General features: G+C 39.1%; 1 non-coding gene and 2 pseudogenes across 1 annotated transcript; 2 read left to right on the forward strand and 1 right to left on the reverse strand.

Moving 5' to 3' along the window:
• The window catches only part of LOC120581947 (small ubiquitin-related modifier 1-like), a 4,007-nt pseudogene extending 915 nt beyond the window's left edge, over window positions 1–3,092 (forward strand).
• A 30,860-nt stretch (window positions 3,093–33,952) lies between these two features.
• On the reverse strand, window positions 33,953–34,071 carry LOC120582559 (5S ribosomal RNA). The gene has a single exon (XR_005647591.1). It is a non-coding gene; the product is annotated as a 5S ribosomal RNA (ribosomal RNA).
• Window positions 34,072–71,917: 37,846 nt separating this feature from the next.
• Window positions 71,918–72,036, forward strand: LOC120582531 (uncharacterized; annotated as a pseudogene).
• The last annotated feature ends 53 nt before the right edge of the window (window positions 72,037–72,089 follow it).

Below are 72,089 nucleotides of genomic sequence, written 5' to 3' on the forward strand. Positions count from 1 at the left end.
AGCTTCCTGCTTAGCCAAAAGAGTAGTACCATTTGCTGATAGAGTCCACATTGACGTCCAGTGTCCCTGGGATAGTAGGGACAGTAGTTACACTGGGTCTTGGATGAATAAAACCAGATTGGATAAATGCAGATCACAGGAATCATCATGGAATTGTGACGGCTGATGGTCATTTGCCCTATTATTTTTAAGTGTCCCCTATTTGGACATTTTCCCTTTTACCATAGGTTACCAACCTGATGAAGGGGAAGGGATCCGGATTAAGAATCAGGAGACTTGGGTTCTTGTCCAAGGTCTGCCACCCAGAGGCTGTATGGCCCTGAGGAAATCCCTTTCAGTCTCTGGGTTTCATTGTCTGCAGAATAACAAGATTAAAATGATCCTCAAGTCCATTTCAGTCCATAACATTCTATTGTCATGGTTCCAGTTGGTTCATTCAAATTTACTCTTCAAAAATAAACCGTTAGTAAGACACTGAACAAAAAAAAATGTCATAGACAGCAAAACTCCCCTTTTTTGATATCAGAAATACTTTTTAAAATCTTTTTGATAGTAAAAAGGTATCCTGATTTAATACTGATCTCTTGGTTTGGTTATTCTGGCAATATCTGACGCTTTGTCATTTAGCTTTTCCTGCTGTCTCACACAGGTACCCATAACACAGTACCTGCATAACACAGTACCAGAAATTTAAACCCCTAAATTTTTAATAAACAAGAAAATATCAATAAACACTTAACTTTGAAAATTATCTTCCCATCTATTTTCTAGTATTATTTTGAGTTACAATAAAAGAACAAAGAAAAAGAAAAGCAGTTTCCAACTTGTTTCATTCCTTCTGGAAGACTATATTCCAGGTCTCATTTCTTGATAGTAATTTCCTTTGCTATTGTGAGTCCCTTGCAGAAAATATATCTGAAATAGCTATGGAGACTGCTTCCTTCCATGGTTACATGGTCAGTAGTAGCAACCCAATTCGACAGGAAATAAAATCAAAGCAAATTTGCTCTCGCATCTAAACTCCATGACCTGTAGAATATTTCCATTGCCTTGTCTCATGCCACCTCAACACAGTGGCACAATGCCTGGCACATGATAACAAGAGCTGTCATCATTGAGTCTTTTGTAATGCCAAGCACCGTACTATGAGCTTACCATACATATCTCAGTTTTCACATCTATCCTCTGAGGCAAGTTTTATTATTATCCACATTGTACAGATGAGGAAATTAAGGCTCAGAGAGTTAACTTTCCCAAAGTCCCTTCACAAGTAAAAAGTGATAGAGCCTAGGGCTCAAACTCAAGCCATCCGATGTCAGAGTTTGAGCCCTGACAACTAGTCTCTATGGCTTCCGTGTAAGCAGTCAATGAGTATTAGAGTTAAAAGGATGGGTAGATGCATGGATGCTGTCATCATTTCCTCCCAGGACAGCGTGTCCCCACTTCCCTGTTTCTGTTGGTCCACACTGTAGTCCTGACAACCTATAGCTTAAGAGTGCTTCCTACCCTATATCCTTTGACACAGTCCACACATCAGATCATATTCTAGAAGCAATAAGGTCTTTGCTCTCCAGAGCTTACATTCTAGAGGAGGAGGCAGACAATAAATGAGCAAACGAAGGACTTGCAGGTTGTAGAAAGTGTTTGGAAGGCAATAAAATATGACAAGAGGATAGTGAAAGTGATTGGAAAAAGAGCTATTTTCATTTGTCTTATTAATGTTCTTTCCTCTAGCTATTCCCACTGCCAGATCTCAAAAAGAAGTCCAGATCTTGGAATCTTTATTCTCACAATAGTCTCATAACTGGTCTCTCTGCTTTCAGGTTCTTTTTCCTTTGTTTTATCGTGACAACCTCTTTAGAGTAATATTCCTAAAATGTTACTTTGTCATCGTGCTTTTTGCTGTACAATAGGTTTAAACATCTGGTCTTACAGCCAAGTCCCTCCAGCATTTGGTCTCATTTTACACACCCCAAAACATCTTTCTTCAACAAATGTATTTGAATCATCTATCACGTGTTAGCCATGATACATACCTCAACACAAGCCACCTGGTTATTTTGGCCAAGCTTCTTGAGTCCCCTACATATTCTATGCTCATTCCCACATGCCTGACACCGGAATAGTCTTTTCCGCTATCTACCTATCAAACTTTCTTTGTCATTTCGAGGCCAGCTCAAGTTCCAGTTTTGCAACTAAGTTTTCTCCATTTATGCTATTCTGCACTAATATCTTTTTTTAAATCACATTGGTTTCCATAGCTTTCTATTGCTATGCAATACTCCCCTATCATCACATGAATGTGTCTGTTTATACAACTGGGTTGACTGAAGGCTGTATATTTGGTCAGGACAAATTCCCTAGTGTCAATAGTCACAACAGCAGCAAAAATGTGTTTGAAACTTACCATGTGCAAAGCACTGTGCTAAGTGTTTTATACATTTTATTACTCCTCCCACAGCTTTACGAAGAGATCACCCTTACTGCCAGATAAGGAAACTAAGGCTTGGAGACATGAAATGACTTGCGTAAAGAGACACCATTAGCAAATAGCAGAACTTGAATTTAAGCCTAGAGTGTGTAGTTTTAAAGTCTGCAACCTAACCTCTAAGCCATGCTGCCTGAACACAACCCTCCATGTTGTTTTATAATTCCTATTTGTAGCTGCTTCCTACAAAGACTCAAGACTCTTACAGGAAAAGACACGGTGCCAGGAGTGGTGTAATGGGGAAGAGGGACCATGTGTAACTCCTGTGCAGGGGTCCTTACTGTGAGGACTCAGTGAGGAGAAGCTGCAGCCACATCAGACCAGGAAGCAAACCTTCAACTGAGGAATGGGTAGATAAAAAGGAAAATACCTTGAACTCAAAGTCAATGCACAGGACAGCTGTGAGAGTCACTTCCAGGTGAAGATGACAAACACGTCAAGAAACTCAAAAGAATCATACTAGTAACATCAGGGGGGATTCCAATGAACTTCCTCAGGTTTCTTCTTGAAGGTCAGTGGATTTGCTCCAAAAGAACTGGGAATGGAGGAAGGAGAGATGATGGACATTTATCAAGAACAAACAGCAAGCCATCCAACGGTTTAGACATTCTTTTAATTTTTTTCTTTTCCTTCATCCTTTTCTATTTTTAAAAATAGTTCTTTTATAATGTGATATTCAATGCTGAATTGAAGCAGATCTCCATTCTCTCAGAGTTTCCCTTTAAAACATCTGGTGTTTTGAATCTCAATGCATATTATTCATTTTCATTGGATTTCCCCTTGCTAGATTCTTGGGATCCAACTCCAGCCTCCTTCACATTGCCCTCACCTTTTCTAGAACTGGGAGTTTTCATGCTTTTCTGGGATGGGACCAATGGGAATGCACCCAGTGATTTCCCCATGGGCCTAAAGTTCTGACCAGTTTCACCACTGGACCTTCTGTGGATGTCTCAGTTCGTTCAGGATGCCATAACAAAATACCACAGACTGGGTTGTTTATAAACAAATGTCTATTTTTTCATAGTTCGGGAGGCTGGAAGTCCAAGATCAGGGTGCCAGCACAGTTGGATGTGGGCCCTCTTCCTGGTTAGACTTCTTGTGTCCTTGCATGGACACAAGATGGAAAAGGAGAGGGATCTTTCTGGAGCCTCTTTTATAAGTGCACTAATCCATTCCTGAGGGCTCCATCCTCATGACCTAATCACTTCCCAGAGGCCTACCTCCAAATACTATCACCTTGAAGGTTAGGATTTCAACATACGAATTTGAGAGAGACAGATCCCAACCATTGCAGTGGGAGATGAAATTTTTAAGAGGACTGCAAGGGGAAAAGAAAAGGTGTTTCCATAACTTGAACATACCTTTAAAATCTGATGGTCTGGACTAGAAGAAGAAAAATCAGGTTGGAAGTGAGGAAGATAGTTCAGGGGTAATAATAATAATCAGATCCAAAGGTGTCTTTTCTGAAGAGACAACACATTTTAGAAGTTTTAAAAATCTTGTCAGAGGATCCCAGATAATAAAGGAAGTGATACAGAAGCATCTTCAAAAGAACACTGCCATCCTTGCATTTTTGGCCTGGGGATGAATTTTAAATGGTAATTGTCTATACTAGCTACTTAAAATAAGCAAAATATTTGTACAGTCTGTTAAATTTTTTAAAGCACCATGTAATAGGAGTATGAAATATAAATAAAAAACTAAAAATCATATAGAGGAAAGATGGCAATCAACATACCAAAAATTGAAATGAATATCAGGTTTAGTGTAAATCTCCCAGCAGCTAAAGCAAAAAGAAAATGTCGATCAGTTTTAAAGGTCTGAATTTCATGGCATCACCTGCCATAGGGAGAAAATTATTTCTGCTTTTATTTTCACACACACACACAAAAATGTCTTCATTGCCCTGTGTTCCCCAAGCATACATACAGTACAAATACTTTTGGAGACTTTAGGGGGTTTCCCCCTTATTTCTAAATATACAAACTCAAATATCATCCCAGGCATATAGCCCAATATCCAGTAGTCTATCAAGTTCAACATGTTAAGACTTTCTGATTTTGATTAAAACTTATACCTGAGAAATTCATGAATATACTATGTTTTCTTCAAGTCATTCCTAAATGCCTCACACAGCCATAACCAACATGTGCTAAGTTATTTAATTATATCCTAAGGAGATGAGGCTGGCAGAGTGTAAGGTGATAGCCTTGAAGAATGGGGTTCAAAGACAAATCACGCCTGCCCAGGAGCCAAGTCCTCACACAGACCCTGAATCCTAAACTAAACCCATTTAGCAATCTGAGAAGCAGCCTCTTCGAGTATGTGCCCTGCAATGGCATGCATGCCCTGAGAGGAGACAAAACCACTGCTTTGTCTCTTTCATGCACTATCAAGCTTCAATGAATGACATCCTTTTGGTCTTTCCTAGGCTGTTTTTAATAGGTTTAAAACCCTGAGGCTGCTGATATGTGATTATATAAACATATATTTTTTTCAAGATACACATTTTCTCAAGTCTAAATAAATAGCATATATTCTCTTTGTAACTGGCTTTTATCAGGAGTCAATCCTCCTCTTGCTTAAAAATAGTCTGGCTTTGTTGTTCTCATTCAAAGTCCTTTTTAAAGAAGAAAAAAATGTATGTATTAAAGGTACAGTAAGCTTCAGTGTTTTACGTCAATTGTTCTCTGCCAAGAAACACATTTTAAATGTTTTATTTTGTCCCCAAAATTTTGTAGAGGAACAAAGTGGATATTAGTCTTGAAATCTAAGTTTAAACAGCATAATGAGTGGAGCCAATTGAAGTAAATCATAATTGCTAAACAGGATTAAGTTTACAACGGCCTTGTGAAAGTCTGCAGAAAAGCACAACACAAAAATTGACCCAGACAACGAAATGAATTTGTACGGGGCTGCTGTCCAAAGACTCCTTTCTCTAAAATGTCAGTATTATGAATCAGTGTGTGTAAAACAGTAATCTTCGTGGTACCGCGTTCTCACTTGATCTATAGTATTTATGTTCCACGGCTTATTATGTAACTGGCAAACATTTTCAAGTAGTTAAGACTCACATGCCACCAGTGGTGATGTACAATCAGGCTGAATTACTTTCTCCTGCATTAGGAAATTAGGGCACACCCACCTAGTCATACTCACTTATACACCCTTTGTACTACACAATTTATCTTTAGACTAATGAATTTTATGCAGGTGATCAAAAGTTGCGAGCTTACATTTTGATTCAATTAGCTAAATTATTTCTTACCATTTCAAGTCATAGCCTAAGGCTCCAAGGCAGCAATTTTTTAAAAAAAATTAAAAGTGAGACCATTCAAGCTCAGCCATCAGACCTATAGTAAGAAAAGACCAAGCCCTGATAAGATCAAAAGGACAGGAAGTAGGTGAGCTGGAACTGCTGCCAGCCCACCTGTACAATTTTGTAAGCCCTCCAACCCTAACTATTGACTTGCACTTTCTCTTGGGTCTTCAATAAAGCCCTGAGTTAGAGCAAACACTTTGGGGCAATATTTCTCAACAAACCTTCATCAGAAAACCATTCCTACCAGATGCTCAGGAAAAGTGGGTTCTGTGATTTAATAAGTTTGAGAAATGTGAATTTCACAAAGATCGCTCGCATACTTAAAGCTCCCAGAAGTCCTACATAAACTTTGAATTTAACTGAGTTAACTTAGCCGAGTCCCGTGTTTCCCAAAATTAAGAAACCAGAGAATCTCATTTTCAACATAACATTCCACAGAACCAGTATTCTGCCAGGATTTACTTTGAGAAATCCAATGTCAGTGTGCCAATTTTGGCTTTCTGCTTACATTGTCTTTACTAATTCAATCTGGACAATACGTTGCAAATAATCTGCTATGGCTTTGTGAAGAACACCATCATCTCGAGTTTTGTGGATGTTGTGAATTTTTACATAAACTGGAATTTCTTTTGATGTCTAAGCAACTTGCTAATTTTTTGTTTAAGGCATTCATTCTCTGTTACAGTCCACCTTGGTGCACAGAGTAAAGGTTTTCAGAGTGTGTCCTGTGATCTGTAACTTTTATAGATGCTTCATTTTCACCCAACACTAAGCCTCACTTTATAGTCTTTACAGTATTAAGGCAGCCGAAATGAACTAATACTCACTCTCACTCTATCGAACCCAGTTCCAGGCTCTCCACAGCTATGACTCACTCTTGATTGATTACGCCAAGCCTCGTAAATCTGATTTCCTACTCTATAGTCAAGTAACATCCTTGGAACACAACATTCTGTGTGATCAAGCTGTGCTGATGCCATAGACCCTCAACTCCTCAAATTCAGAAAGCCGCAAACAGCGTCTCCATCATCAATGTGATTCAGTGAGGATCTAGCATAATAAAGTCTTAGCTCCAAAATGCTAAGTTTTGCCAGAGCATATGGGATTATAAAAGCAAATGTGTATTCTGCATACTATTATGTCACATTATCGGGCACATTTTTTAAAAAGGCAACACCCACAGGTCTGAACAACTTCAGTTTTATGCAAATTCTGCAAGCACTAAGACGTGCTTACTTGTCACTTTTTCGTTGTGTCAGCACAGCGCCCCTGGGAGGTATCATCTCTCACTTTGCCATTATTAGTTGGTACCTTTGCAAACACGGAACTTTCCCCACTTGCTATAGGACTTCTGGCTCCGCACAAGAGTTCTCAATTCACATCCTTCTTTTGTGACTGGCAGAGAGGAGCTTCTGTGAGTACAATGATGCAACTCAATCCTCCTTGGGAATTCAATATGCTATACCAATGATGCCCAACCCCGCACGCTTTTTATAATCATAGCCATCATCTTTTTATTATGTCTTGGACTTGAGGAGGCCTGAAAGCAGATGTAACTCATGATGACCTGACTTCAATGGGAAAATGAACCAGGTGGCTAATTGTCTCTAAAACAAATACACTGATAATTAGCAGGAGAGCACAATGCAACAGAAGCCTAACCACCAACCTTTATTTAAGTTAAGCAAATGGGTGAGCAAATGATGCAGCTGCACCACACTTTGACAAGTTAATAAGGGAGCCATACTTCATCTCCTCAGCCACACTAGCCAAAGCATGCCCTCAGGACTTGGTATCAGTGATGCTAAAACTGTGAACTTAGGAAACTGTCAATGCTCACAGTGGAAACCCCTTGTCTGAGTATTTTGTGGAGCCAGGGTTTAAGGTGCTAGATTTTCTCACCTATGGAATGTTGGGGTCAAAGCTGAGACAATAGAAAGATGGTGAGATCTCACTCAGACACATCGGAAGTGCGAATAATTGTAGCACTCTAAGAATGCTAATTTAGTGACAACGTCATTGCAAATTTCATTTTTCTAGAGTTCAAATTACTCAGCTTAGAGTGGCCAACGTCTAGACGAAGATTCAGTAAACTTTTTCTGTAAAAGGCCAAATTGTAAATATAATGGGCCTTGTGGGCCTTAAGATCTCCGTCGAAATTACTTAGCTGTCATTCTAGCACTAAAGCAGCCATAGATAGGATGTAAATAAATGAGTCTAATTCTATTCTAATTGAACTTTATTTATGGACACAGAAATTAAATTTCATATGATTCAAGAAATACTATTTTTCTTTTGATGTTTTTCAAGTATTGACAAACATAGGAACAATTCTTAGCTTATGGGCCATCATAAATATAGGCTGGATTGGACCCATGGACAATAGTGAAGGTTAGACTGGAGTTAAGGTTTTAGTGATAAGGCAAAGTTATATTCTCTCTCTGGTTTTCTGCTCATCTGTTTCTTAGCTGTACAAGGGAAATCATTGCACGAGGTAGCTAGAATTGAGGCCATGGGAAAGAAATATTTAAATCACTTGATTCAATAACTATATATTGATATTCTGCTATACAAGTCATCGGTCCCGAAGGACACAGACTATGAAGGAGGTTACGATTCAGAGTGCCAGTCGGAGGCAGATCACCCTTGGAACTTGGGCAAGGAGATGCTTCCCTGGATGACTTGTCAATAGGTATTAAGATACACAGATTCTTTAACCCGAATACTTCATTTCTGGGAATTTATCCTAAAGAAACCATTAAAATTGCATTCAAAAATTGAAGAATAACATAAAGGATGTTTAATACAGTATTATTTACAAAAGCAAAAAAATTAGGAACCTAAATGTCAAACAATAGGAACCTAAAAAATTCATAGCAATATTCTATAAAATGGATTATTATGTAACCATTAAAAGTATGATGGGAGGATGGTTATTAATTTTCCCTCCTACGTGTTATATTTTCTAATAATTTTTAATCCTTCATTTATTCAATGTATGTTTGTTAAGCACTTACTATATTCTAGGCCCTGGTTTACACAGGGGAGATGTTATATCTTCTAATTCTTAAAAATCCAAAAATTTAAAAGAAGAAGCTATCCTCCTAAGTTAGTGTAAGAATGCTTACAAGCAGCTGGGGAGAGCCACATGGGAGCCCACATCAAAGAAGAGACACTGGGGAGGATGAGGACCAGAGAGAATGAGGCAGAAGCAGCTGGGAACTGGGCATTGGAGATATCTAAAGCTACATGGGTAGCCATTTTAGCAATACTGCATATAATTTTGTCACTCTTTCTACTATTTTTCAAAAGCAGCCATTAAAACCATCTCCCAATCTTATTAAAGGGCCAATAGACGAGATACTAAGACACAGCAAAGATCTAGCCTAATGATACAGGCCTTTAAATGCCTCTTTCTTCTGAAAAAGAAGAAACAAATGAGAGATTTGGGGAGTCAACTTATTCAATTTGGGTATCTTCCCGAGGGGAAAAAAAAATAGAATATTCTCATCATAGTGAGTCTAGACTGCACTGCATTATTTGGGCTGATTTTGACATCTTTTGTCAATCATAGTGTATTTTAAAGCACATACAGCAAAGTACCAGAATGGTGTTGACGGAGGAGTAGAAAAGCAAACATTTCCATGTTTTCCCACAGAATTCTTTGATTTGTTGGTCTTACTGAGGTATGTAATCTTTTCAGGTGCTGAGCCTAAATATTTGTACATTCAAGTACGTCAGTCATTTTTTACTGCATTTTGAGGTTATACCTGCTATGTGGTTCAAAAACCACTGATATAAGAAGTATTTACAAGGTTATTTGAAGATATGAACTACGACCCTCAAGCCACTGTACAACATAGATATATTTCAGTGGTAAGATTTTTATTATGAAAACTCAGGTACAATAACAATTGAACTTGAATACCAGAATGCATTGCTTTCAGTGAGTTCTCATGTGAATTCAGACAGTTGGCTGAAGCTTCAACGACACTGATGCGTTATCGAAAGCATTTCTACAAAAGATATATGATAGGCTTCCTATGGAAAGGAACAAGAGGTCCAAGGAAACTGGGGAACTTCTTAAGTAGAACTGATAGTGCACCTCACTCTTTGTTTCCATGCCCTCCCCAACACACACATACAGAGTGTCTGTTTCATTCCCTGCATCTCTCCCTTCCCGTTGATGTTGTATAATTCGTTTCCAGCCTCCTGAAATGATAGTTCTGATGTGTGGCTGGCTGACAATCCAACATACAATCAAAACCATGCTGGCCAGATATGTGTAACTGCTTCTCAGCCATTGCTGATCCATCTGTCACTTTCCGTACATTGAGTTGGAAAAAGCTTCCAGTGAGCAGAGAAAGTCTACCAAGCATGCCCGCATGTACATATCACACAGACAGACACACACACTCAGTTGTCCTCTATGGAGACTGTGTGTATGTGTATTTATCTAGAGCATAAGCCAATATTTTTCAACGACAGTTTTACCTACATTTATACAACAGTTTTTTGTTTTGTTTTGTTTTGTTTTTAATTTCAAAATAAACTATACTCCCAAAGGAAAAAATCTGGAATGTTGCTTTCATCACTGTCCTTTTACAAAAGACCCTCATCTGTACTCCAGGTTGAACCAGGTTGGGGCACAAATATTTGCACCAGCTATTTTGCTATACATTCAAAACAGCAACAATAGCAGGAACAAAAGAGAAACCTAGAAACAGTTGTTTTAGTCTTTAATATAACACTTAATTTTCACATTAATGTAAGAAAATTCTCCAGAGACTGGTTATGAGCTTGCATTGCTATTTTTATTTTTATCAGTAATAATAGTGGCTTTTATTGGGCACTTCTTTTCCAGAGAGCTCTAAGTTTATGCAAATCATCTTTTCGTCCTCACATCATCTCTGAGGCATAGCCAAAGGGTAGATCATTTTATCTCAATTGAAAAGATAAAAAGGAATTGGTAGAGATGTCAGCACAGGGGAGGATAACTGGCTCTGGATTTGATTTGAGGTTTTATTCTTTCTCTCTTCCAACCAGTTCTCACTCCAGCCATTGCCACTCCGGTAAACAGAGTGATCTTTTTAAAAATAAGTTAGGTTATGTCATTCTCCTGCTGTTCTGTGGCTGCAACACCTTGCCCGATGTGTCTATCTCTAGAACCTTACCTCATACCTCCTTCTTCACTCGCTATGCTCCAGTGTTACTGGCTGCCTGAGACTGGGAACCTCAGAATCATCTCCAGAGACAATTATTCATGTGAGAATCATTTATTAGAGAGTGTTCCAGGAAAAATCAGCAGAAGAGTGAGGAAGTGGCAACAGGAAAAGAAGAAAAAGCAAGCGAGGGTGAGAAATCAAACAAAGTTCCAGTGAGGACAACTCTAGCTCTTTCCTGCAAGGGGGAGGTGGGGGACAGAGTCTGGGGAGATGATCCCATTAGGGCAAAGGAGCTGGGGAATTTATACTCTTTCACCCATCAGTCACTGGTAAAGGGCTGCCCCGGAGCATGGACATTCCTGGAACTTCCAATTCTTGGGACTTGCTCGCAAAGTGAATTCTGGCAGCCTGAAGAAGCCCTTCAACAGAGATGCAGGTACTGCTAGTGGGAGGGAGAGAACACCGGAGGTTAATGAATCTAAATGGATATGAGCAGAGTAGTGATGGTGCCTGAGACACTCAGTTTCTCTTCCGAAAACACTCCACAGAGACATCTTGAGGCTTCATCAAGGTCTGCTCTGCTCTGGACCTCTCTCTCTCTTGCACAGATGCCTTCTTTTTCTTAAGCTAGACTCTGCTTCATTTTTGCCTCCTTCACTCCTATAAATGGAAGTGGAACTGCCTCTGTTTGAACAAAGCTTTCCAATGCCCTGCTTTACCCTCGTAGCACTTATCACAATCAGTCATGGTTTGCTTGCTTCCTGTCTGTCACCCCAGTGAAATGTAAGCTCCAGAGGGCAGGGATTTTGTTTAACTTGCTCTCCACATATACTGATCACCTAGCTCAGATTCTCGTACCCAGGAGGCACTCACTCATTCTGTAGGTCTAAAAGAAGTGAATAATTGCATCATATTTTCCCTTTTCACACAATAATTTCAAGTATTCTACTATGGGTAGCAAGAAGTTCATTTTAAGATACCTAAAAACTAAGTCAGAGGAATAGAAAATATTCCAATGATATTAAAAGCCTAAACTACACAGTTATATATTAATAAACAAAACCAAAAATAATTCAAGTATAATCAAACCAAAAAAAGTAAGTTAATATGAAAGTTTCTCTCTCTACATTGAGTGGAAAAGTCAACAAATGGTAGAAATGAGAAAACTAAAAACAGATATGGGGGGGTGAGATGCTTCTATTTTAATAAACCAGATTGTTTCTAAATCGGGTATGGGAACTTCTTTCACACATAATGTTTATTTTTATATTACTCTCCCCCCTAAAAATAAGGTGTTTACCATGTGAGCTGAGCATACTCAAGTTTTCTGTGGTACGTGGATGCAAATATGGCCCCAATTCTTTCTTCCTGCATCCAGTAGGAGTTTGTAGCTCCTCTCACCAAGAGCCATGATCTATTTCCCCTCCTCTTGAATTTGGGCTTGCTTTTGTCTTTAGAGTCAGGTCAAAGCGACAATGTTCCAATTCAGACCCTAGGCCTAAAAAGACCTACCACGATTCCACTCTCTATAGGAACCCTGCCACCATCATGTAAACAAATCCAGACGGCCTGCTGGAAGAATAAGACACCACATGGAGCCAAGCTGATTCATCCTAGCCCTGAGCATCCTAGACCAGCCAGCCCCAACCAACCCTCCAGCTGATCCCAGAGCCATGAGTGAGTCTAGCCCAGACCAAGGGATCCACCCAACAGTTGGTACTGACTTGTCAGGAATAATAAATGGTTATTTGTAGTCACTAAGTTTTGAGGGAGTTGTTACACTACAACAGTTAAATGAAGCATTTCCCAAATCGTTATGTTAGGGAACCAGTGGAATCTGAATCTCATAACAGCTTTGGCAGATCTCGGATCTCCGTTTCATTGTTATTGCTGTTGTAGTGGCTTTTCAAGTCAGTTTAAGAAAAAAAGCCATCTTAGAATTATTTGGTGTAAGTGATGAACATTAAAAACCTCAACAGGTAAGCTCTGTTAGAACAATGGCTCCTTCAAAACTCCAATAGTTAACTGAGTCTTAAAGAGTAAGAGTTCATCTTGGGCAAAAGAGATAAAAAACACACATGCCAAAATAAAGTAAAATAAAGAATCCTGTCTAGTCCCATCCCCTATTTACCAAACAACCATATTCACTAAGACCTATGTACTTTCTTCCTTTTTTACAAATAATTAGCTATTATTTAATGGTAATAAGATTAAATGAGTTACTGTTCTCTTCATTTTAATATCAGTTGTACATGAGATTCTGTTCTTGTTTTTACCAGATCACCTGTCATTTCATTGTCCTGTGCAAAGATAAAAATCTAGGCACCTGCCAAATCAAAAGAAAAAAAAAAAGAAAATAGGAAAAAGGAGGGGGCAGAAGGAAGCTTTGTTCAATTGAATTGCTCATTGGCCTACATGAAAAAAGAATAACGAATAAACAACCTGACACAAATTGAGGTGTATCTGAAGGTACAGACTTTTATAGTGTGTTTAGTTGCCACAGTTACCATTTTGCAAAATGTAGCAATGAAATTATCAAATGAAATTCTGGCTGTATTTCTCATGGGGGTCCAAAATATTGTTTTTTGATATTGATAGCCTTTTCCTCCACATTTGGTGTGAAAGTTTCAGTTCTAATTGTGCACTGTTTTAAAGAATGGCTCATTTTCGGATGTATTTTTACTATGTCAAAAGCTGAGATTTTTTAAATCATCCTTTTTGTTTCTGTTTGTCTTCTTCTTCCAAATATATATATGCCTATATATGTATTGTTTATTGATTTATAATTGAATAAAGAACAGTCTTATTGCTACATAATAAGTTTTGGAAATTCAGAGTTTACCTCCTTATTATATATATAATCTGTCATTTTACTTACCAAATTTTGGAGTTGTGCCCCTCCTCATGATTTGTTAATGTATCCTGTAAACCTTAATTTGTCCAATGTAAACCATTCAAAACTCAAATGACTCTTTGTCTTTGTCCTTCATAGTGGAAACTTTTTTTTTTTTTTTTTTGCAGGAATCTCTAGAACCCAATCCCCGCTTCTCCCTTACTAACTTCACTCTGAATTCATGAGACAGCTCTTTAGGTGGGACTGATTCAACTCCCAGTTGCATCCAGTGACTGTATTTGCTTAAGCTAATCAGCATATCCCAGATATAGTGTATTTTCTTAGGCCTATCAATGTATTTCATTCACCTAGCTGCAGGAATTAGTTCAGAGATAGAAGCGTGAACTAAGGCAAGCCAATAAGGGATGAGAACATGACATAAGCAGACCAATGAAAGCTGGAACATGAGCCAATTAGGGCACGAGGCCCTCCATGTCAGGATTTGTTTGAGCTCTTTTTATGAGCTTCTGAGAGCCAACTTTAGACCACAAGAAGGGCTTACCTCAGGATGGTAACAACCCTGAAGAAGATGTATTAAGAAACGAAGGGGGGTGGAGTGGAGGATGGGATCACAGACACATCATTTGAGCCCAGAGAGAATCTGAGTTGGAGTTTTCAAAATAAAGTGTTCTAATCAAAATTTTAGGATTCCAAACAGAACTACCTAAAGATAAAATGGCAAACCTTGGAAATTAATGAGTTTCTCATGAAGAGTATCTAAGCAGGATTGTGACAGCAGAGAAGAAATTAAAATGTCAGAGGAATGGTTTTGTTTTAAGATTACTGTCAACCCTTTTGGTCCTGAGTATGAGATCAAAGTATATGAGGGCCAGTTTAATACTAAATCCACAGCCCATCTCACTCAGATAGATAATCAGGCCACAGACAAGTCAAGTCTAGAGGATAAACTCAAGTCAAACTCACAGGTATCCTTGAAGTAAGTGACATACCAAATAATCACCCAATTCGCTCTTTGTTTCACTATAGTCTGTGGGAGCCAACCAGGAAAACAGAAACCACTCTAGACATTAAACTGAGAAGCCAAACAAGGACAGGATGGCAACCCAGAGATTAGCAGCTGCAGCAAGTTGGAGACTCCCCTAGGCTGGAGGTTCAAAGGGAGGAGGTAGTTTTCACAGAGCCCAACAAGGGGGAGAGGGGGATGAGAGAGAGAGAGAGAGAGACGAGAGAGAGAGACAGACAGACAGACAGACAGACAGACCAGAACCACAGGGGGCCTGTCCAGTGAGAGCTGGTGTGACAGAGGATTTTCAGCCACTGCTAGTGATGATGAATAAATCGGACAAAGAGGAAGAGAAATATTCTGCTTTTTCCCTCCTCTCATGCTCTAGTATCTTATGAGGACCTCCCAGTACCAACACAACCAAAAGTCCCCTGAGCAGAAGCCCAGGAAATACAGTCTGCAATTATCAGCTACTCTATGATACAGAGCAGAGCAGAAGGGCAATGAATAAATATGAACTGAAAACCAGCACAGAACCTAATCCACACTGGGCTATGATCTCCCACAAATGGAAGCATGTTTACCTCAGTTAGCACATTCTGATGAGAAATAAAATCATAGAATGTTCTTTGTCTCCATCCACAGTCATATTGAAGCCAACATTCAAAAGAGTTTGTAAAATTCCCAAGAACTTTGTTAAACTTAATGTTACTTATTCGATCATATGCTGCTAATGATTTATAATAGAAATATTCCATACTCCAGATCACCCTGCTCAGAGCCTACTTCTTTCACAGCTTTCCCTGTCTCACTGAATAGCAGCCCTATCCTGCGAGTTGCATAGGCCAAAAACCTTGGCTTCTTTCTATCTCTTTCCCCAGATCCCATCTAATAGATCTACCTTCAAAATATATCTAGAACTTAAATATACCTCCATTTGTGGTGCTACTACTCTAATCCCAGCCACCATCATCTCTGCTTGTATCACTGCCATCACCTCATTACAGATCTCCTTGCCTCTTCTCTGTCCCTCCTTACTCTACGCCACAGAATAGCCAGGGCAATCCTTTTAAAATGTAAATTTGTACCTGTCATACATCCGCTCAAACCTCCAATGGCTCCCACCTCCTTCTATGTGTTTTAAGTCCAAGGAGATCATTGAGGCACAAGACCGCTTCAAGTCCAGCAAATTTATCTTGGATAATTACCCCACTGTTATTAAATTCATGAGAGTGGTCTACAGTTTTGTGGGTTTAAAAAAAAACAACAGCTCTAACCATAAGTAGTCTGAGCGAACAATAGAACAGAAGTTCTTTGGTCAAATTATTTAGATAGGATTTTGAAAGTAATTCATCCAAATTATGATCTAAGCTATTTATAAAGTAAACTATGTTATATAACATATTTTTGCAAATCTGCAACTATATGAGCTTGGATAAAAATGGTTAGAAAGGATGAGAATTAACCCACACAATATAGATCTTTCCAAATAAGAAATTTGGAAACTTCTGCCCAGAGATAAACTCTATAGCTTAACCAAGCTACCTTGAGCAAAGTTGATCATTGAATGAATGCACAAGCCAGCCGATCCCCTTCCCATGAATGAGCAGACTGAGGCCTAAACAAGTTCATGCAATCAATTTATTTAAGAAATAATTATTGCTAACCCACTATAGGTCAGATACCAGTAGGACATGGAAAATAACAACACAAAGAGGACATAGATGCTGGGCTCATAAGATCCTAGGAGAGACTGAATTTAAACAATAAGTGATCTGCATACTAGACATACAGAGACAGAGGGTACTGTGGGAAATATAGCAAAAGGAGCAAACTAAGTCTAAGAGTTTAGGATGGGACCTAAAGAAGATAATAGAACAAGTTAGTTCAGTGGTTCCCAAATTTTAGCATGCCTCAGAATCACCTGGAGAGCTTGTTAAAATATCAGTTTGTGGGAAGCCCTTTATATGAAAGAGTATGAAATTGAAATAATGCTTTGTATCATTCAGGGTCCCAGCAAAAAACAGTGATAAAAGAGAAATTTAGAAGAGTTTAATGAAGTGACTATAAACAAAGGTTTAGACAGGGGTAAGGGAAGCAAATAAGGGCAAGAATGGTAAAACGTCAAAGACTCACAACAACAAGGAGCCTGTACCAGTCCTGACACTAAGGGACATGGGAAGGGAGCAGTAAGGGACACCAGAGAGAGCTGGATTCATAAGAGCAAGACACCTACAGGTGCTATGGCCTTCGGTTGAGAAACATAGCTGTTGCCAACCTACAACCCAACAGGGAGGGAGCTGGATTCATCTTCTCCCCTCTACTTCCCATTTCTCAACCTCATTTCAGCACCAGTCAAAAGCCAGAGGTCAAGGAAGCTCAGTAGATGTGGTCCCTAGAAGGCAGCCTCCTCCTGGGGCCCAGAGAAGGAAGGAGATGCATGCAGAATGAAATCTGGAAGGACAGAAAGAGAACATTAGACTTGGGCTAGAAGACATAGGCAGTCGGGATATCGCGGAAGACTTTTTAACCAGTTTCTTTTTGCTGTGCAACAAATTCCCACATACTTAGCAGCTTGAAATAATACACATTTATTATCTCACAGTTCTGTGGATCAGTAGTCTAGGCATGCTCAGCAGGTTTTCTGCTTTAGGGTCTTACCAAGCTGTAACAAGGTGTTGGCCAGGCTGCATTCTCATCTGGAGGTTTGGCTGGGGAAAGTTCGGCTGCCAGGCTCATTCAGGTTGTTGGCAGAATTGAATTCCTTGTGATTATGGGACTGAGGTTCTCAATTCTTATAGCCTTCCTGTATTTATCTGACATGTGAGCCTTTCAACAGACAGTTCACAATGGCTATTGTTTCTTCAAGGCCAGCAGAACAAGAGTGACCTAGAGAGATGGAGTCTTAAATAACATAACATAAACACTGGAGTGACATCCCACCATCTTTGCCATATTCTATTGATTAGAAGCAAGTCATAAGTCCCACTCCCGCTTAAGGGGAGTAGATTACATATGAATGTGAATAACAGCGAACAGGGGTCATTGGAGGTTACCTTATAGTTTGTCTGCCATACCAGGTAACATTGTAAATATTAAGAATTTGAGATTTTTATCCTATCACCAATCATGGGAACTCATTCGAAAAAGATATTGAATAGAGGAATAGCATACGCAGGTCTGCACTTTGAGGCTCACTCTGGCTCTTATCCAGACGCTCAACAGAAAATGCAGAAAGTCTAACCTTCAGGTCACAGAGTTAGTGGCTAAGTCAAGGCTACAGCCATTTGAGAATTACCATGCTCCAGTAATATCACAAATTCCCCTTCATTCCATGATGCCATATTTCTCTGAATACATGAGATGATTAAATGTCATATTTAATAGCATTGCATCAATATAAAAGTGAAGTAACAGAGAGACTATTTTGGTTAGCAAATATTTGGACTTAGTCTTACATAAAATCTAAAACAAATTCTGAGTTTAGTTTTTCCCCTTTTACAACATTTATACGTGTGGAAAAGCTTTTTAGGAAAAAAAAAAAAAGTAATTTCTCCTACATATTATCAGGGATGGCACTGATCCCTTAGAATGAAAGAACTCGTGAGTGTATTTACCTTCCATCTCAGCTGCTGGCCTACCTGAGGCTGCCAACCCTAAGCAGGATCTAAGTAGGCCATCTCACTTGCTGTTAGTAAAGAATGTAATTAGTTTCAACCTTTCCAGAGAGAAACAGCTAAATATGTATCTAGAACCTTGCACTGGTGTGCTGGCTCCCAAGAACCAATTGTTAAATTTTCAAGAGTTTTTAAAGTAGGTGATAAACCATCAGTAGCTTGAAATTAGTGTTGGTACCACGGAAATTGGCAAATGCTACAAATCAGGGCTTTGTTGGCCCCTGCAAGCCCGTTGTTAAACATTTACCAGCCCAGCACTGCTTTATGATGTTCAAACTCTCAATCTCAACAACTCTAATCTAAAAAGTATTCAGAGAAGCATACAAATATTTACATATAAGAAGCTTTTTGTAGAAAAGAAAGTTAAAAATAATCTAAATATCAAAGAGAAAGCAGCAGGTTAAAATGTTATGCAGCCATGAAAAAATGATGACATGAAAAAATATTCAGTATATAATAAGAGGAAATCAGAATATTCCAAACATAGCATAAAAAATTTCTGTGGGAAAATAGTAGGTATATATAAAACTTTATTTCATTTTTTCATGTTTTGTTGAGATATAATTGACATATAACACAATATAGGTTTAAGTTATACAACTTGAGTCGATATATAGATAGATTATGAAATGATTACCACAATAAGTTTAATTAACATTTATACAAGTATTAAAAAAAAAAACCGAATGGGTTCAATGATTTCCGTGATAGGATAAAAGGTGACTTTTATTTTCTTTATATTGTTGTGTATTTTCTAAATATTCTATGATAAACATGTATTGCATTTGTATTCATGCAAAAAAAAAGAAAATACTATCGAGAAAAAAATAAAGTCAGAAGAATCTGAAAACATAGGCACATTTCCTGCTAACCAGACATCTGATGTACCAAATTGACACCTACCAATCAGGGATAGACTACACACTTTCTGCATAATAGGATAGTGACTCTGGAGTGTGGTGGTTCTGTGCCTTTTCAGTTCTCTGTGTGCTCTTCAGGATGTGGCCAATTTTCAGAACATTGTATACAAATGCACTTCTAATCTCAAGCCCATAAAAGCAGTGAATTAAGCATATAATTTACCACTTACAAACAATTTCCATTTAACATCCTTTTCCAGGCCTCTCTGTTAGGGAAGGGCCTCATGTTTCCATGTAGAAGGACTTTATTCTCTGGGCTCCACCTGGAGCTCACTCCTCTCCTGGCTGTTGTGATTACCTGATCAGAGAGTTAAGGAGAGCCTCTTTTGGTGCCAGCCTGTCCAGAGGATGCATGCTTTCTAATCTGCTCTCTGCCATGGGGATTGCCTCCCATGTCCTCATCATAGGGGATGCCTGCGGTTTGCCAGCTGTGCCAAGTGTCCAACAGTAAGTGCTGACTCCACTGGTGGACAGGCAAACCTGTCTGGCCAGAGGTATAACCCTCATTCTCCAATCAACTTTATTAGTAATCAAGGTGATCTGATTTCCCGCTCTCTAGCATTTATCAATTCATTCCACTTGTGGAGGAAGAAAGACGAAGTATTTATTACTAGCCTCTTTGAACACTACCTACCAGCATCTCTAGAATAGATATTGCTTAAGACAATGGTCATGTCTTATACTCCCAGTTTTGTATCTACAGCACTTAGTGTGGACATTTATGCACATAGAAGTGCTCTGTAGAAGACTGGGGTATGAGGGACAAGGGGAGGCTAGTCAAAAAAATGATACAGAATGGAATCTCTTTACCTCTTACTCTTATTTCCTACTGAATTCAGTGAGAGTGAGACCCTTCTCTCAGGCAGATTTTGGCCCATTATCACCATTCTTGGTTAATGAATGGCATAGCATTTGTAGCTTAAATAATTTATAGTGATCAATGGGAACTAACACAAGGTAAAATTGGGTCTCATCTGAGAAAAATCCTTAGTAATGACAGACAGGGGAGAGGTATGGCCATCAGCTCTTAATTACATTCTGTCTCCTCTTGGCTGTCTCCTGCTTTCTCTTCTCTCTCTCCTTTAACACATATTTTAAATGAAGTGAAATTTTTAAATGGGAGCAACCTCTTAGTACTCAATGCGACTTTCTGTTGCCCTGGCTGGAGCCTCCTGACTAACTCGCTCCTGAAAGTCATAACACCATTTCTTCCTTCTCATCAATTGGTACCAATTAGACATCTTCTAGGTAGAGAAATAATTTGCTTAACTGCATAAGAAAATGGCCACTTCAAGCCCTTTAAGAATTTTGGTTCTCAATTACCCAGCCTTACTTCTCCTGTGAAGTGATAATTAGAGTCTAGATGATAACTGGATTACCAAGGACATCTCTCCCGATAGTCGTTTAACACCTAATCAAGTGTTAAGGTCGTAAATTATGCATTTCTCAACAGCATCCAGACCCATTTGAAAACAATTTGAAACAGTTCAAGAATTCCTAGATGGTCTTCAGTTTTACAGGGCTGTGAAGGGTCCTGCTTAAAGGAATTACCCGCTTAGAAGAATTACCTGGTTAAAGGAATCACCCACTTAAAGGACTCAAAGTATAAGGCTCTCTCAGTTCTTTAATCAGCTACAGATCATTATTTTTTTAACTGACAATTAAATATCCTCCCACCACCTGGAGACAATGGAGTGTTTCACACAGTGTCAGTGCACCTCCCTAGGGAGCTCAGATGAACAGATTCTGGAGAGAATTTGAAGTGGAGAAAGGGAAAAGCTTTCAACTTCGATTCTCTTATGACCTGTTCAAAACCAGATCTGGAAATTAAAAGTTCAAGACTGAAAACTACAGACTATGTTTCTCGTTTCTGAATCAGAGGGGAACAAGTGTTCTAAATGGATGGGGGTGGAGGAAGTGAGGAGAAAGATGGAACAAGAGAGTACCAGGCCTTGCTCCAGCTTGAAAGAAAACCAAGCTTCCATTAGGCAGGGCTCTTCTGATGACACTGACTATGTTAGAATAGTTCCAGTTCTGCTCCCACCACCATCATCCCCCATACCTGCAACTCCACCACTGAACCAAGCTACAGTCTATGTTTCAAAAAGCAGCCATCAACTGGTCTATCCATCTCTCTGCCTTCCCTCCATGGACAGGAATGCGGACGTCTTTAAAGGCACTGGGAATCATACACATTTATGAAATCACATCTATTACTCGCCTTTTAATAACAGCAGCCACACTTCTTCCCAAGCCTGACTGAGAGTCTATTTACAAGCTCAATCTCCTCTTGGAAGAAGGAATGGTATAATTGAAAGCATAGATTATACCATGTAATTGTACTAAGATAAGGATCCGTCTTCGGTCCAGCCCAACTCAATTAGAATATTTTTACTGCTTAATTTGATCTAAGAGCCTCACAAAAAGAAAAAGAAAAAAAAAATCTGTCTTCTTGGAGGAACAAGCAAAGTATGACATGTAAGGTTTTTTTCCTTCCTTCTTTTCTTTCCCGTAATTTCATCTCAGTAATGTCCAACATATTGAAAAAAATGAGAACCAGAAATCTAAAGTGAAGACAGCTCTTTCTCAGCCTTTCTGCTGTGTTTTAGGACTTCATTCACTGGAACACCTGAGTTATTTGTGTAACAAATATATTGAGTCTCTCGAAAAAACAAAAAAAAAATCCTTAATTTCAGTACATGGATTAGAAGAAAAAAAAAAGAACAGAATTGGTGTAAGATAAATGAAAGATAATTTCACCTGGGCCAACATAAAAAATCTCTTGCCCGATCACTTTACTAGCTATTTTAATTCAAAATTTCCCACTGTCATCATTCTCCTGCTTGAGAATGTATGACAACAACTATCCATGACCAGCTCAATGAAATCCAAGCACCATTCAGAGACCTTTGCAATTGGGCTCTTACTCACCTTTCCATCCTTATACTCTATTTTTCCTCAAATAGGCACTATGCTCCCATCATCACTCCCATTCTGCCAAGCAGGTATGCACATTCCTGTCTGTCTTCGCTCCCACTGTTCCCTCTGCTTCTAATCTCCTTCCCGACTCCTTGCAAAATCCTATGCACCCATCAAGAACTAACTCGAATGCCATGTCCTCTATAGTCCTTTTCTCTGCCAACTGATACAAAGTGCATTGGCAAGGCCCTGGGTTCACCTGTCAATTTTCTATTCTTCTAATCTACTTCTATCATCGTTTTTATGTCTGTTTCCCTTGGGAGATTGTAAATTTCCTGAAAGCCGTGATTATGTTTTATAATTGATGTATACCCAGTATCTCTAGCACCTTACCTAGAATAAATGTGTATTTTCTAGAAAGATATTCTAGAAATAAATCATTTTCTGTCTTTTATCTTAAATCAGATTTTGAAATCTGTTTTTAAAAAATTTCTAGATGCCTTTTTATTTTGCTCAAACCCAAATTTTGAAGATTGGGCCTCATGAAAAGCCACTAAAATTCAGAGCAATTCAAGACTTGGTCTTTCAATCTTCTTCTTCCTTTAATCCTTCATATAAAGTTGTGTGTGTTTTGATATATTTTAACTCGCAGTCGTGTTTGATGGGAGGTATTTTGCTCTTTGTAAACCTCCAGTGTGTGTCACATAAACAAAATGTTCCCCTCTCACTAGAATATTGACAGAAATAAATCATTTGCAAAGCAGGCCCAGGTGATAATTTCGTGAATTCTGAAAGGGATGTCTTTTATCAGGATGCTCAAAAGTATATGATAAATCATGACAATCATGATCATTAAAGTAGAGTAGTTAACATACAAATCATTTGACTCAAATAAAACCCATATCCCAGCTGATGTACAAATTCAGGATATACAGAGCAGGGTCAACAAACACATCAGGTGAGTAACATTTCTCAGACAAATCCCCATTCTTGTACATTCTCAAGTCAGGAAGAATGGTCTGGATAGAATTTCATTCTCAAAGAGCGAAGGACTCCCCCACTCAAGCACGTGAGATCTAAATGTAGTGTGGACACCTTCCCAGGCCCTGCTCATTTGGGGCAGGGATTGGCACTCAGGCTTCTCATGCAGCTCTAAATGCTGCCCTACGACCGCTCTCCAGCCTCACCTTTCGGTCATCCCACGTGGCCAGTGCTCCAGTATCTAGACGTCTCTGTGAACAAGGAAACCAAGCTCATAACCTCTGCACTCCACCCGCATCCACTCCGTGGGCTTGAGCCCCCCAGTTCACTGATTTTGAGGCATCTCTGAAGTCTCTTGATTTCTTGCTATACCTTAAAAGTTACCATGTTGGGTAATAATATAAAAATATCATTAAACATTAACAAAGTAAGGGAAGGTTCATGAAGCTTGAGAGACAGAAACATAAGATTGAGGCCCACAGAGGAGAGAAAAAGGACAGCAGGTACTGAAGGCAAAGCGAAATCTAATCTCCACCAGTTATTACACGAAGATCATCACCGGGTGTCACAACAGTATTTCCTCAAGACTGAAACTCCAGTGGCGACCTGTACATCCTATGGGCCTGTCTCAAAGGTTCGCTCTCCTCTGCCCTCCTGCAGGGAATGCTCCTGGTGACCCCGTGGGGCGGGAGTTGTGGCTGGGAAGACCGTCATCTTATAAAAGAGAAAAAGGGAGAAACAGAAAGGGAAAAACTTCACAATATCTGCTCGATGGATGCTGTGCAATGACTTGAGGTGGTAGATGGATAACATTAAAAAAGATTAAATCACATAGTGAGAAAGTTATTCCCCAAAGTCTCAATTATCTTTAGAGCCTTATGATGAGTCAAAGTTAAGTGTCAGGTTGGTGCTACCAGCTCTTTAGCACCTCTTAACATTTGTTAAGTTTCCCTTTTTAACAAAGGGAGAGCAGACCTCAGGCTTAGAGCCTTAGCCAGGCTACCATATGCAACGAGATTTTTAATACCATTGGTTTGTGTCTGACATATTTAATTTTACAGTTATTTCCTATTTGTAGGAAGTGATACTGACTTTCTATTCATTATATTCATATGACCTTCTTTTTAGAATAAATTATTTAACATGAAATAATGAGTCAGTTTAATGTAAAATAGAAAGTAAATAGTAGTGCAGGCTAGCACAATTATGGTAAAAATCAGAAAGGATGACAGAAGTTTAGGAAGCATCATTATAATCATCAGAATATGAGATAATGAGATTAGAGAGCCTGGAGTGAAAATCCCATTTCTGCTCCTTTACCAGTCCTGTGATCTGGAACCAATGACAAAAGCTCTCTGGACCTCAGTTTTCTCACCTATGAAATGGGAATAAAGATAATACTGCCACACAAGACTATAGTTGGCCCAGAAGAGCCAGGCATAGCAGATGAGGCTGGATATGTCAGTGGCCTAATTCTCATTAAAATAAGAGGGCATGGCCAGCACAGGCCAAATAATTTACTTGCCCATGACAGCAACTGTATTGTATACTATATATGGTATTTTTTCATATGTGCCTCCTACAGAAAACTATAAGCTCCTTGATGGAAGCCACCATGCTTTATAGATCATTGCATGTCTTTGTCTTTGGGACATGGCCTCTATGTAGTGCAGGTTTTATGAATATTTTTTAATTGAGTTGAATTGATTGATTGAATAGGATGATGTATGTGTCTTGAGAATCCGACAGAGATCCCTGAGGTCAAAAACTGTCTATTGTGTCACATGTAATTATTAACGTAGTCTTTTCTCAGTGAAAACTCACTGACTGATTCTATATGCATTCCTTATCTGAAGTGCTAAGACCATCTTCAACTAGTCTCCCTGCCTCTACTCATGCCCCCGCCAGACAAACCACTCTTTATGTGGCAACCAAATGATCTTCCTAATACTCTTCTACCTAAACCTACCTGGGGATAGAGTAAAACTCCTTACCACAATACACAAGGTCCTCCATTGTCTATCTCCTAGTTATAGCTTTAGTTTCAGCCCTCAGCAACCCCCTTTTACAGCCAAAGTGATGCATTTTCAAGTGCTCAAATGAACCATGTGCTCCCTCACCCCAGGGCCATTGCACTCACTGTTTCTTTTGCTAGAATGCTCTTTTCTTTCCCATCTCTACCTGTCTAGGTTCCACTCATCCCTTCAGATGTAACCTTCTACAGGCCTTTCCGTCCCCTCCTGTGCCAGGCTGGATGTCCCTCACAGGAGAATGTGGGCTTGCCCTGTCTGAGCCATGATCCTAACTGTGTAGAAATGGCCTGTTTTTTTCTGCCTGTCTTTACCACAGACTGTGACCCTCTGGGACAGTGGTTCTCAAAGTTAAGCATGCCTTGGAGTCACACCTGCAGGGCTTGTGAAAACAGATTCTGATTCATTAGGTCTGAGGTAGGGCTCAAGAATTTGCTTGGGAAAGGATTAAAAAATTTCTACTGCCCAGACCCCACTCTAGACTAATTAAATCAGAGCCTCCTGGTTGTGGAGAAGGGAGATGTGGTGGCTCCAGCATTAGTATTTTTTAAAGCTCTCAGAGGAGTCCAGGTTTGAGAACCCCTGCTTTATATCAGCGATCTTCAAACTTTAATGTGCATATGTGGAGATATGCTTAAAAAGCAGTAGGTCTGTGGTAGGGCTAAGAGTCTGCATTTCTAATATGGTCCCAGGTGATGCTGACACTGCTGGCCCACAGACCACATTTGGAGTAGAGTATTATAATAAGAACTGATCCATTCATCACTAGCAGCCTCTACAATATTGCTAGAAGAAGTCATTAATATCATTATATGAACACCTGTTATTGCTACTATCCAGGAGCACCTATGTAGAGTCAACCATGTCAGAAACAGATGTTTCCCTTGTGACTTTCAATTCAAGTATCAGACTTGAATCTACTGTTTGTAGTCTCTGCCCACAACATCTCAGGCATCTGGTGGGTCTTGTGTCACTAACAGCCATTAGGCCCCTTGTTACCGTTCAGTTTCTGCTGCTCTGGAGGTTGTGTGTCTCGCTGAATGATTCCCTCAAAGAAAAGTTTATGAAGTTTGTATAATGTCCAACCTTGTCAAACTCACCTCCAATTTGGTAAAAATCTGTATAGCTGTTTGCACATGATATGGTAAAAAGAAAAAAGTTAGAAACGTAATTTTATGCATAGATTGTATTTCCATAGCCTAGGAGAACCTGTGAAATAATGTAAGCTGGCAGTGAATTTGTTGAAGGAAGGAGAGAAATAAGGAAGGAAGGAAGGAAGGAAGGAAGGAAGGAAGGAAGGAAGGAAGGGAAGGAAGGAAGGAAGGAAGGAAGAAGGAAGGAAGGAAGGAAGGAAGGAGGGAATGGGAGGGGAAAGGAGGGAAAAGAATGGATCATAGGGCAGTAGAGAGAAAGAAAAGGAGGGTGGAAGCTAAAAGAAACATTTTGTCCTAGCTGCTATTTCTCTCCAGTAGCCCTGTCGGGTCTCCCTCGTAAGCTTCTCTTCCACCAGGCTCCTTTCTCTTGCTCTCACCTGACCACACTCATGGCCACACCTGGGCATCCCCAACCAGCCCACACTCCATGTAGTGTCTAGACACACATGAACGTGGAATATCCCCTCGTCTTCCCACTGACTTCCTTTATAATCTTGGGGACACAGACTGGGTTTGAAATGGGGGGTGCACAGTGGGCCAGCTCTGTCTCACCCAACTCTATGTGTATAATGAGGCTAAACTTCTTAAAATTTTAAAATAATTGAAGGGTTCTCTTCCAAGAGAGACCCTAACCAGGCAGGCCATAGGCCAACAGCATTTGAAAAATGTTCAGATTATTTACCAATATTTCAAATTCAAGAGATTTTCCACCAAAATTTGGATTTTCATTTTCTTTCCAAAATCGGAAGATGTGGCAATGGGGGCCCAGCTTTGACTGAGTCTGAGTGGAGCTGCCCACTTCAGGAGGGGCATGTGTTCTCCCTTTTATCACAGTCACTACCCCTCCTTATCATCCTCCAATAATGAAACCAAGCATAGATTGCCATTTGTTGTCTTTATCTCATTTTACTTTAACTATGTTTGCCTTCCACTTGACTATTGTCATTCACTACCATTACCTCCCAGAGACCCATGAATGTGCAATTTGCAGACCACACATGCAGAGCAAATGGCCTTCCATACAGTGTTCATCTCTTTATCTTAAAACCTAAGCTTGTGCTCTGTCATTTGCTGCTGCTAATTTATATTTAAAGAGAAATAGGGAAGAAAAGTTCTCCTTGAACTAACCTTGATTCTCCACACAGGGCTTTCTGCCTGTCCCTTTTCCTGGCTACAGGCTTTAGCATGTGCTATCATTATTACCTGCTCTCATTATCTCTCGGGCTCTTTACCTCACTACACAGAATTTGCCCACGAGGTAAACCTGTTGCCCTCCCAAGAGATAATAATACTTATCAGGACCTTTTGTGGAGTTCCTGGACCTTTTGGGATTGAACCACACTTTGCGCACATAAAGCCCTCCATTATCACCACTATTGTTGTCATTATTATTATGTGGGATTAGGCAGCCCTCTCAGAAGTCTTGCCAACCACGGGCAGGTGCCACCTCAGAGCCTCACCTGGTATGGCTCAGTGACTCAGGCCAGACGCACCTGGCTGTCGGACTCTGGTTCTGCCTGCTGAGCCTTGGGCTTTCGCCAGAGTAGAGACGTGCCGTGAAACATTCACTCTCCTCTTACTCAGGGGACAGAGGCTGGGTTCCTGGGAGGGCCGGGGGGTGAGCAGTCTCTGGACCACACTACTAGAGAGCCAGGGCTGCAGCAAGCTGAAACCAAGCAGAGCCTCAAGGGGCCAGATTCTCTCTAGGAAGAGAGAGATGTATGTATAGCACCGTTTCAGATTAGAAGGTGAGTTCCCATCCCAACTGTTACTCTATAGCTTTGTGAACCTCAGATTGCTTGTTGAACTTTGCTCTCTCCAGTTCTCATCTGTAAAATGTGGATAATAATTCCCAAATCTATGATAATACTATGAGATTTATATATAAGTAGATTTGAAAATACATATGTAATATATATATATATATATATATATATATATATACACACACACACACACACACACATATATGTATATACACACACATATATACATATTTATATATGTAAATAAGACAAAGACAGTGTTCCATCCCTATTCAGGCTTAAGGAACCACTCAGAAGTTAACACTTTTAGCAAGCAGACTTAGAGTAAACAGACAAGATGCCCCCAGGACCAGGACACAGTGATGAATACAAACATCTCACCAAGATAACAATTTCCACTCAACAGCATGCCTTGCCTGTCCCCACCTGAATTCCTGTGTTACATTCTCCACCTCTCACTGACCCCCAACCAAATGTCTTCCAAGGAAATGTGAGCCTTATCCTCTTTTGGATACTCAGCCTGTCTCTCTACTATGTCCATGAGACTAGTTTGCCCCCAGCAAAAAGTCTGGGGTTTAGAGCATCAACACTGCTTTCTAATCCTTTTATTTAGCCTTCTCCATACCCCCAACCCCTCCTCCCAAATAAAAAACAAAAACCAAAATCAAACCAGCTTAAAACAAGGAGAAAATGTTTAGTCAGTGATTCAAAGAAAGAGTTGGAATGAAACTGGCAAAGATGGAGGTAGGTCTCAAGATAAACTGGAAGCATGGAACGGAATACTGCCAGGACCCTCTCTCCATTTCCCATCCCTCCTTCACTGCACATCTGCTTCATTCTTTCTCAATACAGAACAGTAGAAAACATGGCTATAGCAGCTGCATGGTTTTACAGTCATTAGGGAGACAATCATTAGAGAGAGACTGGTTTATATCCTTGCTTATGCTACATTTTAAAATTCCAAGGAAGAGCTGTAAGTGGCCAGCTTTGGTCAGGAGTTCACTCCTGGACCATCAGCTTTGCTCAGTGAGAGCAGAATACTGTGTGATCGATGCAATTCGGTCAGGGACCCATGCCCAGACCAATCAATTATGGGTCAGAATTATGAGCTCATATTAGAACATGAGAAGTCCTGTTTGTGAGCATGTGGTAGGGGGGAAGATAGACAATTGCCAGGACAAGGGAGGTCCTTATTGCAGAATACTAGCAAGGACATACATTATTTGTTTATGAACCTTTCTAGGTTGCCAGACTTTGAGCTTCTTAAGGGTAGGAATGAGACTAGTGCATCTGCGTATCTTGGCGAAACACTCAGGGAAAGTTTGTAGAACTCAGTCAAAATGCATCTGACTATTTCCAAAGTTATGAGTCTATTCTAGGTTCTACGTATCCAGAGAAGAAGAAGAACCCAAAGCAGCTGCAGAGATGCAGATCCTACTCTGCCTGAAGAAGGATTTTCTTACAAATAGTATTGCCGGAAAATGTAAGCAGGAGCCTCAGGAAGTTGAGTGTCCCTTTCAATACAGGCCTTCAAGCCCAAGGAATGGTCATGTATCAGGGAAACTGAGAAGAATATTTATGTACCGACCTAGATCTACCTTTCTGAATATTTGATCTTATGGTTCTGTTAACTCAACCTAATTCTTATTTTGTCTCAAGATACCATTTAACTACATCTAGTGTACAATAAATAAATTAAAATTTTATTTGGGAAGTCTTTCTTTTCTTCTTTTTTTTTTTTGCCAAAGTGTTTTATTTGTTTTTATTTTGGTGAGAATATTTAAGCTCTACTCAATTAGCAAATTTTAATCATACAATACAGTGTCATCAACTATAGTCACCATATTATACATTAAATCCTCAGAACTTATTCATCTTACAGCTGAAAGTTTGTACACTTTCACAAACATCTCCCTGTTCCCTCCATTTATCAGCCCCTGGCAACCACTTTTCTACTGAGTTGGAATTTTTTTTTTTTTAGATCCCACACAAGAGAGATACCATATATTATTTGTCTTTCTCTGATTATTTAACTTAGCATAATGACCTCAGGGTCCATCCATGTTGTCACAAATGGCAAGATTTCATTCTTTCTCGTGGCTGAATAATATCCCATTGTATACATAGTCCACATTTTCTTTGTCCATTCATCCACTGATGGACACTTAGGTTGTTTCCATAGCTTAGCTACTGTAAATAATGTTGCAATAAATGTGCAAGTGTAGATCTCTTTGCTATCCTGTTTTAATTTTCTTTGGATATATATCCAGAAGATAAATTGCTGGATCGTTTTTAATTTCTTGAAGACTGCCATACAGTTTTCCATAGTGGCTATACCAATTTATTCCCATCAGCAGTGCACAAGGGTTCACTTTTCTCTATATCCTTGCCAACACTTATTATTTCTTGTCCTTTTAATAACAGCCATCCTCACAGGTATAAGGTGATATCTTGTGGTTTCGATTTGTACTTCTCTGATAATTAGTGATTTCGAGCACCTTTTTATGTATCTGTTGGTCATTTGTATGTCTTCTTCAGAAAAATGTTTTCAGTCCTTTGCCCCTTTTTAAATTGGGTTATTTGTTTTTGGGTGTGGTTTTAGTTTGCGGTTTTTGGGAGGTTGTTTGTTTGATTGGTTGGTTGGTCGGCTTTTTTGCGATTGAGTGATATGAGTTTGGGCATTATTTCTAATGTTTTCCATCTCAGATCTCCCTGATAAACTGTCATCTTTGATTTTTATAAGCATTTTCACTGTCATTTTCCTCACACAAAGTTCTGCACATCTGAGAGATTTCCTTGAAAGGGCCTTTCCTTAATTAATCACCAGCCACTGTAGAGGGAGATGTGATAAATGGGACCAGCATCACCCCATGATGGAGGTCCACCTGAGAAATTCCGGGCAGGTACAGGAAGGAAGGGCACCTTAGATATCATTCAACAGGTGCGGGGCCATCAGTTCTCAGGAAAGAGCTGTAGTGGCATGCTGGAGCCAGATCTTACTGCCTTATGAAATCCAATTGTTAAATTTTCAAAAATTTTTGAGCCCATTGCTAAACATTGATACCTTGAAATCAGTCTGGGTGAGGGTATTTACACCTCAGAAATTGACAAATTCCACAAAGCATGCTCCCCAGACCCCCACTCTACCCTTACTTGTAGTTTATCAGCACACCAGTGGTTAGCTGCAACTAATCAGCTCTAATCACTGACTCTTTGCCAAATGACAGGACTGACTCTGGCACCAATACTTAGCTAAACCATTTAACTCTTCTCATGGTTCTACCAGAGAACCAAATATTGTCTTCTCCTGGCAATATTAATACTAACACTCATATCATGTTTCTCCTGTAGCTTCTACTGATACATTATAATGGACATATGTAAGTAGCGTTGTGCCTCAGTTGTCTTGGATACATTCTTTATATTCTTCTGACAACTTTTATACCATCTCTCCTAATGGTGCTAAATGAGAAAGAAGACATGAAAAAATTTAAAAATAGAACTACCATATGATCCACCAATCCCACTTCTGGCTATATAGCCAAACGGAAAAACAACAACAACAACAACAAAGGAATATCAAAAAGACATCTGCACTCTCATGTTTATTATCCATAAAGTCAACATATGGAAATAACCTAAGTGTCCGTCGATGGATAAAGAAAGATCTTATACACACACATTGGAGTATTATTCAGCCATAAGAAGGAAATCCTGCCTTTTAGATAGACCTTGAGGGCATTATATTAAGTGAAGCAAGTCAGACAGAGAAACACAAATACTAAATGATATCACCTATATGTGGAATCTAAAAACTCTGAATTCATAGAAACAGAGAATGGCAATTACCAGGACCTGAGGAGGTGGGGGAAATGGGGGAGATATTGATCAAAGGGTACAAAGTTTTAGGCAGAAGATGAATAAGTTCTGCAAATCTATGTACCAGGGGTTTCAAGTGAAATTCAAAATAACTAACAGGACTGCCATCTTGAAAATCCTCACTGAAGTTCTTATACTCTGACATCAAACTTTCACAGGTTGTTGCATCTAAAGAGAATGCATGACAGAGACACTTCCCAGAAGCTGGTGGAGACATTGTATAGAGCTGTTCCTGCTTATCAAATTAAAACAATAAAGACATATCTCTGAAAAAATTAGCTATCCACAGACCAGTCCCAATGTGTGCCATGACATGTTGGCTTAACTTCTCCAAGGTGAAAACACTCAAACAATGTTAATTCCACTTTTCCTTAATGCTGACAATTACCCCAGAGCAAGGAAAACTTTAGCAAATGTCATACAACACAAAACAAAACGCTTCTTCATGATGCTAATGGACATACAAGGATGAGAGAGGATCGTGAAATTCTGGAAGATGAGATGCTTAATGAGTGTTTCCTGGTTATATGGTGTTGTTTATGCCAACCAATTGAGCCATCTCCTCCATACAGGGGTGCCCATAAGGTGTGCCCTGAGACTTGGTGATAATTGCAGGGTGGCTGGAGGCCAGAACCTTTACCTCAAGTAAGAGCCAAAATTATATAGACAAGTACCTATTAATCAGGATTAACCTCCAAGGATGCCAGCTCTGGAATCTCCTTCGCAATAAGCATCTTCGTGTACACTTTTAAAAGAAAACAAAACATTCATTTTCTCAGATGGAGTCATCTGGCCGAGTAGCTCCGGAAAAGATGCTACAATCATAAAAATAAACTAGTGAACGCCCTAGAAGAAGTTAGGGTAGGCCTAGCCAAACTCCTACAGCCCACCTAATGGACCTGTTCTTAAAGCCTGCCTTCCTTTTCTATGACTTTAATCTTTCTGGGAAATCTCTGCTTGTAGCCAGGATCAGAAGCTTATCTCCACAGGCAAGTAGAGAATTCAGGTCATCTGACATGTATTCAGGCCAAAGAGGCACTTTTATTTAAATTACCTGCTTATTTCCAGAAAAAAATAATAATAAATTTATTTTTTTACTCTACTAGACATAGGAATCAATTTTTACGAACTTCAGAATAAACTTTTGTCCAAATCATTTCCTCCTTCTACTTGCAGAGATTAAAAATTAGCCTGAGGCCAGGGAATAAAGCAAAAATCAACCTTGAGGCAAAGCTTAAGAGAACGTAGGGACCCTGAGGTCTCAATTGTCAATAACTAAGTCTGGAAGGTCATGAAAATTCAAGGATGTGTCCATATCATGAGGAAGCAACTGCGATATCGTCTTTGGTTTATAGCTTATGTGCAAGGATTCATTCCAGTATGCTGGGTAGGAGAATGGGTGGGCAGCAGAGAGTTTTCAGAGCTTTGGAAGTCCTGAATATCTTTGAGACTTTAATTTCAGGTTTCCTGTGTCTTGGCAATTAAGCCATTAATAAGAAAATGAACACTTTGACAGGTTGGATCTTTTGGAGGTAAAGATCCAACACCCCAAAGAAAAATGATAAACTTTTGGATGGGCAGTTGAGAGCCTATGGATCAATTCTTTTCAGAAATGCTCTGAGCTTCAGGCTTTCCATATATAAAGAACTTGCATATAGTTTTTTATCATGTGAAGGAAGCACAGGGAATCAATTTGCAAACATTGAAATTGGATAGTTCAAGAAAATCTACTCTTTATTTCAAAGTATTTAAATCACTGCATTCCCTTTTTTTTATTTTTATTTTTATTTTTTATGCCTACAGCATCTGGTCTTCCTAGGTGGTCTCCCATCCAAGTACTAACCAGGCCCAACCCTGCTTAGCTTCCAAGATCAGATGGGATCGGGCTTGTTCAGGGTGACATGGCCGTAGGCAGATCACTGCATATTTTGAGAAAAAAAATCTCATAAATGATCATAAAGACGAAAATCTTTCTTATAGAATATACTCATAAGTTTTAATATAAAATATTCCCTCTAATCACAGGGGGATGTGTGTAAATACTAAAATATATAAGAATCTGCTTGATCAAAGTTACTCTACTAAGATATTTTCTGATCTAGTGTATATAAAGCACATTTTATGGACACCTGACTTTTATTTTAATCTTTCATCCAAAGTATAGATGGATTTTTACTGAGCTCCATGTCTTAAAATTATAACTCTTCATTTTGATCAGACTTTGTAGTATACATAAATTAGCAAACATACACAGCATCTCGCTGTTAAAAACAAGTTGTTTTAATGAAAACATAACCTGAAAATCAAGCAGTATTTTTTGGAGGGAAAAGACATTGGTTGAAACAGCAGTGTCTTATTGACATTAAAAACAGTTGACATAACTCTGCAAGGATGCTGAAATTTAACTTTTGTATGTTTTTATTATACTCAGAGCATCAAAGATAACAGAATTTATTCATAGAATGGCAGTCATTGAATTCAGTTTTCTGGTACAATTTTCTTCCCATATAAACTCATAAAAAATGTGATGGGTGAACCATTAGGAATGCTTAAAGCACCCCCTGATGTATGCCCGCACGGAAAGAACAGATAGATTGCAAAATGTTTATGCCTTTTACATTTTTTACAGTATTAAGAAGGAAACACTGTGATTACCAATCAGAAAAGACTCCAGAGTGTTGCTTGTAAAGTGCACCGTTACAAAGATTTATATCTGTATCTGGGGAGTAATATGGAGCATTGATATTTTAAAGAGCTCAGTTCAAAAATCTCTTCATTCAATGAAAGCCTGGGAGAATGAAATATCTTTTTTCCTATGACAGAAGTGTGTGTATTTTGGTTAGCTGATGATCTACACGGTAGGAAGAAATAGACTTGGTCCCCCAAATATCCACCACGTCCTTGAAAATGGATTACAAGAAAGCTATGCAACTTTTTAGCAAATTGTTCATCACAATTGGAGGTGCAGCGGGTATGGAGTTTCTGTTCAGAGCAAGTCTTTATAGGTTATCTCCTGACCAAGGCCCCATTCTGTACCGAGAATGCACAGTGTGTTAGCCCCACCCAGAGGCCCCAGCCCCATGAGTGCAAATCCATTTTTCACTCTGAGATTACATGTTTTAATCCAACTAGAGACATCTAGTAGATCCTTAGGGGGAACAGCCCTATGTTATTCCAAGATACTGCTGCTAACCCTTAATCGTTGGTATATTGAGAATAAGTGCCCGGAGAGGATCACAATTTTTATTTTATAACTGTAGTTTATAGTCATTTTCCAACTTTTCCAAGCAATACCTATGCAGAGCTTTACAAGCAGTTCTACCACCTCCAAATTTCCAGTATAAAAGCTTAACCACAACCTGTCTAAAATAATCTATGCCAGTCACAATGTATTCTGCTGCAAGTATCAATGATTGGAGTTTCGTCTGTCTCAATCAACACAAAGTCTGGAAGTAAAGAGGCCAGGGCTGGTGCAGCAAATCAAGGAAAGCATTAGGACGCAGGCTTCTACCACCTTGCGGCCCCGCCATTCTTCGCAGGCAGCTGACGATAAAACGACTGCTGTACCTCCAAGCATGATGTATGATTAAGCAGGAAGAAAAGGAACAGGAGAAGGACAAAGAGCAAGATGTGTTCTCTGCTCCAGATGTTGTCTTTTATACGGGGAGGCTCCCATGGCCGCTCAGAGCAGCAAGGAAGTCTGGAAAAACAGGTTTTATTTGTTTTTCTAACTGGGCACAATAACACACTCAATAAAATCAGAATTCTGCAAGAGTAGGTGTTAAGTAAGAAACTAGTAGAGTCAGCCATAAAATTTATTTTTTTTAAACCTCCAGAAGGAAGTTTTTTGTTTTTTGTTTTTTTTTAATAATGTCTAAAGCTGTGTGGTCCAATACAGTAGCCACTAGGCATATATAGTTATTTCAGTTGTTTAGAATTAAATCAGATTAAAAATTCAGTTCCTCAGTCACATCTGAATGTTCAGTAACTACATGTGGCTAGTGGCTGACATACTGGACAGTGCTAGGTCCAGAGACACCTATCTAGGAAATGGATGCCTATGTCTTCTGTACCCCATATGTTTCAGTTTCAGGCCATTTTCTTCACCATAGCATGTTACCACCTTTCATGCAAAAGTTTTTTTTTTGTTTTTATGCTTACAGTACCTGGTCTTCCTAGGTGGTCTCCCATCCAAGTACTAACCAGGTCTGACTCTGCTTCGCTTCCGAGATTATACATCAGGCTTGTTCAGGGTGGCGTGACCATAGACCATGGACCATAGCTACACTGGGGCACGAACCCAGGACCTTCTGCGTGTAAAGCAGACATGCTAACCGCTACACTATGGAACTACAACCAACAAAAGTATTTTAAGATCATAGCATCACTACTGGATCACTCTTTGTCTTAGCTTAGGTTCCTTCAAAAGCTGAGGTGAAGAAAAGGCTTGGATGTAGGAAGTTTATATGGGAGATGCCCCACCATCACTGAAACATGAGCGAAGAAATGAGAAAGTGAGAATGGAAAAAGAAAAACTCTATAAAGGAGAGTTATTGAGGTTGCTGCTGCACACAGCAGGGACTCAACTCCACTGGGACCTCTGAGGAACATACTAAATACCTCCTAGAATTGTCTGTTCAAAGTGCAAATGGCCAGGGCACTAGCTCCCACACTCCATTGGTTCAGGGTTGCCCCTGGGGTGTTAACTCCCCTCCCCTTCCAGGCTGTCTCTATGTGCTGGCTGAGTAAACGCCCACAGCTTTGAAGAAATCTGTCAGACCTAAAAGCATGTGGATGCCGGGATAGAGCTCAGGGAGTGGGGGTGGGGAGCTGTCAGAGTATATAGCACTGTCTATTGAAGCTGTGGCTGATAGCCGGGATACGTCAAAGAGATGGGTTATGGTGCACTGAGAGCTTCTGTTACACCTCTTCATCTTCATTGCTAGTGACTAAAATTTAAGCTTATTTCTGTTTGTAAAGGATTTGGGCCCTACTCAACCGTAGGGAGTTTGAGGAGCTCCCGAGTTTACCAGTAGATGTGCAGCCATTGTCAGCCATAATTACTCTTCGTGTCTTTCTCTTTCTTTACCACAACTAGGATTAAGAGCTGAAATAATTAGGCAGTGAAAAAAAGGGAGAAGGAGAGAGAGAGGAAAGGAGGGAGGAGGGAAAGAAGAAAGGAAGGAAGGAAACAAAGACAAAGAAAGAAACAAAGAAAGAAGCCACTGAATTAGTGTCACTTGTGAAATATGTTTTATACCAGCATGCTTGGGGAATTAAGTGGTGTTTTCCTGTATGAACAGCAAACGCCTCTCTCAGATCCATACATTTGCCTTAATGCTGCTTCAGAGCAGACAGCCAACACTGGGCTGTGATTTAAAGGATTCTAGATATGACTCCTCTTTCATAATTTATCCCACCCACCCAACCACCTTAGCCTAAAAGTCAGCCATTAAAGAGCTATGCTCCAGTGTTAAGGCTTTGCATCCTCAGAGTTCTCTGTTAAAACTAACTCCTGGAAAAGAAGGTCTGTCACCATGGAGTGGAACTGGTTTGAGATATGGCTATATAATATGACAGTTGGGAGAGGGCACTGAAGAGCTAAGTTTATGGTTGGGGAAGTCGATCATGAAACACCACAGAAGGCAGCATAAGACACAGAACTGCCGAAGAGAGCTCCCTGGCCCTGCACCCTCAACTTCTCCAACTCTCCCTAGAGACAAGAACACTGATAGAGGGTACGAAAGGCAAAGTTTCATTCTTTTGCTTCGAGCCAAGAAGAACTTTAGGTAAAATTGGCTCATTCATTCATTAAAAATTTCTTGAGCATTTACGAGGTGCCAAGCCTGGTGCTAAACTCCAGATACACAGTGATGACCAAAACAGACATAGTCCAGACATCCAGCTCTAATGAGACATTCAAAAATCAAGTAAATAAATGAATATATAAGTACAAAGTCTAATAAGTATCACAAGGGAAAAAAAAAAACAAGGTCCTGTATCACCTACTCTCTAAGGAAGTGACACAGAAGCCTAAACGACAGAGGAGGGAAAAGAAAGAACATTTTAGGGAAAATGGAGTCTATCTGAAGAGTATATGGATCTGGGAAATGAGGATGACAGTAGTACAATAGTCATGATGACTTTGGAGAGAAAGGCAGTGGCTGGGACACAGAGGACCTTACTAGCCCTCCATCCCTCTTATTTCACAATTCTAGAACAAAATGCCACATTCTCAGATCTTGATTTGTACTTAAGTAATTCTTATGCACCTTCTCTGCTTAACAATAATAACAATAACGAATACCGTGTGATGCCTGTATGGTTCATAAAGGGTTTTCACACTAGCACTTTTTTATATATTATTATTATTAAACATAAAAATAATAACATTTAAGGGAAATGTTTGCAACTTTGAGTGGATTATCTCATTTAATTCTCAACGCTACACTTTATAGCAAGAATCACTACTTCCCATTTTATAGATGAGGGCAAGAGATTTTATGCAGAGACTCTTGGAATCCCCACAGAATAAATTCTCTAAAATTACAATTATCTATGTTTAGCTGCATATTTTTTTTCTGAGGAAAGGATCTATGCCTTTCATCAGATTCTCAAAAGCACTGGACTTCAAAAAATATTTTAAGAGCTCATTTGAACCAGAGGATGTTTTAGAACAGTGACCAAAGTATGTGTGGTCCCTACACCAGCAGCAGAGAACTTGCTGAGAAGTTGGGAACTTGTTAGAAATGCAAATTTCTACTAAATTAGAAATTCTGGGCGTGGGAACCAGCAATCTGTTTTAACAAGCTTCCCAGGTGGTTCTGAAGCTTGCTCAAGTTTGAGAACCTCTAAACTATCTAACCTTAAAACGTCAAAACTCACAAAGTCAAAACGCTGAATGCCAACACATCAGAACTCTGGTTTAACCACAATTTTTTTTGCATTTTATGGAAAGAGAGGGGAGAAAATGGCTTATTTAAACAGATACTTGAAGTTGTCATCTTATCCACTGGCTACGACAGTCAACTGTGGCTTTTAAAACTGAACATTTAAGTTCATCTGAGATTTGAAATTAAAGGACATTTCAGCATTTGGCTTTCTTGCCTTTCAACATTGGACTGTCATTTAAGCTGTTCAGACTGATTGTTAATGGCCAACTAGGGTAAACCCCTCTGCAGACGCCACACTGTGAAAAACATACTAGAGACCACCATCTGGCCCATTCTTTTTTAGTGACACAAGTGACAAAATGATCAAACATAAAAATTCACTGCCTTGGAACTAGAATTTTCCTCCAACAAACTAGCTGTGGCAAGTGTGCCTATCCCGGCCACTGAACACAGACACATTTCTAGTCCGGACCTAGGATGGCTCCCCTCACAGTCCCTCAAACCTTGCCTCACGCTTTCCCTCAAACATTTGTTCATTTCGGAGCCTTTTCTTTCTTTCTGGCTCTGAAATCGTGAATGTTACTTTTGTGATGAAAATGAGGTGGTGGTGGTGGTGGTTGTTTAGGATTATAATTTTAAATGAAAATATGATAATTCAGAAGATTCCCATCATTTTCCATTTCTGTCTTTTTCTTTCGACTCAGGACTGCCCGATAAGAGTTGCTTTCTCTCCCAGACACTCATGCGATTGGGCGGAAGCCTCGCCTTTGGTTTGGATAAACTCACCCAGAGAGAGATCGACCTACACAGAGGAACGCAAAGTTAACCAGCTGCCCAGTTTAACCATAACTTCACAGTATTGTCTTCCAGCTCGGAGCCCCACGCAGGGTTTTTCATTGTCTACACCTCTCCTGCAGTGATTCCAGAAGTTTCACATAAACCTATCTTACACCTGCATAATTTAATAATTATTATATCAATATTTAATTACCCTCCACCTGCATAATTTAAATCAATTTTTTTTTTTTTTTTGCTTGTTTTCTCCATTTGGAGCTCAGGGTGTATGAAGCAGGTGTGCTGATGTCGAATGTGGCATTTTCTGGAAGATTCCCTCCATCGAGTTAACGAGACCTCACTACCTGAAAGCAGAAAGGAAGCATTGTGTTTGAGTAATGAGCATAGGTAACCCTAGCCTGGTAAGGACCCTTTCGGTGGTTAGGCGGGATTTGGTCTGTTCTTGCCCACAACCAGCTGGAGAAAGCGCCCTGCTCTACTAATTATTTTCACTTCCTCAATAGCTTCCTGTATTTTTTGTTTACTCACTCTTGCAGCACTGTTTTCTTTAGAAATCCACTCAAATCAGTATTCCTGAAGAAACACCACTGCCACCAAATCCCCTTCTACGAGAGGAATAATAACAGCAAATAATAATAGCAAATGGTGCCAGGCACAGTGCTAAATGCTTTACATAGACTAACTCATGTGCTTCTCAGAACACCCCTGTGAGAATTAAGAGTATCATCCCCATTTTACAGATGAGAAAACTAGGTTTAGAAAGGTGAGCTAACTTGTCCAAGGTTATACAACTAGTCAGTAGTAGAGCTGGTATCTGAACCTGGTCTGGATCCAGAGTACATGTCGGTAACCACCAGGCTCTCCTGCCTCCAAAAGACTCCTCTGTCCTCTTCAAAAATTTGCTCATAAGCAATATTCTCCCCCTGAACACAAGAATAAGCTCTCCACTGGGGTTCCATGAGTCACCTGCCACAGAAGCTGAGGTGGCTGTTAAACACGTCAATCCTTGGTCCCTCCTCCTGGTCTACTGAATCAGAATCTCTGTGGTGGGGCCCAAGGAATCTGCATGATTGCCAAGCTTCAAGACGAGCTGGTGCCCACCAAAACTTCAGAACCACTAATCAATCCCCAGGAACTTTCTGAGTTTCTCCAGTCACTGCCCAGCCTCATATTACTCCTATGTGTCTTCGATGTTTACAAATTCTTCTTCCATTTAAAACCTTTCCTCTGGGCACGCTTAAGCCCACACATTGGAAGCAACAACGGTGATATGATTTGAAGTATATCCCAAAATGCTCCACCCTCACCTTATCCCATAGCACTTAGAATGTCACAACTCAAGATCTCACTGGCTCTGCCCTGGGAGGAGCCTTGGACAATTTTTAACTTGCATCAGCAGTTTGCGTAGAGTCACAGGCTTTGGAAGGGAGAGAAAAGAGAGAGAACTGGGAAAAGTGATGATGGAGACCAGGACAAAAATACATGTGACTCACTCTATTTGCAGATCTGCACACTGGCCATGATCCCTGTGCATGTCATCCCGAGCAAGAGCAGCTGTTCATTTCTGGGAGTCACCAATTCCAGGAAGGAATTGCTATGTTTATTACAAGATGGAAAGCAAAAAAAAAAGTATTCCTTTTTTCTTTTTTCTTTTTCTTATCTGCAATCTTACCTCTAATGTTTGAGGAGCCTGGAACAAGAGTACAAATAGAGGCCCATGTATCAAATGTCTAAATATTTAAAAGTTAAAAACCAAATGAACAAACCATTAAATCGAATATTTTCTTTTCTTGCCCCAACAAATACATCTTCACAATGACCTGGAAGGCCACACTTGAATTTAGAATTCTCCAGATCCCCAAACCTCTGTGTTAGAACATGGAAGTAAGGGGAAATATGGCCTCTGGATTCTGATGCATGGCTTGCCCTCCTTTCTTCCCACCCCTGGACCGACCTCAACTGCAAAGGGTTAGCATGCACAGGTGTGGGCATACAAGCCTGCAGGTCCAAGCTCTGTTCGCACCACAGGCAAACAGCCACCCCAGGACTAACCCTCACAACTGAGGGTGCACACAGTGGTGAGATAGTCCATCTTTGGGAAGAAAAACCCAAGTAGGAGACCAAACCATATCATGGAATGGGTTCCAGGGTGTGTAGGAAGAAAAATCCTCCAAACCCAAAACCCAAAGGGTGGTCTGGAAGGTGGGTCACAGGTGGTGAGTGGGCGCCACCCTCTGAACCGCACAGGCCCTCTGCCCTGCAGTGCAGTCCTCGAAAGCAGTGCTACCCAAAGTGTGGTCTCGGACCAGCAGCATCAGCATCACGTGGAAAATTATTAGAGATGCAGACCTCACCACAGAAGTCCTGAATGAGAAACTCTGAGGGTAGAGCCCAGGAATCTGAGTTTTTACAAGCCTTTCTAATTCTGAGGCATGCCAAAGTTTAAACCTCACTTCTCTGATGAAGCACAGGACTCAGTGCAGCAGCACCACCCTGTCCCCTTGACCAGGTCTAAGGACAATACTGTTCAAATGTATTTTTTTCTGTCTTTCTTTTCGGCTCTTGCCCCAGGTTCCATGTACGTCTTTCCCAATTGCCTTTATCCTACTGAAATACTATCTGAGGCTCATAGCACTTGTCTCTGTTTCCTCTCACCTCCAGCTCCGGCCGGGCCCCCTCCCCATTAGTATGTATCTCTCTATTATCTGATATTCTAAGGATTCGAGTAGTTATTTTGCTCCCTCGTACATTACGAGGAACCACCTTTCCCATTTTGGATGCCTACCCCAAGGCCTTGCAGAGACCACAGACGACATAAACATGTACTGATCATGATCACAGAAAAAAGAAAGGGATCTGAAAAGGAAAATAAAGAAAAGTGACTTCAGCAAAGAGGAAAGAACTTTCCCTTTATCCCACAATCCTCTTTTTTTCCCTTCCCGGTAAGTCTGCTTATGCAGAAAGGATGAGTTTCCATTGGACCTGTGCCACTTTCAAGCCATGTGACCTTAGCTAAGTTACCAGATCTCGCTGAACCTGTTCCCCCACTTTGAAAAAGTAAGATGCAGTAAGGTGGACTTAAATGGTGCTTTTGGAAGCATCGGTTACATAAGAAGTGTTCAAAGAGGGCTAGCTAGCTTCCTTCCTATAGGCCAAGACTGGAATTGCATGGTAAGGAGTAAGGACACAAAGCAGGCACAAACACAATTTGGCAGCTTAAGGTAGCATAAAAGCTGTGGACATTATGCCAGCAGGGATCAGGTTGAGGGGCAGATTCAGATTCTGTGAGTCCTAAAGTTTGTACAATTTGGGGGACTCATTAAGAAAAATAAATTACTCAGCTATACATAAAAAAGGATGAAATCTTACCATTTGAGACAACGTGGATGGACCTAGAGGGTGTAATGCTAAGTGAAATAAGCCAGACAAAGACAAATATCATATGATTTCACTTATATGTGGAATCTAGAAAATGAAATAAATGAACATGCAAAATAGAAACAAACTCATAGATACAAAGAACAAATCAATGGTCACCAGATTGGAGGCGGGGAGTGGGAAGATGGGTGAAAAAGATGAAAGGGATTAAGAAGTACAAATTGCCAGTTATGAAAATTGTCACTGGGATATAAAGTACAGCATAGAGAATATAGTCAATAATATTGTAATAACTATGTATGATGTCAGATGCTTCCTAGACTTAATGGAGTGATCACTTCATAAGGCATATAACTGTCTAATCACTATGTTGTACACCTGAAACTAATATGATATTGTATGTCAACTATAATTGAAAAATAAATTTAAAAATAATAAACTTTTAAAAACAAAAAATTTTAAAAGTGATGAATATGCAAAATACTGCAAAAAATACTAAATATAAGTGTGTCGTAAACATATTTAGATAAGCATGCCACCCAAATTTAAAGATACAGAAAGCAGGGGAAAAAAGAAAAATAATATTTTACTTTGCAAATTTTACAAAGAGATATAGTCACTTGAACCCATGGCTAGAGCCTTCCCAGATTCTTGGAAGGGATCTACACGCATGAAAGGCTCTGAAATTTAAGCTGCATTAGCTTCATGATGAATCTATCTCTGGTTAGCTCCCAAGGCAAAGTTGAGAGATATAAAGCAAATAAATATAACTTGGTGGTTAGGCTTGGACACCAATAAATAAAGTTCAAGGAAGCCCATGCCCTTTATTATTATCCCTTTGGTCTTGCCTCAATGGAGCTTTATCTTTCCTTTGTTCTAAAAAAGTCTCTGAGTGGATGAATCCCTTTTCCTTCACCTGTCTCCAGTCAGAGCACACGACTCATTACCTTTCTCAATCCCCAGCGGCAGCACCCTTTCTTGGCTGCATAGGAATCAATTCTGCTCACACTTGTCATTATACAGCCATTATAGAATAGTGGCTGGAAACCAGGAGCCGTGTATTCTGCTCCCTTACTAGCCAAGAACTCATTCAACCCCTAGGGCAAACCGCTAGGGGCTCTGGGTCTTAATTTCTCACTCTATAAAATGGGGTGACATAATGGGCATGCCCCCATCTCCAGAAGTCTCATGAACTGACAGTGGAAAAGAGATGAATGAGGTCACGCTTTTTAAAGACTTGGCACTCTTGAGTAGAAAAGCAATGTTTAATTACAAGAAACATGTATTCTTGGGGCTAAGAATTCATTTCTTTTTTAACAAAAGATTCTGACAGCAAAGTAAGCTGGAGTTTGCATGTGCAGCACTCAGCACTCAAGGCATGAGAAATGTTTATCTAAGGAGAACACGCTGAAGTGTGGTTAGAACAAGGGAAGGAATAAAAAGAAAGCAAGATCATTATCAGATTTACTGACACTTAAGGGGGAAAAAGAGAGAGAGACAGACAGACAGAGACAGAGATGGAGAGACAGAGAAACAGAGAGAGAGACAGAGACAGAGCGAGGGGGGAGCGGGGAGGCCACATCCTAACTAGAGAAAACAAATAGAGGAAAATAGAAGCAAAAGTTTAAACTTGGACATTTTCAGAAATATGCCACCGTGCCCCGGCCTTACCCTCTCTTTACTAATTCTCGAAGGGATTATGATATCCTATGAAATTCAGAGCTTTAAGAAATTGAGCCACTGAGAAGCAAGTTCCCTCATGAGAGACACCATAGATAATTTCCATCAGAGATGAGATTAGAGAACAATCTCTTGGCTCCCCCGCCCCAAGAGGTCTTCCCACTACACTACCCTGACTACGTATAAAAAAAACAGCCTAAGAGACAAGTTTACTGATGAGGCAGTTTATTAATTTCAAGTATACATAGTGCTGGTATTATTAGAATTTTCAAGTGTGAGAACTTTTTAGGTCTGCTTTCAATAAAGTTTATTTGTAATTAACAGTGTTACTCAAACAAGGTGCTAGTAATTCATTAAACTACAGAGCTTTGTACTATAGGTAAAATATCCCTACCTATTAGTAGGAGTCATAGCCCTAGTTGAGGAAACAGAGCCTAGGCCTATCAAAAGTTGGCAAATGATACAGACTCAAGATTAAGATTTGGTGATGAAGGGTCCAGGAAGAAGCTGGAAGAGTTTGGGAGTGGAGCCATTCTGAAGGCTGGAGGAGGCAGGGCTTAAGCTAGACTTGGAGAATAAGTGAATTCAGAGAGAGAAAATGATAATTCATGGCCAGCATAAGAAATTACGTAGGCAAAGACCTGGCGTTAGGAATTATGAGATATAGGGACAGTGAGTTCACCACTGTCTGGATAGATTTGAGACCTTGAGTAGAAAAAAATAGTGTGCAAGGGTGGAAAGAATTTGGGGCCAGATTAGGAAAGGCAAAATTAAATTCGAGCAAAGGGATAAGAGACTGTATCCCAGAGGTAAAAAGAGTCACAAAGATTTTGGTAATGACATGACGAAAATGTTGGAATTTTTCGTACTATATTGTGCAATATGGATTCTAGAGTGAAAGACTAGAAGGAGGGAGATTAGTTAGAAAGCTTTTCAGATGTGGAGTAGTCATGAACAGGTTAAACATGTCCCCTAACTCTCACTTGTATCATTCATTTAAGCAGAAATTTTCTTGATAGATAAGCGAGAAAGAAATAGAAATTTTAACCACATCTCAAAGACCAAAATACTGGTATCCCCATCAATTAAGTCATATTCATTGAAAAGGTAGGGAATGTCCAGGTTGGAAGGGCTTGCTCCTCCAACATTCTCCTTGGGCAGTATCGACGTCTGAGAGAAAACCCTAAAATTGTCACAACGGTAATGAAAATGAAGAGACTGGAGTCATAATTAGCACCACTCAAAGTCTGACCCCAGCCTCCAGCCCCCAAAGGCCCCAACACTAACTGCTGCCTCCAGGCAGAGCCAAGAGGAAATCCACAGCCAGAAGTGGCTGTTTGTTTGAACCCGGCTGGCAGTTCACCAGGGCCAGTCGAAGTCCTTGCACAACCACAACTGTCAGTTGAAAAGAGGAGGAAGGACACCTGGGGGGCTCCAAACTTAAAATAAGATCTGTAAACCTTGCAAAAAACCACTTTCGGTGCAAAGCTGCCTCTTAATATGTTTTTATTACTCTTGGCTTTGGACTTCTACACCTTTGCAGCTAGTAAAGTAAATGCATAAGTGGAATATGTTTTAATGAAATGTTTTAACTTTATTATATGGTGTGTGTGTGTGTGTGTGTGTGTGTGTGTGTGCGCGCATACACAAGTATATGGTACTATGTCTTACATAGGAAGACTAAAGAAAATGCCAGTTAGTACCTGTCCTAGGGAAAACTACTGCTTAAATTTACTTTAGTCTTGAACAAGCCAAGGTATTGTTCGTGCCTTTCCGTAAAGTATTGCTCTCTTCGACCATCACCAAACTCTTGGTATGCAAGTGCCCCTCCATCTTCTCTCCATCTACTAAAATCTTCATTTTTAAAAATCGCTCTCTGCCTGTCAGCTTCCTCCTCTAAGCTTTCCCCAGAGCTTGTCAGCCCCATGGTACATCCATAGCATTGCTAAGTTAACCACTAAAATATTAAGTTTCTGTGGTTCCAACCCTTCACCAGGTATCAGAAAAAAACAGCTGCCCACTCTCAAAAAACTCACAATCAGTTAGAAGAAATGCATATACAAATTGCTGGTCCTGGTAAAATGGGACCAGTGACCTAATGACACCTACATTTTAAACATTAGCCTTACTGCCCGCCTAGAGCCTCTGCTAAGGGAGCAGGCTTAAGCAGCTACGTTCATACCATATGACCCCACCATCCTCCCGTTGTAAGTGATTGGCCAGTGAAGGGCAACAAAGCCAATCGGCAGGCCGTTCAGCAGCCTATCAAGTGTCTGGGCCTAAAGTAGTAGTCGGCCCACGTAGAGTCGAGCCAATCACATTCTTATTCTTGGAAATTTAAGATAGAAAATATGATGAGGACATGGCAGCAATCAGCAGGAGTGAAAGATAAAAGGCTGTGAGGTAGGAGAAGGCAGAAGAACAATGATGGGTTGGATGAGCCAACAACCAGCACAATAGCTAACATGTATTGAGTGCCTACTATGTGCCAGACTTTATTGTTATTATTTCCATTTTACAGTTGACGAAATTAAGACTTAAAGACATTTCACTTTCTTCGGGCCTCAATTCAAATACCCTCTCCTCATACAGACCACTCTATCTAAAGTAACTTCCTCCTCCCACCACCTGACCCTCCTCATCTGCCTTGTTTATGTCCTTTATAACTTCAATACTCAGAATGTAGAACATGGATCAACAGCAGCAGCAGCAGCAGGAGCTGGGAGCTGGTTAGAGAAGCAGCAGCTTGGTCCCACCCCGGACCTACTGAGTTATAATCTGCATTTTAACAAGATTCCCAGACGATTTGTTTCCACATTACATTTTAAGGAGCACTTTATATATTTTTTTCATTATTACCTGAACTTTCTGTCCTTTTTTTTCTTTTTTTAAATTTATTTTTAATAACAGTCGGCATATAATATTATATGTTTCAGGTGTACTACATAGTGACTCAACATTTATATATCTTATGAAGTGATCATCTTAAGTCTAGTAATCATCTGTCACCATATCTAGTTATTCTATTATTGACTACATTACATCTCCATGATTTATTTCATAACGAGAAGTTAGTACTTCTAAATCCTCTTCCCTTTCCTACTCATTTCCCCACCCCCTTCCTTGTGTCTTTATATGATTTTATCTTACTTTACATTGCTTATAACAGTCTATAATTCTATTATTTTTATTATTATTATTATTGTTATTTATTGTCTGTCTCCTCTAACAAAATTGTAGGTCCCATAGGGTAGGACTTTTGTTTAAACTTGACTATCTCACCTCTTTATCCCTAGAACTTAAAACACATGGTAGGCATTTCAAAAATATTGGTCGAGTGAACAAATAAATGAATGATTTTGCCCAAATTGTCCCAGCTAATAAAGAGTTGAAATCACTACCCAGGATTCCAAAACCCAATAGATGGCTTCCTGTTTGAAGTACTCATTTCCCCACTTTCTGAGAGTGCTGGAGGCTGATGGCTCTGAACTGAGCCCCTCCCTGGGAATTGCCCTTAGCAGTTTTACTCCTGGTTACACCCCTGTCCAGGGCCGCCTGCACTCAAGGACTTGTAAATGGGGATAAGCAGAGTCTCAGCCCCTTTTCACTCATTTTGGGGCAACTCTGAAGGGCCATCACAGCTCCAGAGTTCCCCCACGGAATCAGCCGAAGCCTCTGTCTACTGCAGGGGTCCCCAATCCCTGGGCTGCAGACCGGTATGGGTCCATGGGTGTTAGGAACTGGGCCTCACAGCGGGAGGTGAGTGGCAGGCAAGTGAGCAAAGCTTCATCTGTATTTGCAGCTGCTCCCCATCACCATCTCAGCTCGGCCTCAGATCATCAGGCATTAGAGTCTCAGAGGAGCACCAGTCCCTGGTGCAAAAAAGGTTGGGAACCATTGGACTGCATTGCGGCCCAACTTCTCCCTCTGCCTAGTCCTGTTTCCTCCTTTCTTCTCTCATAGGATTCAGTCCCAAGGGCACCCCCACTCCCACTCCCCCCTCCACCCCCCAGCAAATTTTCTTTACCCAGATGTATGTTTCCTCAGAGTGTGTTTCCTGGGAAACCCAGCCTGAGACCAACCAACCCACGAAGACAGGCGGAGTTGCGCTGATGGTAGCTCCTAGAAGAGACCCAGGGGCTCCTGCCAAGAAGCTACCTTGGGTCATTTCCAGATGCCAGGAGGATCAGTTGTCCCTCCTCTGGAGCTCGCGTAACTTGTCATCCTGGAAATGAGCTTCTATTACTGCAATGAAAGTGACTAAGTCAGAGAGGCATGAGGAGGAGTCCATAGAAGTTCAGAGGAAATATGACTGATTTTAATGTAAGGAATAAGAGACTTCTAATTGTGCAAGTATTGCCTCCGATATAAGATTTTAAAGTCAGGCAGCAATATAACTTAATAACCAGAATGCACAAAGTATACATCTAATAAATACTTAACAGAGCATAAGGCACCAGAAACAAACATCTAAATATCAAGTTGAAGTACAAATAAAGAAAAATGAACATTTTTCTCCTACTGAAGGCATGAATTAGCATTCGCATTTTATCCATAAAGTGTACAACACACTCAGAACTGTCACCTCAGCATTGGAAAGTAGGTAAATTGGCCTCAAATAATATCCAAGACAGTTTTTGGTGCCTGAAGTACTTAAAGGACCTACAAATTGATCCCATTTGAGAGTCCAGAAGGCAGAGTTTCAGAGAGAAAGAAAATAATTGAACAAGACTGGTATCTAAATAATGGTCTAATTTCAACCATCTATCAATGCGTGTGATATCGCATGAGTCTCTGAGACATAACAGAGCTTCTGGTTACCGTCCTGCTTAAGATAACTGAAACCTGGAAAAAATATATAAAACACAGTTCTAGAGACATGAGACATCACACCACAAAAGACAGTGAGCCCAGAGAGGCAGAAAACAAATGAGGTGAGCCCTACAACTGTCCCTGGAAAAAGTTTCTAGGCCATGGCACAGGGAAGGGCACTCCAGGCATTGTCTAGTGGTCTCTCTGAGTCGAGGAGACAGAATTGGGGTTCTACAGAGGCCAGGACAGCTAGAATTCACAGAGTAAACAATCTGAGAGATCTGCAGAGGACCCTTCTTACATATTCACGTGAGAACTAACCCGTGCATGGGTGTCAAGAGATTAAGAGGAAATAGTGCACAGAGCTTCAGTAGCAAGGAAAATTTAACCCCGCATGAAATGAAGCGCTGGTCTCACCTAACAAAGCTTAAAAGCCAGACTCAGAAGGATAAAGCTGGCTCTACATAACCTAATTACATCTCAGAACAAAGCTCAGAAATACAGAAATACAAAAATGTGCAGCACCCAGCAAGATAATATTTACAATGTCTGGCATCAAATTAAAAATTACCAGGCACACAAAGAAGCGGAAAGTGCAACCTATCTGGGCAAACTGAAACTGACCAAGAATGACACAGATGATAGCATTAGTAGACAAGGACATTAAAACAGATAGTTTAACTGTATTCCATATGTTCAAGAAGCGAGAGGAAAGACGTTAAACAGAGACATGAAAACATTTTTTTTTTTTTTAAATCACACTTCTAGAAATAAAGCACAGTGGTCTGAGGCCTGAGGTCTGCACTACGAATCTTCAAGTCTTACTGTGTTCTTTCTTCCCAGAGAAATGGAGAGCTCAGCCAGCATTTCTCTCTTTCACCCCTCCATCCCTGAGGAGAGAAATGCAGGGCTGCTATTTTGCCCTGCTCAGCAAAGGCGGGCCCTTCTAGCTTCCTACAAAGGTTGAAGTTCAGGATTGTGTGAAGCAAGACCAGTTGCCACAAAGGGGCAGCAGTTCTCTTCCTGAAAAGCAACTCGTGCCAGGCGGAGCAACAGAAGAGAGGCCAAAGGACATAAATTCTGGTCCCCTTTGCCCCTCAAGCAGCTGTGTGTCTTTGGGCAATCTAGTTAACTTCTCTGAACCCTGGTTTTTTAATCTGTAAAATAAGGATGATAATGATAATGATACTCGCTTCTAAGACTGTTGTAAAAATTCAATTGCATTAGATAAGGAAATGTATCTGAAAGTTCTTTGTAAAGTCCATGTATTTGTAATTATTTTCTCATACTACAAAAGCGAGGAGATACGTACCAGCGTCTGTGGGTATGTCACATGTTTTTCCGCAACCCCTAACCCCACCCCCAGGAATCTCTTAATCATCTTTATCTTTTTAATACCATGCCTCTGACATTCCTGGAGGCTTCTTAGTGCTTAGTAAATAAGATAAGAGCAAGAAAAAAATTATTTGAAAAACTGACTAAGAATGACAGAAAAAAAATGTAAAGCTTGTTATTCTAGTTCTCCATGTTGTATAACAAACCACTCTCAACTTAATGGTATAAAACAATAACCATGTTATTATGTTCTCTGGTCTCGTGGGTCAGGATTTGGACTGTGCTCAGTGGAAAAGGCTTGTTGCTGCTTCACCATGTCTGGGGCCCGAGCTGGGTACAACTGCCATGTGCTGGAATCATCCGAAGGTTTCTTCTCTCACATGTGTGCACCTAGACTAAGGTGACTTAAAAGCTGGGCTCAGCTGGGACTATTGTCGGGAGCATTTTCACATGGCCTCTCCATGAGCTTGGGCTTTGTACAGCACAATGACTGTGTTCCAAGAAGAAGCATCAGAGAGAGTGTTCAGAGAGAGAGTATTGTATGAGAAGCAAGTGAAAAGCATGGCCTCTATTCCCTAGCCTTGACAGTCCACTATTAGTAGAAGCACTTACAAGCCCATCCAGATTCAAGGGGAGGGGAGAAGTACTTTCAATGGGAGAAAAAGCAAAATATTGGAGGCCACGTTTTAACGGTGCCAAACTTGATATTCTAAATTCTGCACAGCAAAAGTAGCATTAAGATTTACTCAAGATTCCAGGACCATCTTTCCCTAGACTAATCTAGTCCAAAAGAACCTTATCTTCAATAGTCCATCTCTGGACTGTCTGATTCATCACTTACATTAATCACTCTGCATCACTGAGGATTGCAAATGCAGGATTGTAGTGGCAACCATGGAAATTAGGCCTGGTTTGTCAGAAGCACAACATTCAAACCCTCCTACAAAATTACTAACAGGATGGAACCAATTACAGAGCTGCCTTCTGAGCTTAATTCAAATGACCTAGGACACTAAAAGAGAAACTGTTTTCTCCTGAAGCAAAATTAATATCTCGGAAAAATTTAACTGACAATGTGTTTGTATTAGAATCCCTAATCTTTGCGGGCTATTCCAAAGAAAGCCGAAGTTAACACAACTTCATGTATAATAATGACTTAAGTAGAAACAGACCTGTTTCTGCAGATACTAGGTTTGATACTTTTCAAGTTCGATGGAAAGAATGACAAGCCTGGTCTGAATTAGAAAGACTCTGGCTTAATATTTACAGTGGGATAGGGTGAGATGGGTTAGAATGCAAAGTCTCCAAAAAACTTAGCACAAGAGCTTGGGAAAACCTCTGTCCTCAGGAACATGCCAAAGTCACCCTGAAAAGCTGAACGCAAGCAAACTGAAAGAGCCGTCTGTCATAAACTGGAACAACAGTGCTGGGACGGCCCGCTCATTTGGTTTGGTTTGACAAGAATATGGCATCAAGAGAGAAGAGCAGAATCACCAAAAGTGACAGCCCGTGGGAAAGGAAAAGAAATGATGCCAGGCTCCATCGTGGTGGGAGAAGGGGCCACACAACTGCCTCTTCTAACAAAGAAGAATCAGTAACACCTTCTAATTTTGTATTTATACTTAAAGTGTGTATGAAGACCAGGGACTGTAACGCAGTGTGGTGGTTGGAAATGTGATCACTGGAACGCAGTGTGGTGGTTGGAAATGTGATCACTGGAACGAATCCATCTAAGTTTGAATTCTCTCTACTTACTGGCCATGTGACCTTGGACAATTACTCTGTCTCCTCTAAGCTTTAGTATCTTCATCTATATAATGGGGAAAAAAATATTAGCTCTCTCATAGGGTTGCTCACAAGGTATATAAAAATTTAACCTAGTATAATTTATTTAAAATGCAGCCTTAAATTTGATTTTTATAATTTTATTTTTGTATAGTTTACATTAGCTTCATTCTGTAAAGATAATCTGTGCCTTTCATAGAAATTTGAAAATTAGAGAAATATATGCAGAAAATAAAAGTCACCCATACTTCTACCACCCAGAGCAATTTTTGTTAACATTTTAGAATATTTCATTTAGTCTTTCTTCAATACATTTTCTCTCTGAGATGTCACGGGGGGCGGGAGTATAACTGCACGCTGTAGTTTTACCTTCTCATCATAGGATCTATATTTTCCATGTGACTAAAAATTCTTCCCGAATATCGCTTTGAATGGTTGCATAGTCTTCCACTATACAGTCATATGACTCATTTAAGTGAAATACAAATATTTCTCTAGGAAAAAAAAAAAGATTCCATTCTCTTCCTTAGAGAGAAGGGGCCAGAAGTCACCCGCATTTCTGAGGCTGTTTGTGCTGCCTTCATGCTTATGACAATGATAATTGTAGTGGTTTTGAGGCATAAAAGCATTATTAAAATGTAGCCCTCAGTCTGCCCACTTGAGGAATGTGGTCTTAGCCACGGGTCCAGTTTTTCAGATTTCCAAGTACAAATTCTAGCCTAATTTTCTCAAGGATATCACAAACCTATGACTTTCGCAAAGGAAAAATTTTGATTTTCTAATTTTCACTTAAGTATCTCCTGTCACTTCTACTTCTGAAAAGTCTGTTTTTAGAAAATATAAGAAAGCATGGTTGTTGTGGTTAAAAATTGCCTTCCTGCCTATCACAAATAAAGCTATTTTCTCCTCTTTCTTAAGTGTTCTGAGAAATCAGCAGGCAATTAGGGGAAGATATTTATTAATAAATATATGTATACTCTGCAATTACCGGCCATACATGAACGAAGCCGAAAAGCAATGCAGCTATATTTCTGCTCACTCAGAAATATATTGTTTGGACCGGCTTTCCGTTCAACAATTTTAAAATCTCAACTGTACATGTTTGTTTCGGCCATTCTTCCCTAAACGTTTAATGCTTCATGGAAGTGTTTCCTACATTTGTTATTCAAACTTCTTACATTTCGGTTTGGGGTATGTCTCCTTCCACAGCCCACCAAGACCAAACAGAAAATGCCTTGAAATGCAAACAGTCCCTGAATTATGACGCCTATTACTTTTTATTAGTAGTAAAAACAAAAAGAAGCAAGGAACAATTCTATTTATGCAGAACGGTTAGAACATAAATAATAATAAAATGCTAAAACTTTAAAACTACTTACATAATATTAATTTAATCCTAATAAAAAGTAGGTTTAGGTATTACCTCCATGATAGCTAATGTGGTGCAGTTTTGCTTTCATCCAATATTTATACGCAAAAAACATTTTGGTTTAGGAAATAAAGTAGTGATAAAAAATTACAGTCTTTGAATATTGGGCTTTGACTAGTCCCCCGCTGCCCTTTATTGTATGTTTCAGTAAAATACAGTACATCTTGCTGTTTTATTTCATTGTTTGTGGCCCGTGCAAAATCCTATTGTCCAGCTGCCCAGCATAAATGAACAACAAATCAGAAGAACCAGAGCGACACTTTAACTGATTAAACTAGTTCTGGAATTTTCCTTTTACTGCTAAATTATCACCTTATTGCAATTATTTTTGCACATTGTGATTATTTTTACACACTGTGATTATTTCTGCAAAATTTGTGGGAGAGGCTAGTCAGAGGGCTTAGGCTATAGCACACCCTTTTAAAATCTCAAGCCCAGTAAAGAATTCGGCTTTTAAAGTTGTGTTTTTTTCATATTCTAAAGTTGTGTTTTTTTCCCCCTAAAATTATTTAAATGAGCAGATTAGTGGAGCTTGTGTAGCTGGGCCTTTTAAAAAAAATTTTACTCTTATTCGCTCATCACTTTACTTTTTTTGTAAGTTATTTGGCCTAAGGAACTTTGTCATAAATTAAAGTAACATTATTTTGTCACAAAACAAAATGAAAGACAAAATAGAATGAGGATGCAATTCACACTTTACCCATAAAGTGATTTAGAACGCAATCAATATGCATGTGCATGTGAGGAAATGCAGAAAATATTAGAGCAACCAAGTGTGCAGTATAAAAATTAACACATGAAAATACTTTTGCTACATTTAAGGATCTTCTTTAGAGGTACCTGACAAACTAGAATATATGCCACCTGAAAATGAAGGAAACATGTTGTTTCAACCAAAATCAGAGATATTTCTTTATCGAAGCCAGGTGTATAGAGACAAAACAGAAAACCAGAGCTGCAATGTACAGATGCACGAATTGTGCACTGCACAACTCCAGGGCAAGTCATTCACACAGATTGCAACGTGAATGATGCCTTGATTATATCTCATTAATTTTGTGCCTCCTATTCAGGAATGTATGATTGCAAGAAGTTAGAACGAAATTTACTTTTTTTAGGGCCTAAAGTAAAAAAAAAAAAAGTGTTGCTGAATCAAGGTAAATAGATATATATTAAATCCACTATGATGAGTTTATTGGCTATACAAGAAAAAAAATTAAATTTCTACATTAGAGGAGCCTACCTACAGTTGAATTGAGGGTAATTTTTAAGGTATATAAGAGAACTATTTTGAAGTGCTTTAGAAGCATTCAATACCAACAGACAATTAATGTGCTGTCACATGTGGTCATTTTCTAGACATAAAAGTAAATCTGGCCAGAGCTCCCTCTGCCTGGTTACACAGGAGTAACCATTTTTTTGTACTTGAAAAGAATAAAATGACATTTCTTTGCAAAAATTATGCTACTCGATTTTGTCACCAGTTCAAACTCACCTTTTTAACTTCATATTTGAATCAATAAGATTTAAGTGTATCTGAGGGAGGGACTCACATATTTAAAACTTCATTCTAATTCTAACGTATAATAGAAGAAGCTAAAAATTCAGATAGCATACCAATTCCAATGGCAAGTTTTTATTACAGGTGTCATCTTTATACTGAATTTGCCAGGGTGTCTTCCTATTTAATTAATTAATTAATTAAGAAGAAATAAATAAATAAAATTATATACATTTTATATGTATAGAGAGTCTTGTCACCTGCTATTTATAGGCAAATATTAAAGGCTTCTGGATGATTAACCCGCAAGTGATCTACGTATGTTAATATATGCTGAAGAAGGACTTTTGACTCTTAATTACTTTGGTTTCCTTGGACTGAACAAACTTGTCCTGACTATAGCAGATGCCAACTGTTCAATCACACAGTAGGATCAATTCAAGATGATTTCATAAGCACAAAGCAACTCTCTTCACCTTAACTGGGCAGGCCCAAATCTTTCCTCACAAAACTTTATCTAGGCTTACCTATGAGCACACACTATATACATACAGCCAGGAAAATTCAATCCCCAACTTGGATATATATATAAGCAGGCATTCAGATATTCAGTCTGTCAGCTAACTCAAAAAGTAAGAATTTCTTTTTTGTAGTGAGAGATATGTCGATTATATCTCAATTAAAATAAGAAAGAAAGTAAGAATTCCTCTGCAGAGAAAGAAAAGAAACTCCTCCATTGCTATATTTGTGGTATGGGAAATTGCTGGAATTCTCCGAGCGCTAAGGTGCAGGCGAATGATTAACACGTCTCCATAAATCATGGCAGATTTAAGGTTTAAATACATACTAAAAATGGCAGGGACTCTTGGGTCTTCTATTTATAAAGGCAGTCCTTCTTTTCCTTTTGCTTCTCCTCCATCCCCTCCCCTTTGGATCAAAGAGAGGATTCCAAGCCAACTGAAAAACAATGGTAAATGTTTGCATTGCTGAAATTCACGCTGGTGCCATAAGTGGATTTAAGGCGGACTGGGCTCTATAAACAAAATAAAAAGATGGCATCCAAATGAAAATATGTAGAAAAGATACTAGGGGAAAAAATGCTTCAGAGAAGCAGTCTGGTTAGTTGTAAAATGACTTTAAATTAGGCTTTAAAAAGGATTGCTAAATCTTGACACATATATGAGCAGCTTATTATCATGCAATTGTGCAGTAGTTGCTTGATCTTGTTACTGATTCGTCACATATGAATAAATGATTAATTACCAGAAAGGCTAAAACAGAGTAGAGTGAGAGTACTGAAGCTCACCCTGAAAGAGGGGCTTAAACACGTTTATTGCCCTTTAAGTGCATTTCATTAAGGCCAATTAAGGACTTTCATGTCTTATTAGAAAAATGAAGTAGATTTATGAGGTTTTCGTAGGTTGTAAATGCTGGGGCTAGCAGATACAAAACCGAGCAGAAATGGTAGTTAAGAGCTAAGAAAACATATACAAATGCTCCCAGAAAGCAAATATTTAATGGCAGTAAAAGCCAGTTCAACATGAAGGCAATCCTTAAATAAAAGAAAGAACATAATTTTTATTTCCTATCGTCTACTCACTATAAACTTCAGAATTTGCACAGGAGGAAGGTTTCCCTCTGCAGTTCAGGAACCTAATTCAGGGTGGGAGGGATGTAGCTAACCCCAAAATGGCCTGACAGCTACTGAGTCCTTTGTCAAAACAAAAGTAGACACCAATAAAAATGCTCTTTTAATTCCAGGGTAAGAAACACATTCTTGAAAGAGAGGAAGCTCGGAAGTAAATCCAGCACTGACATGGTTGTTAATAAACAGACAGCAAGTAAAATTCACTGGCGGTGGTTAGAGCCACGCGCCTAACTTCCCACTTCTCCGGTCCCGTCAGATGGTGTCAGAACATTAGCCCTACCAAATAGTTATTATACACTCTGGATTCCCTTGATTCATTTTCTAGGAAAATTACCATGACAGGTTAGCAAGCATTTTCTGTTGCCCTTAGGGAATGATTACCACCTCCACTCCACACCATTCTAGCCATGGGTTGATCTATTTACTCAACGTTCATGTTGCTCCTTTACTCTTACACACACACACACACACACTGAAACAATATTATCTCAGGAGACTCCTGCAGCTTTGTCAAATGCAGGAGCATACATGTATAAATGTCTCGTAAAATGTACATTTTTACCTTGCACACCATTATAGAAAGCCTCAACTGTTTATCACATATCCTCTTGGATAAATAATTTAAAACCATATGAAACTTCTTCAAGAAAATATCAACTGAAGATGTACAGGCACAACTTTTTAAGCTCAAATCTCTCCTCTAAAAAAAAAAAATGAATATTGGCAAGTCAGTGGATTATGTCTTCTTGATTTTTTAAAAAACTCAAGAGAAGTGCCATGCAGCACATGAAAGATGTCCAAAACTCACCAACAGTTTTGCAGCATACACATATTACTTTAAAATAAACGCCTCGGTTTTGCTTGTTGAAAACCCATTTGCCGCCGCAGAAAAGACTGAACGTGGAATTTTATCACTTCTTCAAGAGGACTGGCAAATTTTTCTGCTGAGAACCTTTAAAATGGTATCACTAGATCTAACAGCAGGAAATCACATTAACTGTGCTGCTTTAGAAGAAAAGACGAAGAGGTGGTCGCTATTCGTAAAGATGGAACTTGTGAAACTGAAGGTAAAGTCCTACAGGCACATCCCTGCCAAAAATAACAATAGACATGTAAGATGGCAAACAAAATATTAATTTCAATGTCCTTAGTGTAACTATTTTGTATTGTGAATTTGATTTTCCAAACAAATAATGGCCTGGACAGAGACCTAAAGCAACTAGCCATGTATCTGTTCAGACTCTGCAAAAAATTTTATTGAACCGAAATGTGATGAGCATCTGTCCTTGGTGATTTATTCCAAACAGCGGAGATGTTATAAAATGAACACATTGCATCTCCTGCTATAAAAGAGAAACAAAATGATCTTTTAGTTAATATCCAATCAAACTTCAAGACACCTTATGGAACACAAAGATTTCATGGGATCATTTCATTCCGTTGCACCTTTCTCCAGAATGCTAAAATGGGATTAATTTAAGATTTTCTAAAACGCAGAGTTAAATGTGTATAACTGGTTTTGTTTTTTCCAGATCAACAGATGCCACTTGATTTTTATTTTTATTTTGACAACCCAAAATGTCGGCCCAGGCTAGGGTGCTAATTACCAATAAATTCTTATTAAAGAACCAGGAGTGCTCTTTCAGAAAGTTCATTTCCAATTTGGGCCTTGGGGTCATTGAGTTACAAATAGGAGTGGAATCTTTTCAAGTTGAGATTGGATACACTTTGTCAGGCACAATAAACTATTTCTGGGAAAACTGCAAAAAGGGAGGGGGTAGAAGTTGGGTTTAAAAGCCTCCAAATACTTCTAGCATGAGAATTTTATTCTACAAAAGAATTTTCAGATGGCTTTAGTACAGATCAGTCCCAATGCCCACCTGATAAGCACAAGGACATTAAAATTTAACTCATACCCCAAATATTTTCACAATATTTTTATTTCAGAGTATCAAATAAAAACAATACAAGTTTTATCTAATCTATCCATTCATTTTTAAGGAGTTCATTACAACTAGGGAATCAAACTTTCAAGTGACAAAAAGATAATTTCTATTTATATCTAATTCAGAAAAAATGTCTCAAATTATTAGATTTTAGAGCAAAATGAGATTCTAATATTAAAAAAAAAAGAATGGTTTCTACCGACTCATAGAACTAAATCTGTCAACACAAAGACCAAGACGTAATAAGGGAGGATTTAACATATTCAAGCAGAGCTGGACAATTTCAAGCCCAACGTAGACCTATTTCTTTGAATTTTCTAGGTTGGTTGTCCATAAATCTTCACTGTAATGAACAAGCTGCCAAGTCTTGCCCTTTCCTTTAGGCTGTTCAAATCCCGATAAAATTCTATAAATAGAATCTCACTGGACATACTTGGCACACCTTGTCCATATGGTCAAGCAGAGTTTTGCAGTCCCACTTTGGGATGGACAGTTTTGAAATAGAAGGGTGACTTTAAGGAAGCAGGCATAAATCTGATCAGTCCTCATAAAATTCAGACTCGTTATGGAAAAACCTCCAGCCACTAGCCACTAGCAGGATTTCAAAAGTAAAGATCTGTGGGCTGAAAGCAAAAGTCACAAACGAACAGCCTACATGCCACATTTCAACCATACATATGTTTTCGTAAGGCCACATGGTGTTTTTAAAACTGGTAAACAATATTTAAAAATCAGGAGATTTTATCAGGTTTCTGGCTTCTTTTGAACAATTAGAGCATCTGAAACACTGGGCCCAAATTCTCTATGGCAATGGTTGGCTGCAGCACAGTCTGTGCTTTTTCTCTAATGCCCAACCCACCTCACCAATCTATTTTATTACTACTGCCTGCTCCTCACTTATGTCTGGCGCTTGAGTGTGCACCCAGGCTCACAGTCTCTGATCCTTTTTCCACATCTTTTAAAATTATTACATATCTAATTCAATGAACTGTTACCCAGAAAGAAATAAGAAATGAGAGATATCTTATTTAGGGACTATGTGATCTACCTAAAAATTGATTACAAAATAAAACTCGGAATATTGACTCATCACATTTTCAAAACCTATACCAGAAATCAGCAAACTATGGCCCATGGATGGGCCAAATCCTGCTGCCATCTGGTTCTATAAATAAAGTTTTATTGGAACACTGCCACGTTCATTTGCTTACATATTGTCTATAGCTACTTCATACTATAATTCTGAGAGACCATATAATCTGCAAAGCCTAAATATTTACTATCTGGCCCTTTACAGAAAATATATACCAACTCCTGCCCCCTGATCCTCTAGATTTAGAGATGGGCTCCCCTTTCTAGAGCCCAGAAATGATGCTAAGACTTCACCTAACAACTACTGTTCCTTCCCAGTGTGCTTGGCATCTGCTAAGGTCATCTGCCCGAGTCAGTAATTGTTCATTTTCTGAGTGGGTGTGGCCATAGTTCCAAATTTGGGAAGTGTTCCTTTAATAGAATTATTTCCTCAGTTCGTATACACAGAAGGCTTGAAATTTCCTCTGTTGGCCACCTCGGGAAATGTCTATTTTGACAGTAATTTATGACCTGGCCATATCTCAGTTTAACTTTCTAAAACAATACATTCAAAAGAATAAACCTGAAGTTTATCCTGTTCACTGCTTCATTTAGCAAGCATTTAGTTATCACATGCCCTGTCTGATGCCATGTTGTGTGTAGCCCCAAGAGTTCTCAAGAACACAGGTCATTCTGCCTCGTTAAAAGCAGTAAAGTCAATAAATATGAGGGTCAACCAAAGAGATAAAAATGACACGGGTCTGTAGATTAATGGGTGGTGTTTTTCCTGCCCCAACCTACAAGAAATCTTAATACTAGCCAACATCTATCTAGGTCTTACTTTGTGCTGTACGTTGTACCACGAATTTGTCATCTAACATTCACAGTAACTCCATACGATAGGTACTGTTGTCCTCCCATTTTATAGAGGAGCTACCTGAGATTTAAAGAGGTTCAGGAACTTACTCAAGGTCGTGAAGCTAATAACAGCAGAACTGAGATAGAATTCAAGTCTGTCTGACTTCAAAGGTTTCAATTTCACTGAGATTTCATGAAGCTAGGGAAACTTCTCAGCTACAGAAATTGAGCAGTGAATAATCTTTCAGCTCCAGGGTATTACAAATTGAGATTTTGGTCCAAGGCTGCTTAAATTCCCAAAAGGTCATTTAGACACTGTCCTGTGTGGAGAAAAGGAACTTTTTTTTTTTTTTTAGGCAAGGCAACCCTTGGTTGACCTCACAGATTGCAAGAAACTTGTCAGTTTACAATCTCTTACTCTTTATTTTTTACGTCTACAGTGCCTGGTCTTCCTAGGTGGTCTCCCATCCAAGTACTAATCAGGCCTGATCCTCCTTAGCTTCCGAGATAATATGGGATTGGGCTTGTTCAGGGTGGCATGGCCGTAGCAAAAGCAACTTTTATTTAGCCAAAATTCATCCTTCCTTTGAACTGTGTCTATAATTCTGATGAGCAACTGTCAGTCGCAGGGCAAATACCTAAAGATTCTAGAGTATGGACAAATGTCAGAGCCTCTCAGATGTACAAAGATATTCCAGAGGTGAATATGTCTGTGTATCTAAGCTTTCCTTCTAGTTGTTGAACTTCTCAAGTTGATTTTCATTTCTTGGTTAAATATGAGGCTTCCTTTTATCAGGGAACTATCCATGAGCTCCATCAAGGGACAGTCAGACTTACTGACTGACCTCCTCCTCCTACCCCACTCCCTCACCAGCAGACTGTGATCCAATATTCCTCATCCAGTGGGAACTCAACTCAGTATCTACCTGCTGATAAACACCATAAATATATTACTTCCTATTACCTGGAGAACTCACCCTTCCTTTTGTCGAGTCAAAAGGCTCTGAATAAGAAATGAGAGCTCTGAGGAAGAGCTCCGAGAAGAGGAAGAGCATTGTGTGGGGACAGAAAGCCAAAGGAACTGAAAAAGAGAAAACAAAAGAGAGCCTTCTGGAATCTCTCACGTTCCTGGGATTTTTGTTTTCTCTTTGTTTAACTTTATTCAGAACCTTTCCTGAAGGTTCTTCTTTCTTTCGTTAAGAAGAAAATTAAGATTTGTGTCTAAAATACAAGCTTTTGTATTTCATTTTACATTTTCCTACCTGAAGAGGAATGTTCACATTCTATGAGCTTTCTTGCTAACAATGGTCAGTAATTTGAGAGAAAACCCCCTTTTTAGCTGTGAAGGCACATCATCTGAGGCAGGCACCTGGGGAGGAATGTGTCATAAAGGCACATTCCTCATAATCAAGGATAATTCAAAAGAGAAACAGTGACCGAACATCCACGGGAGCCAACAGAAGCCTAATCCTGAGCCCAGCTCTGCAGACGGGGACACAGGCTGCTGCAAAGCCAGGGCAGATGCCAGGGAAGGGACCAGCCACAAACCGAACAGAAGTCCAATCCAGAGCTTGGCATCTGGGTTCTTCAGCTGCCAGCCTTGCCTTGCGAGTAGCCACAATGTTTGGCTCTTGTGCAGAAAACAACAGAGGACGAGGCTAAAGGGGTCCATGCTGTGCCCTGCCAGCAACAGGACGAGGCAGTGCCAAGAGAAGGATGCAGTGCCACACGGGTGCCAATGTGCCTTGGAACGGCTTTTATATTATCTAAAGGGACAACAGAATTCCTGCAAAAAGAAAAGACCAGATCCAACACACATAACCATTTCTCCCATTTTCCTTTTTCAAAAAAAAAAAAATGCTATTCCTGTCCACAGTCCATTTTCTTTTACAAGGCTAACATGGCCAGATCCCTTTCTGCTTCTCTCCTACATCCTGCAGGCTCTCATCAAAATGAAGCCAACGGTTTATATCGCACATGATACTAAACTTACTATTTTTTACCTCCCCATTATTATTTGCCTTTATCCAGTTTCCAGAAGAAGTTATCAATGGAATATGTCAAGTGAGGTGGGGAATGCAGAACCCAGCAGAATAGCCTACGATGCCATCTTGGTTACGAGCTGAGTAAGCCATTCCGACCCTGGGGATTTGCAGGAGGCTTTCGAAGATCCAATGCTCCATTTGTAAGGAAGTTTTCCTGTGGTTATTCAACTGAGAAAACTATAAGGCAACTGGAGCAGTAAAATGCCAGAAGAAGTAAAAGACATCACTTAGACACCACGGTTTCTTGAAACAACAGAAATCAAACAAAGAGGGGAAGGGAGATAGAATGTCTTTGTCCATTCACATTAGATGAGGGAGGATGTATGAAGAAGAAAATAAAGGAGCCAGTGAAAGACATAGAGATTCTTCCTTGCCTTACCCTAATGAATGTCAGCCCAGAGAAACTCAAGCATGGCATAGTTTTGGTAAGAAAATGCAAAATCTCTTGTCATCATGGGGAAGATTTTGTCGCTTCATGCTAAGACTTGTGAAGATGAGTGAATTTGAGAGTATTTTATGCAAGGCTTTCAATATAAAAACCAAGGACATTTTATTTACTGATGGGAATGTTACCAGGCTCTCATTTTCCTTTTTAAAATTCACGTGAATAGATATTAAGGTCAAACCTTAAAATCTTCTTAATAATTCTGACATGACCTCTTGTATATTAAATGTTTCTTTGGTGGAATACCTGCATGATTGATAAAGAAAACATAGGGATAGTCCTTCAACATCCTAAAATGCAATCTTACATAAATCTTGAGGGAAAAAAGCTTCTAAAAGTAACCATCAGTATTTTATTATTCCCTACCATGGGATCAAGTGCCACACTCCAGTCATGTTTCCCTTCCCATCACCATGCTTTTGTCCGAGTAATTCCCCTTTCCCAGGCTGGCTTTCTCCACCAATATTCTTTTCAAGGCTCTTTTTAAGTAAGTTATAAAACTCTTTCACAGACCTTTCTTTTTCTCTAGTTCTTCCATCATTTATGGTCTCTACCACAGAGCTCCCCATCTGATTATAATGCCTTATAATTTAGTAGTTCTTCTATGAGTGTTATTTATACAATGGTGGTCTCCTTGGAGGAATGGGTCATGACTACTAGTTTTCTTTTATCTTTCACAACATCTGGCCCAGGGCTGGGCCCTAGATTACTAAGTAAAATTTTAGAAAAGATTACCTGCTGTTCCAATTGAAATTCATCTCTGAACGGATTTTATCTCTACGTGGATTGTGAAAAATAAAGCTTTCAACAAGACAAGATTTACCTGTCAAAAATCGATATTTTATGGTGAATTAATATCATTTATGGGGTGCTGACTATGTGTACAGAAGGCTGAAGTTCAAAGAAGAGTAATGTGTGTTCAAAGGAGCTTAAATTTAGAGGCCATGAGCACAATAATGAACGCTTGTGACTTGGCCTCAGGTACTTACGATGAGAAAGGGACACCAGCTCCTCACTGGGTTGACTACCATGACAGTCTCTGGAATCCTACCAAATATCATTCCATAGTTCACTCATGGGATTTTTCATTGTTCAATGGCATCTAAGTCCATTTACATAGCATCTGTGACGAAAAGGTCCTCAAAATGTTTCTCTTGAGGAGTTCTCAGAGCTCTTCAAGTAAAAGGAAGAAAGAAAAAAAGAAAAAGAAAGAAATACAATCAACAGTAAATGCTAATTCAATGCCTGTCTCATCTGGAGATTATTCCTCTTAAATGTTTAGAGTTTTTATTTTATTTTAATAATAACATCATATTAAAAGCCAACAGCAGTCCGCAAAATAAACACCTATCAACTGAAACAAAGAGAACAAAAGAGAAGCCAATGGAAGTCAGTTTAAGCACTTCCAGTGATACCAACAAAAAGATTTATTCAGAGAATACATATCAATGTCATTTTATATTAGATGTCGACATGTCAAAAGCAATTGTATTTCGTTGCAATAATAAAATAAAATCCCTTCTTTTATTTTCTTTTTTCATAAACGCATATACCAGAAAAAACAAGCAATTCCAAAATGTGCTATTCTGCTCAGAAACAATATTTACTCTCCTGGTGTAGTTTGGAAACCTGGTTATAGAAAAGATGTTAAAGACCTGACAGTGTTTAACTGTCCATGAGAATACACAGCCAGTTTCTAAACTGTGAAGAGACTTTTAACTGGATATTTCTTTTATTTTTTACCCCAAATGCCTCCTAAGTTCAACTCTAACCCTAACCCAGCACTCACTAGTAGAGACATCTATTTTACAGAAATTGAAGAAAAGATTATTCTTTTTAAAAGTACAGTCTACTAACATGCTAAGGCATTGCAACTCAAAATCTTCCGCATCCTTTTGTTCCTTGACAAGATGTTTGCTTGACATTGAGCAGGCACAGCCCAAATGGCAACTGAAAGAACAAGTTCAGGGAATCCATTAAATGCAGCCAAAACAGGATGCCTGCATCCTATTCATATAATCTCTCTTTTCCTCACTGATCATTTGTCTTTTGCAAGGGCCTTTTTAGTGAGTGAAAATGAAATTCATATATGTACTTTCACTAAGAAACAAAATGGGGCTTTAATAAAGAAAAAGTTTACTTGCTTTTCAAATTGGCCCAATGTGGATTTTAGCTTTCTATGTATCACGGGAAATAAAGCTTTAGGCAAGACAAGAACATTCGCACCTCTGCCAAAAATTAATATATTTTTTAATGGTAAATTAACATCAAAAGTTTTATACATATTAGTGATGGTCTGACCTCCAACTGTTCACAGTCGTGTCCAATACACACACACAGAAGGAGAAAATCTGTCTGCTATTCACATTCAATTTGTTCAATTCCCTGCCATGTCTTTTCAGCTGCTAATGGTGCTCTGTCAACAGATGACTTTAGTGGGAAAAGAAAACCAACAGGGATAAACTACTTTAAAATTTTTAAGGTTGGTAATTTGTAATTTAGGCATGTTTTATAATTATGTTTACTAAAATACATATATGTATGTGTAATCTTAAAGTAACGGCTCACTCCCAGAAGTTGATAACTTTTAAAATAAAATCTTCTGTTGTTTTGTAAGCACTGTGTCTGCCATGTAAGAGGCTGAATCTTCCAACCCAACTGAACAAACATTTACTGAATACTTACTATGTGCCAGGTTTGGGTTTTGTTTTGTGTTGTTGTGGTCAGTTTGATAAAACTCAGTTGAGAACCCAGAAATATGCCACCCAACCATTTCCATATGCAAAAACTATACGGCAATTAGAAACTACTCTGAAATATATCAAAGTACAAACCCAGACTATACAGCCATTGAGAAGACAGCCATTCCATCAACTTTTTTTCTCTAGGAAATCCTCTTTATCACAACAGAAACAACAAAAAGACCTCAGATGGGAAAGATGAAAGCCTGAAGTCACAGCCAGTCCCATGGTAATGGGAGCCCAGCAAAGACAAAAAGAAGAGACAGTTAACTCTCCCTCCCCAAGGAGCACTAAAACAACACAGAGGTGACCCCAACAGAAGCCAGATTTAAAGATTCACATTTAAGCCCTATAAAATGTCAAATTAGAAATTATTTGGAGTTGGAAATTGTCAGGAATTTCTTCTCTCAACAGATTTTTGTGTTATTACAAAATGTATACATTAGGAAACTAATTCAGTAATCACCATTTTTAATTTACATTATGGAAATTTCAAAAATTACACATTTAGAGGAATATATTTTAAAAAGTCACATAACACCCACATTTAGCTCTAGGACCCCACTCTCCTGTTTTTCAACTAGCTCTCTGGTGGTGGCTTCTTCTTCATCCCCTTACTGATCTCTACCTGCTCTCCCTGACCGCTTAATGTCAGAGTCTCAGAGTGTTCAGTGCTTGCTCCTCTTCTTTACCTACGTTCACTCCCTGCCTTTTAAATACCACCTCTCTATGCTAATTACTGCCCTATTTATAATCTTTGCCAGACTCCTGTTCTAAACTCCAACTGCCTACTCAATATTATCACTTGTCTAAATTCAACATATCCAAAACTCTTGTTCCTTTCCTCCAGAATCTATTTCATTCATGGTCTTTCTATCAACAGGTGACATCTTGATCCTTCTAGGTGTTAACAGATGCATTTATTTCTCTTAAAATTCATGTCTACATGAATTTTAGCAAATCCTTTTGGCTGAACCACTGAAGTATTTTTAGGATCCAGTCACTTCTCACCACCTCCACTGCCATCACCTAGTCCAAGCCACCATCATCTCTTGCCTGGATTACCGTCACTGCCTCTTTATATGTCTCTCTGCTTCTAGCCTTATCCCATGTCTATTCTCAACAGAGGAGCCAGAGAAATCCTTTTAGAACATAAGTCAGATTATGTCACTCTTCAGCTCAGAACCCTTCTATTTCACTCAGAGGGAAAACCAAAATTTTTATAATAGTCTATAAGGCCCTTTAATCTGGACTCCAGTTACTTCTCTAAATGCATCTCCTCCCACCCGCTCACTCCATTCCCACCACTCTGACTCTTTTGGGCCCCAGCACTTGCTGTTCCTTCTGCCTAGGATACCATTCTAGTGGGAGACTTAACAAATTTATCTTAGTAATTAAAAGCTCAAAATTATTAAGGATATAGATTTGGATAGCAAAATTAACAGGCTCGATTTAATGGACATATAAAGAGCTCAGAGCCAAACAATCAGAAAGTAAAATTGTCTCAAACACATATAGAGCATTTACAAACATTCATCAAGTATCAAAGCACAAAGTAGCAATAAATTTCAAAAAATATTATCATACATTCCATACTCCCTCACCAAAATGCAATTTAGTTTAAAATATGAAAAAAGGATAACTTTTTAAATATTATGTCTTGATACTTAAAATGTACTTCTTAATTATTCAGAGATCAAAGAAAATTTTTAAATAACAAGCCCAAATAAATAAGATGCATAGCCATTTTTTTAATTGTTTATTGGGGTAACATTGATTAATACAATTGTATAATTTTCGGGTGTACATTATAATTTAACATCTGTATGTTCTATTGTGTGTTTACCACCCAAAGTCCAGTTTCCTTCAGCTACCATATATTTGATCCCCTCTACCCCATCTACCCTCCTGCTCCTCTCCCATCCCTTACCCTCTGGTAACCACTAGTCTATAGTCCATGTCCATGAGTCTCTGTTTGTTTGTCCTGTTCCTTTGTTGCTTTTAGGTTTATATTCCACATATAAGTGTTATCATGTGATTTTCAACTTTTTGTCTGGCTTATTTCGCTTAGCATGATTATCTCGAATTCTAACCATGTTGTCGCAAATGGCAGTATTTCATCTCTTCTTATGGCTGAGTAATATTCCATTGTATATATGTACCACAGCTTCTTTAGCCAATCATCTATTGTAGGACACTTTGGTTGCTTTCATGTCCTGGCCACTGAGAATAATGCTGCTATGAATACTGGTGTGCAAATATCTTTATATGATTTTTAAGCCTTTAGAGGGATTGCTGGATCATATGGTAGATCAATTCTTAGATTTTTGAGGAACCTCCATACTGTTTTCCATAGTGGAGGGATTGCTGGATCATATGGTAGATCAATTCTTAGATTTCTGAGGAATCTTCATACTGTTTTCCATAGTGGCTGTACCAATTTGCAGTCCCACCAGCAGTGTATGAGGGTTCCTTTTTCTCTGTATCCTCTCCAGCATTTGTTATTACTTGTCCTGTTGATTATAGCCATTCTAACAGGCGAGATGGTATCTCGTTGTGGTTTTGATTTGCATTTCTCTAATAGCTAGTGATGTTGAGCATCTTTTCATATGTTTGTTGGCCATTTGTATGTCCTCTGGGGAGAAGTGTCTGTTCAGGTCCTCTGCCCATGTTTTGATTGGATAATGTGGCTTTTTGTTGTTATTGAGTTGTATGAGTTCTTTGTATATTTTGGATGTTAGGCCCTCATCAGATGCATTGCTTGCAAATATATTTTCCCATTCTGATGGTTGTCTCTTTACCTTGTTGACAGTTTCTTTTGCTGAGCAGAAGCTTTTTAGTTTGATGTAGTACCATTCATTTATTTTTGCTTTTACTTCCCTTGCCTTTGAGGTCAAATTCATAAGATGCTCTTGAAGTCCAAGGTCCCTGAGTTCCGTTCCTATGTTTTTCTTCTATGCATTTTATTGTCTTAGGTCTTATATTCAGGTCCTTAATCCATTTTAAGTTAATTTTGGCATGTGGTGATAGATAGTCTAGTTTCATTCTTTTGCATGTGGCTTTCTAGTTTTCCCAGAACCATTCATTGAAGAGGTTTTCCTTTCTCTACTGTATGTTTTTTGCTTTTTTGTCGAAAATCATTTGCCCATATAAATATGGGTTTACTTCTGGACTCTCGATTCTGTTCCACTGGTCTGTGTGTCTGATTTGCTGCCAATGCCATGCCGTTTTGATTACTGTCGCTTTGTAATATAATTTGAAGTCGGGCAGAGTGATGCCTCCAGCCTCGTTCTTTTTTCTCAGGATGACTTTGGCAATTCGGAGTCTTTCGTGCTTCCATAAAGATCTGATGATTTTTCGTTCTATTTCTTTAAAAAATGCCAAGGGATTTTGATGGAGATTGCATTAAATCTGTATAAGATGCACAGCCTTTTTAGAAGTTTGTAGTAGAAAAGTGAAAAGGATGAAATTTAACGAACGAAGTGTCCACATGAAAAAATTAAAAAGAGAAATAATGTCAATAAAGTAGTAGAAAATTATTAAGTAATATAAATTAACCATTAAAATTAATTAATTAAGAAAGGGATACAAGAATAAACAACAATGCTAAAAATCTATTGGTCAAGAAAAAAGAGGACAAATAAATAATAGTATAAATAAAAATGGAGTTACAGAAATCCAGACACAGAAAAATAAAAAGATAATCAGAATATGAATGACATTGGGCTAATAATTTAAAACAAATGAAATGGACAAATCCCACTAAAAATATACATCTTAATAAAAATGACTCAAGAAAAAATAGAAAGCATCAATAATCCTGCAAAACTTTAAAAATATCGTACCTGTGTTAAAAATATCCCCCCCAAATGCCACCAGCCTCAGATGGTTTTATAGGTGAATTCTCTTAAGCTTTCAAGAAACAAAAATTTTCATTTTTACAGAGAATACAAAAGAAGAAACAGTTCCCAACTCATTTTATGAAGCTAATATAATCCTGACACTGAAACCATACAGGGTCCTAACAGAAAAGGAAAATACATTTCATTTCATGGTCTTTGTATTAGATGATATGAAGGAACTACTAATTTTATTAAGTATGACAACAATATGGTCACTGTTTTTTTTATCATTATTATTTTGACATGAATACTGAAGTATTTGTAGTGTAATAACACAATGTCTGGTCTACGGTCATGCCACTCTGAACATGCCCTATCTCATCTGATTTGTACTCCTGAGATAAACCCACTTTGATCAAGATATATTTTATTTTTTAAAAAAATGTATAAAGCTGGATTCAACTTAATATTTGTTTAGAATTTCACATCCATATTCATGGAATTTGCTAAGACACCTGCTAATTACTCTAAACATTAATAAATGAATTGATAACAATTATTTAATTGAAAGAATCAAGCATTTATTCTTTTTTCATACAAATTGTATTTTAAGAGTAACCAAATGATAAATAAAAAGAAATTCTTCTTTATAAAAAAATTCCACCTAATGAATACAGAAGAATGACAGAATTAGATAATCTTTATTTTTGTCACCATTTGATGAAGTAATGGAACAAGACAACAACCATTAATGAAACGTTGTGCTGATTATTTTTTATTGGTCCCTCAGCTCCATTCTCTGCCATTCCCTGCACTTCTCTGTACCCTAGGAATCTGACCTTGATGAACTGCTTCACACAGGGCCCACTCGGGCTCAGGGGATGGAGGGTGGGAGGAGAGATTAAAGTCATTCCTCTCACTCTTGCTCAGGCTGCATTTCTGCAACCATTACTTTTCCCTTTGGCCACAGCTCCCCTGAGGTAACACATCTTCCAGTACTTCAGCTCTTACCTGATAACAACTTTCTCTCCCTTAACCTCTTCAGGCTCTTTGGGAGTAGCAGCCCCCTAAGGTATATATATAGCCTGAACTCAATCCAATCAAGCCCCCTAAGGTATATATATAACCTGAACTCAATCCAATCAAGCCTCTAGGTCTAATTCCCAGAATACAGGAAATATGAGTATAGAGGAACAATTTAGGTGTCATAATAAAGAAGCAAGAAGCCAAATATAAACCATAGGATATTCTATAGGGCAAATGACTTGGATATTTCAATAAATCAATCAAAAATAGGTGAGGAAGATGCATAAGAATAAAGGACATGAGGACAAACAACCAAATGCAACATGTAGACTTTGTTCGGATCCTCAAACTAGCCATCTTGGAAACAATTAGGGAAATTTCATCATGGTCTTTGTATTAGATGATACAAAGGAACTACTAATTTTATTAAGTATGACAATGATATGGTCACTGTTTGTTTGTTTTTCTAAATCTTTATTATTTTGACATGAATACTGAAGTATTTGTAGGTGTAATGAGAAAATGCCTGGTCTACGGTCATGCCACCCTGAACGTGCCCAATCTCATCTGATCTCAGAAGCTAAGCAGGGTCAGGCCTGGTTAATACTTGGATGGGAGACCAACTAGGAATACCAGGTGCTGTAGGTGTTTAAAAAAAAAAGTCTTAGATTTTCTTTCAAATACTCCAGGAAAAAAGAAAA

The sequence above is a fragment of the Pteropus medius genome, unplaced genomic scaffold (genome assembly GCF_902729225.1).
Source record: "Pteropus medius unplaced genomic scaffold, Ma_sr-lr_union100, whole genome shotgun sequence".
Classification (NCBI taxonomy): Eukaryota; Metazoa; Chordata; class Mammalia; order Chiroptera; family Pteropodidae; genus Pteropus; species Pteropus medius.